Genomic DNA, 71,696 nt, shown 5'->3' on the forward strand with positions numbered 1-71,696 from the left:
TCGCCGGAAATCCTGAAATAAGTGCGAGCACCAGGACTTGAACCCTGATGGGCTGGGGATACCACAGTCCCTCCAACGATCCAACCACAGGTTGGTTCGCTGAGGCTCGTCTACTCGTGGATTTCGATATGATCAGGCATGGAGTGGTTGGTGTCTCTATACTTAGCCAGGCAGCAGTCCGGTGGAGGTATTTGAAGACAATGTCTTCAGTTCTGCCGCTGCTATTATTTGTTATATGTTTGACACATTCTGCATAGTTTTTTGGCGATTTTTCTGTCCACGCTACTACTCGATGCGATGCCACAGGATGGGGTGGCCCGGTTTTCTCACGGACAAAACTTGCCTGCTCCTCGCGCATGCGCTCATCTGTGCTCCCGCATACGTGTCTTGATTTAATAGGAACAAAATAAGACCCGGCCTCATCCCCTTAAAATCAGGGCGGAAGGTGATTAGATTAGAAAGAAAGAAAAAGAAAAAGACAGCCGTAGGATAAAATGGGAGCACGAATGAGAGCATGGGGAGGGAGCCGGATCCTTTTCTCACGCATGAGGTCCCAGAAGGTTACTCCTAATTAGCGCTTTCTATGCGCCAAGTAAGCGCAGCGGCCCTCGCGAGCTGCTAGCCAGCAAGGAACAGACAACAGAGCACTTCTCGCTCGCTTTTCAAGTTTGACGGCTCAACTATTGACCGGTTGACAACTAACTGGTTCACTGGTTGATAGATGACTTTAAGGAAATTGTGAATCTGGAAAAAGAAGTTCATCATATTTGAGAAAAAATTCATGAATATTAAGTCAAAAAAATAATGTTTCCTAATTGCAAAACAGTAGATAATTTTTTAAAAGTTAATGAATATGAAAAACATAAAAATATTGGAAAAGTTCATGAATTTGATAATACTTCAAAACTTTAATAAAAATACTAATATGAAAAAGTTTATAATTTTGGAAAAAATCACTAAAATGAAAAAAGTTTATGAATTTGAGAAAATTTCACAAGATTTTGAGAAAATTTAACAAAGTTAAAAAAATCCAGATGTATGAAAAACTAAAATTAAAATAAGAAAATAAAATGGAAATGAAAAAATGATAAACAGGAAAAACCAGTCCTGACAAAAAAGATAAAAGAGCGAAAGGATACTTTGAAAAGCTTTCCAAAATCGTCTGGGAAATTTTGATAAGCTTCAGAAAAACTGGGACGAGATTGCTCGCTATGTATTTAGATTTCCTTTTCCGGCACATTCGGTTCGAAGGGTGTACGCTAGATGCAAAAAAAAAAGGTGGCCCTAAAGGCGCCGAATAGGATCTGGTCGAGTGTCCGTCCCAGGTCCCAGCTGATCTACGCAGGGGCCTGAGCCATGGCCATCCATGAGATGATTGTCTTTTGCAGACTTATTATGAGATGTATTGTTCTTTATATCCATTTATTTATTTATTATACAAATTTATTCACTTATTTATTTAGGGTGAGATGTTTTTTTGCGGTACACCTGTGCATAACTCTGTTGCTTAATTACAATTGGAATTTTGTTAAACTAAAGTTAGTCCATTGCCCAAAAATTTCTAAATGGTAGTCTATTTGATGGAACTTAAATTTACACGTAAAAACAAGACACTTAAATTTGAATTTTAATGCATCCTGTACTTTAGCATCCAATAACATTCTGAAATTTAACATTAATTCAATTATGTAAAACATAGATTTTTTTATATTTTAGTTTGATTTGATTTCTTTTGGTTACGTATCTATAGTTTTGAAAAAATCAATTTTTTTACTCTATATTTCAAATTGATGTCTTTTAAGTCGCTTCATGTAGACATGTTCTGCATCAATTAATCATCTTACAAGTGAGGGTGTTGGAAGTGGAGAATGTTGAGGTGAGAAAACATTGTTTGGTCAGTATTTTTGTACAGAAATGCCCAACAACCTGCGCAACGAGCAACGTATGTAACTCGTGAAAGCCCTTTCTTCTGAGCTGCCATTGCTTGACTACTTGAATCATGACATAAACCAGTAAGTTGGATCTAAGAAGATGTTACCCCCCAAAAAAAGGAACCTATGAGCTTCAAATATATGAAAGGGCAGTTGTACATGTCGAGTTGCGAAAATTAACGTGGGCAAACAAAATGGTGTCAATAGTGTCGACTCTTTTGTACATCTGTGTATGAATTCTGTTATTTGTATCTCTCTGTGACTATTCTATAATTTTCAGTAAGAAAAAACATCAAAAATATTTACAAATGTACAGGGGAAAAAAATGAAGAGATTAAATATGAAAAAATTGGTGCAAAATTGCACTGCCCTCATCTCTTCTTCAGCAGAACCATTGCCACAAATGCAACAATCCTGAAGAAGAGACCATACATGAACAGAACCACAATACAGAGTTGGTAGTTGTGAATATTGAAACCGCTCCTGAACAGCAAGCCGCAGCGAGTTATTAGCCAAACTCCAGGATACCTGAAAGAAAGGAAACAGAGTAGCAAAAAAGTGAGCATGCATGAATGGAAGTTTACAAACTCCATATATAACGCGACAATCCCCAACGCATTTGGATGCAGTATCTATTGACAGGAGGTGTTGATGAGAAAGAAAGAAATGGAACCTTTTTGCGTTTGCAATTATGAAGCCCTCTAGTGCCCACTTTGGATAGCTCATATTCTTCAGAAATGTAGGGGTGGTCCTTTGAGTGGATAACAAGGTCAGAACAACAGGTATCAGCGCAGAGCACTGCAGTAAGAAAAAAACGAACAGGTGAGTTAGTCTCTGAATATGTGATGACGAATCATCGGGCGAGAAGCTGGACAGTATGATTAATCAGCACGACACGTACCAGCTGCGCCGAGCCGGGATTGAAACAGATGGCGAAAGTGTATCCTATCCCGGTCACACAATACACAAGTGAGAGGAGTATGACGTAATTACTGCCAATTGATGATCTCGGGTTGTTGAAGTAGTAAAACATGGAGAGGTAAATGATTGGCTTTAAAGCCGTGTTGAAATGATCGATGGTATCCCTGGCAAGAAAGTATGCCAGTGTGCTCATCCCAGATTCTCTTTCCCTCAGGTACTGCAACCGCTCAAGTGAAAATGATCTTAATGCCGCAATCTTGCACAGAAGAGCTGCACCATGGATTCATGCATGGTATCTTAAAGTCAGAGAGCTTTCACAAGGTTAGGTATGACAAGGTGGTGTCTGAATAATTGAACTTACACACGGCAATGATAGTGTAAATATAGCCAGGCATCCCAAATGTCGGGTCACTGAGTTTTGCAATTGTCCCCAAGCAGATCCCAGCTAGACCTAGTATCAGGAAATCAACCCCAAGCAGTCTGCCTTCACGCAGCCGCTGTTTCGTAACTCTGCAAGGAAATGCATGAAGTAACAACTGATCAGATAAGCATTTAAATTTTTTCGGAAGAAGCTTGTAACTGTATATACTGAGTGTACCTTCCGAGGAAGAACTTGTATTGCTTTAGGATTCCTGGTGTTCTTCTGCTGGACAGATCACCAGGTTTCGACAGACGGTGCTCAAGACGGTTGCGTTCTTGTGCAAAAGCGTTAGTTACGCCTGCAGGGAGGCAATGAGGGGTTGATCCAGACATTGAACGATTGATATCAACGTCCGGGCTCTGCTCGCCCATTGCCTTGAGATCATCTTTCATGTCACTTGGCACTTCGTAGCCATTGTACAGCATCCAGTGCACCGGCAAATGCTTCGCCTTAATGCCTGACTCGGGCTTCACAATGCCTTCAAGAATGTCAATGTAATGGTCTGGCGGGTTTACACGGTCGGGGACATGAATCCCAAGAGTGGAGAAGTAGTCCTCAATGGTCTTGATGGGACCATTGTAAACGATAAGGCCTCCTTTTGCCAGAAGTATCAGGTCATCAAACATGTTGTACAATGTGTAGCTGAAGAATGTATAGAAAAAGAAGATATAAGAAACCTTTCAGAAAGATCAGAGTCATCTCTAGGAAAATAAATATTGGCTCGAGAACTACCTCGGTTGGTGAACAACGGCGCAAATGTTCACCCCTTCAAGTGCCTCGTGACGAAGAGCTTTGAGGAGCAGTTGCGACGAGGAACTGTCCAGGCCAGAGGTTGGTTCATCCAGGATCAGCAGAGATGGCTCCATCACCATCTCAATCCCCACATTGACACGCTTCCTCTGCCCGCCAGAGATTCCACGCTTCTCCACCGTCCCAACCACCGAATTCCTGACCCCCTGGAGGTCCAGGGACTCTATAACCCTCTCCACAATGAGAACCCTATCACGGTGTGACATTCTCGCAGGGAGCCTGAAGGATTGCACAATAGAAATGCTAAGAAACTGATGAGATAATTATTCCTGAAAGTGTATCTGATGTACAACCATTATTACCTGCAATTTGCGCTGAACCAAAGGTTCTCCTCGACAGTCAAGTTCCCATGAACGACGTCGTCCTGAGGCACAAAGCCAATGATCTTCTTGTAAGAACGTATACTTCCTTGCGCTCCATTAACAAGGACAGAACCGGTCACTTGATAACCGGTCACCTTCCCGGCCACAGCATTAAGGAACGTCGTCTTGCCGGCTCCAGAGGGGCCCATGACGGCGGTGACACGGCCTGGCTGGAGCTCGCCTGTGACAGACCTCAGCAGCTTCCTTTTTCCAAGTGACAGGGTCAGGTTCTTGAACTCAACCTTGAGCAAAGGCCTGGTCATCTCCTTTTGTAGCTCCTTCACCTTGGCAAGCACTCCGGTGAAGGACATGTTCTTGTTCTCTTCCTGCCTCGCCTTCTCCAACTCTATCTCGCCATACGCATACTTGAATATTTGAGTTTGAGTTGATCTGTGCTTGCCTTTGGGTGCCGGCTTGTCATTGGTAGCAACTACTTCTCCATCGTTGCTTATGTCCATGACAACCGAAGGCATGACTTCGGATATCTCGCTTGTGTTCTGAGCTGAAAACACTATGGAGTCTGACCTTTCATTTGGCCCGGTCGAACCCATCAGGCGCGCTTCCTGCACCCTGTGGCTAGAATTCTCGAGATCTGTCTGCTGACGAAAGGATCTCCTGCGTGAAAATGTGCGTGACAGATGGTCCTGCACGCCGGTCACATGTTTCCTCGCGATCTGTTTGGCTGCCTTCCATCCCTGGTGAGCCCTGAGCTGCTGCCGAGCAAGCTGAATCGCGTTCTCCCTCGACCTCGCTTTCCTTCGTTCACGAATAGTGAGGAACTGACCTGAGCAGTTGTACACGACCAAGAGCGACACGCCTATTATACCCTGCATCAAGTAGCAACAAGCATGAGTTTGGTACTCCATGCTGCAAATACAGCACTTGGTAAGCTAGCAAAATATTACAGGATTTACCACTAAACAAGCGCCCAAAATGATGATGTTTTCATTCGTTTCGTTTTCCTTACATGAGCCTTTAATGACGCATTCTGAAAATTTTAAGGTAAAAGTCAGCTTATCCAAGATGAATACAATGGTGGCATCATTAAAGATGATATCGTGGTGAAGGCATGCTGATTGCGCTTACTCTCTTCTCTGGTGGAACCCAATTTGCAATAATGCCTGCAGAGGAAACAACCAAGAAACAACTTAAAACAGATCCATATAGTGTGTAAGGTGAGATGGAGATGCCATAGGATTAGATCATTACCCGCTGGTACAGGACAATTTGGATGTTGTGCTTGGGCAGTGGTAACCAGCAGGACAGAAGATTTCTTCAGTGCTCCCAAAATCAGCCCATTTGTCGGCGCCACCGCAGCCATTGGTCGAGTTTGGAGTTATCTGGTACTTGTACCTGAGAGAGATACATTTAGCAACTCAGCTAACATGGCTTCTGCATTTGTCTATCATGAAACAAAATGCCTAAACAAATATACAAAGAGGACATCTTACGGATCACAAAGACCAGTGGTTGAGTTCCCTCTGGCACGCGGACAGTACGATCCCAATGGACAAGCTACAGTCATAGGAGACACAAAAACCCGAGTCATTTCACAAGCCGATGCCCGATCTTTGCTGCAAATTTCAGTTAATAACAAATAGTACAGTTATGTGGAAGTGTCCGAAGGAAACTTACGGAGCATGCAGGTGAGACCACGGGGACAGAAGAAGCCCTCGCAGCACGCCTGGCAGTTGGTGGCTCTCAGTGGGATGGTCTCGTTGTCGTTGGCGGCAGGGATCGGACCAACAGAGCAAGCCCACCCCGGCTCACAACCCGGCGACCAAGCGGAGATGCCGCAGTTTATGTTGGTCTCCAGGAAGAGGTTTTTCTCGCCTTTCGGGTTGTACAGGCTTGTGAAGTAGAACTTCGCTTCTGCCGGCGTGCATAAGCGCTGCGGCATGTCACCTGAGTGAGTGCATTCATTCACACATCAGACACCTTACTCATATTATCTGAAACTAGTCTCTTTCTGTATGATACAATGTGAAAAGTATGGGACTCTAGACCTAATACAACATTACATGATAATGGTGGTAACAATTGTCCCACAGCAAGGGATTGATTTTTCGGTTGGGAGCCCGGGGTGTTCTTTTCCCCGCAAAAAAAAAATGTGAAAATGTAAAATAAAATAAGGTCGGATTTGTCAGAAAAGATGGCAAGTCAAACTAGTGGCTAACTCGTGACGATCATACGAATGATCAGAGCAGACAACATTATTTAGAGTTGATCCTGTCAAGCCCAATGATGTTGAGGTCACATTCAAGTATTATTAAACAGATAAAATTTGCGTTGGAAGGCCACTTGGCATGGCCACCTAATACCAAGTCCCTATCAGACCCTTCCAACTCAAGAAAATGCGCCGGAGAAGAGTTCAATTCCAAAAGAAACCGTCTCAATCTATACACGTTGCTTGCCGAACACAGCACTAGTTTACAATACCAGGGAGTGGAAGTTTGCAGTTTCGTTAGGGTGGCAATAGAGCGAATTCCATGTTTGTTCATGCTACTAATGAATTCTGATTGCGCCGACAGTATTACCAAGAAGTAGAATTTGAATTGGAATTTGTTAGCAATAGATCAAATTTTATAGTAGGAGAAAAAAAAAGTGTAAACACTATTTAAAAATGAGGCTATAGCAGGGCGCATTGGGCCGGAGCATATGGATGCGATCCAGTCAAAAAGACCAGACACAGGTTAGCCCGTCGCTAGCAAGTATTTAATTCAGCACTGACTGTGTGTAGCCAAAGAGAATCTTCAACGCGGGATTAAAAAATGAAGAAAGCGGAAGCAAATCGGCGCAAGGGAACTGGTAGCAGCGGTCAATGAGCAACAACCGGCAAGGAAGGAGCAATTCAGCAAACACCTGAGCTGCAAGCACGCACGCACGAATGGATGGATCGAGCATGGAGATGGATGGATGGATGGATCACCTCTGGTGTCGGCGAGGCAGCGCTGCACGAAGCCGAGGTCGGAGGAGTAGTTGAAGGCCCCGTTCCAGTCCTCCTGCCTGCGCAAATCAGCGGCAGAACCAGGATGAATCGGTGCCAACAATATGTCTCCTACGTACGAGAGAGGGGGGGAAACAGAGCTAGCTTCCGGCGTACTTTGCTACGCCACCGGCGAGCAGAGGAGGGAGGGGAGCGGTGGGTGAGAGAGGAGAGACTCACGTGTCGGAGACGCAGAAGCTGAAGCGGTCGGAGATGGTGTGGGCGACGTCGTTGGTGAGCCCCGTGAGCTGCGCCTGCACGCCCCTCATCTCCGGCGGCACCGGCGGCTGCCCGCTGGCACCCCCGGCGAACAGCGCGAGCGCGAGCAGAAGGGAGAGCATCGGCAGGCCGGCCCGCCGGCGGTACCGCGAGTGCCCGGCATCGCGCATTCCGGGACAGAGGAGGAGCAGGCAGGCAGCAGGAGAGGGCGTCTGGGACTAGAGCTGGCTGGGGGGAAGAGCCGAAGAGGAGGAGGGAGACGGTGAAAAATGAGTAGACATGATGTGATTTTAAACGCCTGATGAGTGAGGGGTGGGGACGCGTGCGCGCGCAGTGTACTCACCAACGCACGCACACGGCTTTGAATATTCGGCGGAGCACGTTGAGGTTGAGGCAGGCAGCCGCCGGTGTCATCTGCTCGCGCGCGCGGGGTAGTAGAATGGATGGATGGATAAACAAACCAACGGGGTTTTTGACAGAAGCAACGGTTGGTTGATCCGGAGGCCGGGGTTGGTGGAGGGGCGGCCCTGGATCTGTCCGAGGACTGCTTCTTTGCAGGCACTTGCAGGGTAATTTCTTGCCAGGTAAATTATGTGCGTGTACCTGGCTTCACCTTCACGTTTTTGTCGATTCCGCTCGCCCCTGCAGAAACAACATTCAAAACTTCGTCAGCCACTGAATTGGGTCGATTTGCCTTGAAGATGGTTTGCCACAAGATTTGTTTTTGTCAGTCAGGTTATATGTGGTCTCTCGCGTCAACGAAAAACGGTTTTGATGATGACATGGTGACAGCCTCGCACATGTGGCAGTCTAGTCCTGCATGATGTTGAGAGAAAAAAAAAAGAAAGGATAGGGAATGGAAGCAATCATGAACTCAAATGATAACGCCCACACGTGTGGCACCAAGCAAAAAATTTCAATTAAAGTTTTTCTCTCCTTCAATTTTTAACTTCGCTTATTATCTCAATGCCTTTTTCTATAATATTTATAAATTTTCATAATCATTCCAATCTTATTTATGTTTTTTCACATTTCCCTGCAATTCTTCTCAAATAAATCTTTTACCTCCTACAAACAACTCATGATTGCTTTCTAGATTCTATTATCAGCACCCCCCCCCCCCCGCGGGTCCACACACACAATTATTACATGAGTTTTTAAAATGAAATAAAACCTTTTTTATTTCTTTCAGATTTTTGGTTTCCTTCTGGGTTTGTGTTTTTGTTTTGTTCTTGATTGAGCTACTAATTTCAGAGAAATAATCACTAAGTCATTGTTTAAATCGTTTTCTTGTGTCACAAAATCAAATTTATACGGTTTTGATACTTGTGGGACCAGAATGACCCCATATTTGTCCATGGGCCAAACTTTAATAAGCTTGTAGTAAAAGCCTCGTGCTACTAGACAGGGTCATAAATACCACCTTTCCTTCTCTTAACAACAAGTTAACTGATACTAGTCAACATCATCCATAGGGGACTATGTATATGTCTAAATCAATCTTTGTTTTGACATGGAGCTGGTCAAAGAGATCCTCACATATCCCCGCAAAACAAAAGAAAAAAAAATCATTGTATAAATGATTTGCCTAGAAAGTGTTTCGCCTTGACTTGGTTTAGACTACATATAGCACCTGACTGCGCCCTGGATGACCATATTAAGCACCTCCGATAGTGTTCAAACTTTAATAAAACAGGCGGACATTTGACTGGCCCTCGTGTCATCGTCCCCGGCGGCTAGAGAAAAAACCCTAAGTCCTCCCCCTCGTCGAAGCTCAGGGTGACCCCAAGGAAGGAGGCAACATAGCACTTGGTTTTTGTCGATGTGGCTTGTCCCTCCGCCCCCCGAGACTCATTTTCTCTAGATGTTGCATCAACCCTTAGTCTGCGGCTTCCCCTTCCCTCCAAGTGCTTGACCCCCGAAGGCTCGGCCAACCTCTCCTCTTGTTGCATGCGCTGCTACTGGGTAGGGTGCATGAGGCTGCTGGGCATTGGTGTAGGCGCTGGATTCGGCCGGGTCACGACAGTGCTAGCGGGGGCGCCTGGGCATGCCTCTAGGCTGGGGTGCATCCTGCTCTCCACATCTTCGGCGGCGCCTTCCTTCGGGTTGCGGTGATGACTTTGACACGGTGGTTTGGTGGGGTGGTTGTTGATTCCCCAACGATGCCTACCCGTGGTGGCGCAGCGGGCGCGTGAGGCCTCGTGACGGGGCCATAGCTGGTGCATGCTCTAGCCTCGACGACCCTGGACCTACGTCCTCCAGCGTCCATGACTCACTGGCGTCATTCACTCGCGCGACTACGCCCCTAGGGTCCTAGAAGCTATGTCCCTTCCAGCTTCTTCGACTTGTCGACATCCTGGCGGCTTCAGCCCCGGCAGCCAACTTGAATTAAGATATCAACCAAGACTTCCCATTTGCCGAACGAGATGCTTTTCTGAAAAACCACAATACTACAGTACACCAATTAGAAGAAATCCGCAAATGACTCTAATTTGCATTCACTAGCCAGTTCTTCGTTCTCGTCCAGTTCTTTGCTCGCAAGAATACAGCTTTGGGAAACAAGGAAGTTTTCAATTAAAGTTATTTTTCTTCTTCAATTTTTTAACTTCGCTTATTATCTCAATACCCTTTTCTAGAATGTTTATGAATTTACGTAATCATTCCAATCTTATTTATGTTTTTTCACATTTTCCTGCAAATCTTCTCAAATAAATCTTTTATTTCCTATAAATAACTCATGATTGCTTTCTAGATTTTATTATCAGCCCCCCCCCCCCCCCCCTAGGGCTGCAAGAAAAGCTCGAGCCTCGTGAGCCGCTCGAGATCGACTCGAAAAGAAATGAGCTGAGTATGAACACTTTATATAGCTCAATCGAGAAACAAGCTGATCTTGAGCCAACATTGGCTCGCTCGATTTTACTAGCCCGATATCATATTTTGATATATATTAAAAGTAAATGAGATAAATTATTACCATATAGATAGTTGAAACAAAATTTTATCATACATATCGTGTATGATTTTCTCCATTTTACCCACTACCAGACATGGAAGTTTAATTAAGTATGGAGAAAATCTAGCCCCACTATGATATGTGGTCAGCCATGTGTTAAATATCATGTTATTTTGGCCAAAGTTTGAGAGAAGATGCACCTTTGTTTTCTTCTCTTCCTAGTTCATCCATGATCTCTTTCTATCAAGTACTAGTCTTCAGTAGACATGATAAACTGAATTATATAGTGACTCCTTATGTTGTGTTGATTGAGCTGCTAATTTGCAAGAAATAATCACCAAGTCATTGATTAAATCAATTTTGTTGTGTAACAAGATCAAATTTATACGTTTTTTGTACATGTTGGACCAAAATGGCCCGATATTTAAGTTGATGGGTCAAACTTTGAGCTTGTAGTCACAGCTTGATGCTACTCGGGTATGAGCGTCAGCTAGTGAAGCTTCCCGCTACTGGACAGGGTCACAAATATCACTTTTCTTTTCTTAACAACAAGTTAACTCATACTGGTCAACATCATCTATAGGAGACTATGTATATGCCTAAAGCAATCTTCGTTTTGACATGGAGCTGGTCAAAGAGATCCTACATATTCCAGCAAAAGAGAAGAAAAAAAATCATCGTATACATGATTTGCCTAGAAAGTGTTTCACCTTGACTTGGTTCAGACTACCTATCGCACCCCACTACACCCAGGATGATCAATATTAAGCACCCCTGATGGAAACAAGTTTTCAAACTTCAATAAGCGGGTGAACATTTGACCGGCGAAGTCCTGCATAGCGGCCCGAATACCCACACCTTGAGAGGCAGGCCGAACCAACACCGTGTCCAATATCTTCAAATTCAATACCACGGACCCGCCAACGAACAAGACAACCCCTTCACGAAGCCATGGATGCCCATGCCCGTGACGTCGTCGCCATCCGATCCAAAGAACCAGAACTAGGGTATTTCTCGATGGCCGAGGAGTGGCACAAATAAAAACACCCGGGGCGCTATGCACAACTTTGTTGGTGCCTCCCCCATCCCACATGGCTGCCGCCTCCGGCCTGGTCGTGTCTTACGACTCACTTACAAATCTCTAGGCGTTCTTGGCGGGGGTACATTGATTGAGTCGAGTTTGGAGCCATGGCTGCGCGACGAAGGTGCATCGTGATGGTCGTGACGCGGTTTGGTTATCCCAAGTTCTGTCTCCTCGCCTTCTATGGCTGGAGCCTGGTCTAGACGGGTTTAGCTGTGTTATATCCTCTGTTCGAACCGGGCATTCATTGTCTCTCCACTCCAGCACCATATCAACACCTTCTTGCGGTCGTGATGTGTTATGTGCTCCTTGTACTCGTTTTAATTCTTCCTATCAATGAAATGAGATATGCAAGCTTTGTATATTCGGGATTATTAATTTTAATAAGCCTTGCGATGGCTCATGCGTCTCCGGTTAATTTTTTTTTCAGTTGCAGAAATCAAATCAATCGGTGAGCCGGCAGTTGCTTCCGGGAGCTTTCTCTACTCCCTCCGTCCTTTGAAGAGTGTACTTCCAACTTTGTTGGAAAGTCAAACTTTTTTAAGTTTGACCGTATTTATATAATAATACACTAACATTTATGCCATCAAATTAGTTGCATTAGATTCATGATAAAATGTATTTTCATCATATACCTATTTGCTTTCATAAACATTGATATATTTTTACACAAACTCGGTCAAAGTTTAAAATAGTTTGACCCTCCAACAAAGTTGGAAGTAGACTCTTTAAAGGACGGAGGGAGTAGCTAGCTAGGCTCGTGGCGGTTTTGACTTTTCCCGGTGGCGAGTCACGGCTAGCTCACGAGCCCGTCCTCCATGTGCCGCGTCAAGGGCTGTGTTTCTCTCCCTGAAACATTGATTAATCTTGCTTACTGCAAACTCAGATTCTTTCCACTACGATCGATCAGTTTTATAAACCTTCTAATAAAACGCCCGCGTCATGCAATACGCACGCAAGAATGACAGTGACGAGTGCATCAAACGTGTCGTGCGTGTGTGTATATATGTATCTCCCCATTTTGTACACACACATACGCATTGGTTGATTGCAAATTTTTGTTGGTAGCTTACTATACACACACATTCGGAGAAGATCGGATCGTCGAGCGGCATGATCGGTGCCGCGAGAACAAATGGCGGAGGTCCAACACATTTTTTTTACCGGGAGGGAGAGCTACTGGTTGGGACGGCTTGGCGCACTCGCACACCATTAATATCCTCTAGCAAGTAACAACGGCAGATTAACTGCACAGAAATGGTGGCGCTCCGGTTCCATGTCTATCGTGAATGCCAATAGGACGGACCAATGTCGTGTGGCCATAGAGGTTTGACCTATTTACCTAATGGGTTGGTTGACAACGGCCCAATGAACAAGCAAACTCCAATTTTTCTTCCACAGTAGTGTTTCCTTAGAACATTCGGCGGCTGTTTCCCAGACTCCTTTGAGAGGGGGCGTTTTGGAAGCATGGTCCAGTCGAAGAGGGAACTTTCTGTTGGCCGAGGCCTGAGGGGGCGATTTTGAATTCGCCGGCGCTGTACCTCGCGCCTGCGTCCGCCGCCGGCGTGATGGTTGCCGCTGGTGTGGCCGCGCCGTCTGGGCTCGGCTCCGACCTTGCGCATAGGCCGCTCCGCTGTTTCCTGGGCTGACATGGCCGAGGCCGACGGGGAAGATGACCGTGTGGCGCACCCGGGACATGGCCGCGTGGAGCGTCCGGTGTCTTTGGCGCCGCCGGTGCTTGGTGAGTTCCTGGCATTGGCGCGGCCATCCCGGCGTCGGGGTTCGGCACCCGCAGGCGCGGCGGCGCCGGCGGCCCCTTCTGTGCCTCGAGCAACTAGGCTCCAGGCGATGTTGGGTGCGCTCGCCGGTCCATGGGCGGCTCCGGCTGCGCCACGGGCTCCTGGCTCGGGTGCCTTCCGATCTGGGGTCCTCGCTCGTGGGTTTCGACGGAGCCCTCGGGGCCAGCCGCCGCCGGCGGCTGCTAACCCTACGGAGGAGTTCCGCGCCTGGTCGGGTCCTGCGAGGGCGGCTCTACTTCGTGGGCCGACGCTGGCCTGCGAGGTGGGCCGGCCTTCGAGGGCTTGGAGTGGCCTTCGGGCACGGGCTCGTGCACTGTCGGGCCTCGGTGTGGGGCAACGGGCCCAGGGGAATGGGGGGGCGTTCGATCCGGCCCAGGAGGCTGTTGACCCTAGCGGTCCGGTCGTGGCGCCTGGCTCCCGCTGATCCCGGGCGTTGGATGTGGATCCAACGGGGGTCGGCCGATCCGCGGCGGGGCTGGCCCGCTACCAGGGGAGAGGTCGAGCGACTAGGCAGTTGCGCCCGATCCATTCTTTCCCCGCCTACGCCGCTTTCGTGCGCTGCTACCCGTGCCCCTGTTTCGACGCCGCCGGCTGTGCCGTCCGCTCCAGCGCCTCCCTCGATCTGTCCACCCTCCACCCGCGCTTCCCCTTCCAGGTCCTACCTCGAGGTCCTCATGGCCAGAGAGCAGGGCGACGGCCAGTCGCGGCCGAAGCGACCTTTTCCCGCGTCGGGGGGCCGCCCGGAATCGCAGGTTGCTTCTCGCCGGGACCGCGCGCCGGAGACCTACTCCGGCACCTCCCTCCGTCGGCCGCCCCCACCCCGTGACCCGGCTCGTGACCCCCGCCTCCCGCTCGCTGGGTCGCCGGGCGACCTCCGACGCCAAGATGCTGCTCGCCGTCGGGATGAAGATGTGGCCAGGGAGGCGTCCCTCCGGCGTGACCTTGAGGCTCGGCGTGGTGGGAGTTCTCACGCCCGGGAGGACTCGTCTGCGCGTCGCGCTCAGGGGCCGCCCCTGGACTCCCGTGGGGGATCCCGTGACAAGATGCTCTCTCCGCCGCCTCGGGAGGCTCCTCGCGCGCCGCTTGCTGAGGACAGACCGGCTCGTGGTCTGGCCTATTCCCGTCGCCGTGGTGGCTCTGATTCTCAGGATTGGAGGCGTCCGTCGGACGATGTGCCGCGGTATTCTCCGCCTCGGCGCTTCGTGGATGCCCAGGATCAACCCGATCTCCCACCCCGGAAGAAGAAGAACAAGAGCAAAAAGAAGAAGCATGCCCAGACAGGTCCTTCCCATGGCGCGGGGGCGGTCACGGATGTTCGCCCCATCCTTCCCGAACCGGAGCTGGCGGCTCCAGTATTGCCTCTGACTCGGGGCGGACGGTCCAGGTCTCGTGAGGAGACGATGTGTATCAACTGTGGATGCATGGGGCACTTCCGTTCTGAGTGCCCGGCGCCCTCCCGTTGCCCCACGACCCTGGCTTACTTGGGGTATGGATCTGAGGGATGTGGTTTCTACTACGTCGATGCGGAGCTGGACGAGGAGCCCGTCAGGCCGCACTTGGCGACGGTCTCGCTGGTTCCTGGTCAGACCCTGCCGCCATCGGTCATGGTTACCGCTGACCTTATCCGTGACGAGCTGGCGGCCTACATCGGTGACTACCGTGACAGCGACTTCTCTTGGGTAGTCACCGAGACGGCACCATTGGTCTTCTCGGTGTCGTTCCCTTCGGCGGAGCTTCTTCGTGTCTGCACCCACGACAGCATCAAATGCCCAATCAACAAGTTCCTCATCTCCGTCAAGGAGGCCGTCACGGAACCGGACTCAGTTCCTCCGCTCACCCCGGTTTGGGTGTTGGTGTATGGGCTTCCAAAAGGAAGCAGGCTCTCCCCTGGTGGGGGTAAGAGTGAGCATATTCTCAAGGCCATCTCAGAGCCGGTTGGCAAGCTTCTTTCTGTGGATCTCACGTCTCTGGATGGGGACGGCCCGGCCCGGATCGAGGTTCTATGTCCGATGCCGGCCGAGGTGGATGGCCTGTCCTTGATCTTCTACTTCGGCAAGAAGGGCCGACGTCTCACATACGAGGTTGATCTGGAGGAGCTCGAGAGCCGGACGGGCGTGGTCCAACCTACCCCGCCTCCGGCCCCCTCCGGCGATCGATTCGACGGAGGAGGGGAGGGCTCTGAGGAGTCGGAGGAGGAGGAGGATGACACCCCCCCGGAGCAGGTCCCTCCTCGGCTGAGTCCGGCTCGGGTGGGTGGGGCGGGGGCAGGGCCCCCCAGGGCTGTCGCTCTCGCTCTGTCTACGGCCGGGATGGCCTCGCCGCCCCTCTCAAGGGGGAGGCCCTCGGCCCCGGCATCCTCGCCGATCTTGGAGCACGAGGAGGATTCTGGCAGCGTGGGGATGGATGTGTGCCCGTCGTCATCTCCGCGCTCTCCCGGGGTGGTGTGGTACTCTCGCTCGCCTAGGACTCCACCATCCCCAGTTGTGGGGTCCTCGGCCTTGGTTCCAGCTACACCACCGCCACCTGCCCTTGGGGTGGGCCAGGCTACTTCGCCACCTCCATTGGGGGTGGGGTTGGGCACGGTCAACATCATCTCCCCCGTGCACAACCCCGGCGCTTGGGTGATGCACTCCCCGGTTGTGGCGTCTAGGCAGAGCGCCCGCCTCTGCCGGTCCCGGACCCTTCCGGATGGGCGAGTCCCGACGGTCGCTGAGATGGCGGCCATGCGCGCGGCGGCACGCGACCTCTCTCCAGGTACGACTCCTCCTCATCCCTCTGGTACGTCTTATTCCGGTTCTCGTTTTGTCGTGCTTGACTCTGTGCCGATGGCACACCTTGGCGACGTTGCTTCGGATTGTGATATTGTGTTTCGGGGAGAAAAGGGTCCCCAACTCGAGCAGATCTCGGCCATCTGTGCCAAAGAGCGGCTCGATGGGGCCCTTGCTGAGGCCCGGGCCCGTGCTGAACAACGGGTTGCGGATGCCTCGGCCCCGTCTGGCTCTGGGCATAGAGAGCCTGGAGCTGGATCAGGCCCGAGCCGGCCTCCCTCCCGGCCTGACGCTGCGAGGGACCCTCCAGTAGGGAGGGCCTTGCGGGGACGGCCTCCTACGCGACTCCATCCCTCTGAACAGGCGATGGAGGTTCGCGGTGTTTCTGCAGACATGGCTGGTCAGGCCCCCGCTAAGAAGGGGCGTCGTGACCGTCCGTTGAAGCAATTGCCAAACCGCGCCCTAGGCGGGAGGGCTAGTTCGGCCCCACCTGAGGGGCCTAGTGATCCCGGCAAGGTTCCTTTATGAAGCTCCTATGCTGGAATATTAGGGGCTTCGGCAACCTAGGCCGCCGACGCCAGCTGATTGATTATATCCGACAGGAAGACATCGATATTGTTGGCATTCAAGAGACGGTTCGTCAGGACTTCTCCATTCAGGAGCTTCAGGGGCTCTCTCGACACCCTTTTGCCTGGCAATGGCTCCCGGCTTCTGGGCAGTCTGGAGGCATTCTCCTGGGGGTCAGGGAGGATTTCTTCTCGGTGGAGGATATGGAACGCGGGGAGTTCTTCCTGAGTATGGCCATCACCGACCGACGTGTGAACCTCAGCTGGGAGGTGATCATTGTCTATGGCCCGGTTGATCACGGGCGGTCGGTGGGTTTCCTGGCCGAGCTGCAGGATAAGGTTGAACGGTGCACGGCCCCGGTGGTGGTGGCGGGCGACTTCAACCTTATCAGAACGGAGGCGGACAAAAGCTCGCCCAACATTGACCGACGGCGTATGCGCATGTTCAACGATGCCATAGCTGCGATGGCCCTCCGTGAGATAGCCCGCGTAGGGGCTAGGTTCACATGGACCAATAAACAGGTGGACCCTATACGGAGCGTGCTGGATCGGGTCCTTGTGTCCCTGCAGTGGGAAGTTATGTTCCCACTGTGCTCCTTACGGGCGGTCACTAGGAATGGCTCCGACCACGTCCCCCTGCTGTTTGCGTCAGGGGAAGGGTCTCCTCCGAGATCTAGACGCTTCTATTTCGAACCTTCGTGGCTCCTGCAGCCGGGGTTCGTCGAGATGGTTCAGGACCGTTGGATGCAGGCTACTCTAACCCCGCCTCGGTCCTTCTGTGCAACAGACGTTTGGCATCACTGCTCCAAAGTCATCCGCCAGATTATGCGGGGTTTGGGCGCCAACCTGGGTGCTGCCCTGAGATCCCGCAAAGAGGCGCTCCTTGATCAGATTAAGGCCTTGGATGAGACTGCTGATTCAGTCGGTCTGTCGGCAGACGAATGGTTACAGCGATACGCCCTTGAAGCCTCCCTTATGGAGATTTTCAAGGGGGAGGAACTATTCTGGCAGAGACGGGGGGCCCAGAAGTGGCTCCTTCAAGGCGATGCTAACACCGCGTATTTCCAGGCGATCGCGAATGGGCGTCGCAGGAAGTGCTCCATCCCGTGCCTTTGGGAAGGGAACACCCTGCTCGAACGCCCGGATGAGATTAGGACCCACATTTACTCCTTCTATAAGGGGCTCTTCTCGGCAGAACCCCGAGGTGGGATCTCCCTGGCAGATGATTTCTGGACCCTTGCGGACAGGGTATCTGACATAGAGAATGCGGAACTGACTATCCATTTCTCGCCGGAAGAGGTGGGGCGGGCGATCGCCTCGATGAAGGCTGGGTCGGCACCGGGCCCGGACGGCTTGCCGGTTGCCTTCTTCCAGAAGTTCTGGAATGTCCTAAAACCGGTGATCATGCCAATGTTCCATGAATTTTACATCGGCACATTTGTCATGGCGCGCATAAACTTCGGTGTTATCACCCTTATCCCCAAAGTAGTTGGGGCGACGGACATTCGCCAATTCAGGCCTATCACAGTTATCAACGTCCTGGAGCGCATCTTCTCTAAAGTATGCGCGTCTAGACTCGCACCTATTGCTGAGAGGATGAATCACCCACTCCAGACAGCATTCCTAAAAGGGAGAAGAATCCATGACGGGATACTCTCCCTCCATGAGATTGTCCACGAGGTGCGATCACGTGGGCTGAAGGGTGTATTTTTGAAGCTGGACTTCCAGAAAGCATATGATCGGCTTGACTGGGATTTCCTGCGACTTGTCATGCAGCGTAGGGGCTTTGAGGATAGATGGTGCAACTGGATTATGCAATTGGTACGGTCTAGCAAGACTGCGATAAACATTAACGGAGAGGTGGGACCTTTCTTTGCGGCATCAGCGGGGGTGAAGCAAGGGGACCCGATATCCCCCCTGCTCTTCAACCTTGCTGTGGACGCGTTGGCAGGTATCCTGGACAAGGCTAGGCATGCCGGCCACATCTCGGGGGTGGTCGGCCACCTCATTCCAGGAGGGGGGTCTCTCACCTTCAGTACGCCGATGACACCATGATTATGGTGGAAGGCTCTGCCCTTGACATAGTTAACCTTAAGTTCCTACTCCTCTGCTTTGAGGCTATGTCGGGACTCAAGATTAACTTTGACAAGAGCGAGGTCATCGTCTTAGGTTACCCTGCTGAGGACCAACAGAGGATTGCGGATAATCTGAATTGCAGGCTTACATCCTTCCCCATTACATACTTGGGGATGCCGTTGGCAGACTCGAAGATCCTGACAAGTGCATTCGACCCGCTAGTGGGACGAGTGGCCTCTCGGGCTGAGCCCTGGCGAGGACGGTTTACCTCCAAGGGGAGCAAAGCGGTCTTGATTAGCTCGAACCTTGCGAGCCTCCCCATGTTTATGATGGGGCTGTAAATTCTCCCGGAAGGCGTCCATAGTGCCTTCGATAAGGACCTCGCTAGGTTCTTTTGGCAGGCGGCCAATGGCCGCCAAAAATACCACATGGTGAAATGGGCGGATATCTGCATGCCTAAGGACCGTGGTGGTCTGGGCATCATTGCCTCCCGCCGCATGAATGTGGCCCTCATGCTGCGATGGGTCTGGCGGATTCTACGCGGCGAGGGAGGGTTATGGCTGCAGCTCATTCAGGCAAAATACCTTAGGGGAGAACCGCTCTTGGCTTGCTCCCGGACCGATGGCTCACAATTCTGGCGAGCCATCCAAAGGATCAAGGAGGACATCCGCTTAGGGATTTCCTTCTCCTTAGGGAACGGGCACGGGATCCAATTCTGGCTGGACCCCTGGCTGGGCATGGAGCCATTACGCGTCACCTTCCCTGGCCTATTCTCGATTTGTGTAGATCCGTCTGTTCTTGTGGTCACGGCCTTCCAAGATGGACGGTGGAACCTTGAGTTCCGTCGCTCGTTCGGACCGGCCGAGATTAATGACTGGACTACATTGCGGGCCGCCTTGCCACTCGTGCTCCCGGATTATCCGGACACAGTTTCATGGCGGCGCACGCCGACAGCGGAGTTCTCAGTGGGCACGGCTTACCAGGCCCTTTGCCCGCCGACAACCCACCCCTGGCTTGTCCCCCTATGGAAAGCCCCCGTCCCATTAAAGATTAAGATTTTTGTTTGGCAACTTCTACGAGATCGTCTCCCCTCGGGGACAGAGGTACTTAAGCGGCACGGACCTGGGGATGGTATTTGCCCCCTCTGTGCAGTACCGGAGACTGGGACACATATTCTCTTCTCCTGCACGGCAGCGAGGGTATTATGGACTTTCGTACGCGAGGCGTTGGGGCCTGACTGGGAGGCCCTAAATCTCGCGTAGTTCCTGCAGCTTCGTGCTATACAGCCTGCACGACAACGCCGCCTATTTTGGCTTATTTTTGCGGCAATGTCGTGGACTCTTTGGACGACTAGGAATAAGATGGTGATTGAGAAGGTTTTCCCCAAGAAGGCTTCTGACTCCTTCTTCAAATTCCTTGCTTTCTTGCAGCACTGGCATCCGCTCTCGAGGCAGCGTGATCGAGATCGCCTAGGCTTGATGATGGATGCGCTTTTGGCCTCGGCGCGTCGGCTGTCGTCCTCGTAGGGCCGCTCGGCGGTAGCCACTACGTGGCTTTTTCTTTATTTTTCTCTTATGCTTTCTTGGGCTTATTTGTGCTGTGGCCCCAGCCGTTACCTGTTGGATGCTGTTCAAACTTGAATCGTGTGGACCGTTGCTTTATTTATAAAGCGGGGCGAAAGCCTATTTCGAGAACAAATGGCGGAGTGTCGATGTGCGACCTCGGTCGGTTGTTAATTCATTTTTCAGATGAGACGGACACAGTTTCACCCTCGTATCTGTGAGAACGACTTCGGGGGGCACGCACAGCCCACAGCAGCAGCAGAGTGCAGACGAATCAACGCGGCAGGCAGGCATGCATGCAAGGGTCGACCGGCTCGCTCGCTCCGCCGGCGACGCATGGATTCAACACGGGATCGCGTCATTTGGAGCGAATCCGCGCGTCGCGCCGCGTCCAGGAACCACACACATGCATCCACGCATGATGAGGACAGGTAGCCGGATGTGTCTGTCTCTTCTTGCTTTTGTTTATAGAGAATGCGTATGCATATCTGTTGGGGTTTGATGCATGCATCCACGGCGGCTGGTGCAGCTAAGCTTAACCCAGTCGTCCCTGTCAGCGGTCGCGTTCGGATCTCGACATGGAGCTTTCCGAGCAAGGAGTGAGCGCAGGGTGGAGAGGACTCTGTCAAGACAAATCTGTTGCTCCGTGACTCGCAAGACAACCCAGACTTCTCAAGCAATACATGGTGCTGGATCCTGTCATACTCCCTCCTTCGTCCTTCTCAAGATGTAAGCCGCGTTTCATTTGACCATTAATATACACCAAAATACATGGGTGAAACATGTAGAGACGGTCTCCTCGTATTTACCTTGCAAAACAATTATATTCCACGCCGTCATCATACTAATTTTGTGGACATACAATAAGTACAATTTATATTCAAAGTTGTGCGATGAGAATCAGAACAAGTCAAGCCCGCCTTATAGATTTTATAAAGGACGCGAGCCGGGGGACGCACCACCCGCTACGACCGATGACAACTCCCGCCGTCCCTCGCCGCCCACGCGGCCGAGGAGACATAGGGGCAGGCAACAACTGCGACGCCGCTCGCTGTAGAAGACGGCGCCGCCGCCTCGACGCCCGAAGCCCTCCGCGCAGGAGCAGGCAGATCCTCGCCGCCGCCGTCCTTGGTGGCCACGCGGAGTTCGCCCGAGGCCTCCTCAGACGGCGACAAGGGGGGAAGGAGGAGGGGTTGGAGGACTGGCGGCTAGGGTTTCGGCGCCTCCCTAGTCGCCCCAAGCGGAGCGACGCCTGATAGATGTTCCTAGGCTGATGTATGTGATTTGCCATGTCAGTAACCTTGTGATGCTGCCAACTTGAATTAATTAAGCTTAGATGAAATCTGCATAATTCCCTAACAACACATGATTGAATCAGCTCTCGTGCTCGAGGTCTCATGTGTCTCGCCGACCATTTATTTCGGTGTGATGCGTATCCTATTTACAGCAACGCTCCGCGACTCCACTCTTCATATGTGATCATTCGTCCCTAGTGTGAACATGTATGCGCAGTGCTGCATACGAGCTTACTTATGGAACACAGAAACAGATCAGAACACATGATCACCTGTTTATTTAGTACTGTATATCTCCGAGTTGCCACTTGCTGTATCCGAATCCAACACAAGGACCCACCCGTCTACAGACAACAGACTCAATCAATTATCTAAAGCACACTTGCAACCAATGAACTCAATTAAAGGTATCAGTGGCCGGGGCACTATATCTGGATCTATCACGATCATAACAGACGCTACCGATCTACTCCTAGCTAGCACGCGTGCGTGCATGCACCCATGCATGTGAGAAGTTGGACCCAGTTTTCATCGATCGACCACGTTGGCAAAGCTGAACCCGGCCAATATCATATGCCAAGGCAGACTGGACGCAATCTTTGAAGGTTGAACAAGGACCATATGCGTATGGATGCATGACAGAAGAATGATTAACAAACTGGTTTCTGGAGTTGCTTACGCGCAGGGGCACATCACAACTGCGTTTGGACAACATAAAGCTTTTTTTCTTCCAAGGAAAAAAATTATTATGTCTTGTTATGCAAAAGTTATGCATGCACCCATAGACTTTGGCTCTGCCACCACCGTCGAGTTGGTCGTCGCCAGATTCTACCAGCTGTTGACTTTGTAGGCTGAGCCGAATAGCATTGCTGGTTAATTGGATAATTAAGTTAAGGCCAACGTGTGGTATGGTACGTGCATGGACCTTGGCTATGCCGTGGTTTCCTAGGAAAATCCTGTGGCGAAAACAAGACCGGCTTCTCTTGTCCGAGGAGTAGTTACGGACGCACGGAACAAGAATGACAGAGGAGTACGTGCTAGACACCGATGAGTGATGACCGCACTTTCATAAGCCGAACATTTTATGAGATGGGCGAAATGTATGCGCTAAATATATAATCTGCCAAACTTGTACTCCCTCCGTTCACAATTTTGTACTAACTTTATACAAAGTTAAGTCATCTATTTTAAAACGGAGGGAGTATAAGCCAAGTGATTGACTGGTTGGTCGATAGTACCCCGCCAGTTAAAACATACTCTCTCCTTAAAATATAACGCGCCGATTGACTTTTATGGTCTTCCTTGCATAATTTTGACTATGATTTTCTTTCCTTCGCCTTAGTGGTTGGGGCAACTCCCATCCAGGCTTCGCCATTGAGTTCGCGGATTCGCTTTTCCTTTGCCCGCCGCTCCGACGTTTGGTGATCTGAAGGGGAACCCCAGTGACTTCACTTCGGCTAGTAAGTTTAAGTTAGAATTTCTTTAGTTTTCGTAGGTGCGGCGTTCGAACGGATTGCGACGCTTCTTCTTTGAATTTGTCTGTCTTTCGGGCTTTGATCCTCCTCGAGTTAATCCGGCTAGACGTAGTCGATGGAGATTCAGTGTAGATTTCCGCCATATCCTTGAGAGGACGAGGTTAGGGAGGGTATCTCGTCGCGCGAGTGTGATGGCGAGATTTATTGTTATGTTTAACTACGATCGAGATCGAGATCTATTCAAGAGTTTAACGACAACGACGACGACTACGGCTACAAGGATTTGGTCCTTGGGGGCACGTGCATAAAGATTTCCGGGCTGTCATCGACAAGGTCAAGTTGACTCTGATAGGGTATCAAGGACAACAACGCATCGACGACTCGTTCTGGCGGTGCTATTGGTCGTTCAGTGGTCTAGGGACCTTGACATAATTTTTATTATGTTTGAGTTGTTTTACTTTCCCTCTCCGTGCTTGCCACTTTAACTGAACGTTACAACACAGTGATCCTCTAGCTCAAGAAATACTTGTGGCTCTCTCAATTGATCCCAACAACAAACCACCTTTTACACAGCAGGAAGGGGTGCTGAGATACAAAGGCAGGATATATGTGAGAGCTAATACTACTGCTCAGTAACACATTTTACAAGCTGTGCATTCTAGTCGAGTGGGTGGCCAATCTGGCACTACAGCCACTTACCATAGAATCAAAACAATATTTGCCTGGCACATCTTAAAGAATCATTTTGAAGATTACATTATACAATGTACATAATGCCAGCAACCTAAGATGGAACACACTAGGTTACCAGGGCTACTGTAGCCTTTGAAAGTGCCTAAGGAAGCCTGGACTATGATCAATATGGATTTTGAGGAGGGGTTTCCCAAGTGAAACACTTATGACTCTGTAGTTGATTCAGTGTACCTAAAACTGTTCTCTCCCAAGTGAAAACAAGTTCCAGTAAATATGGCCATTTTATCCCCCTTAAACATCCCTTTACTGCTCCTCAGATAGCACAAATTCTTGTTGACAGCATTTACAAACTGCATTGGTTGCCTAAAGAAATCATTTTCGACAGAGATCAGAGATCCACTGATCACTAGTCATTTTTGGCAGCAGCTATTCAAACTGACAGATACTCGACTAAACATGAGCAGCGCAAGGTATCCAGAAACTGATGGCCGGACTAAAAGGCTGAATCAGTGCCTTGAAAATTATCTACAGTGTTTTGTTTATGCTTGACCAAGCTCAAAAGCACATGAAAGCTGAAGCAAATAAAGTGGAACGTCAGTTAGCTGTAGTTGATTCAGTGTACCTAAAACTGCAGTCGTATGTTCAGATGACAATTGCTCGATGCAGCAACCAGAAGTTGCTATTCAAATAATTTAGACCATTCCCAAATCTGCAGAAAGTGGGCTCCGTGGCTTACAAATTTCAGCTTCCTGAAAGTAGGAAGATTCATCCGTCCGTCCATGTCGCATTACTGAAAAAAGCGGTTCCTCCAGCATGAGAGGTATGTTCGGATTTACCTGATGGTTGTGCTAACTCAGCCCAGGTGATGCAACCGGAAGATGTCCTGGACCGCCTTGCGATCAACCATTCCGATGGTACTAGCTAATACTTGAGTACTGGTCAAATGGAAAGGGTTATCTGAAGACCGGGCGACGTGGGAAGATCTCGAAGATATACATGATAGAAAATGTTTGTCTGTCCCCTGTTCATATAAAATGAAAAAACATGCATTACTAAGTTAATAGCAAATGAGGAATAATATGCATACAAGTGAAATGTGAAAACGAAACATAGTATTAGTCCATGCATTACTATTTACGTTGCACACTAGCATTGTCTTAGTTTCTAATCATAATAGATTACAACTCTTTGCACATGGATCATAACATACTAATTATTAAAATACCATAACATACTGCCTATGCTACTCTCATACCATTGAAAGAAGCTCAACACCAATGGCAGAGCTTCAGCCACTTCTCTGGGCGGGCCAAAACATTGGCTTGGTAATTTCGCTTTGAGGGCCCAGATTCAGTACCAGTCTTCACTGAGTTCCTACTGGGGTGGGCGGGCCATGGCCTGGTTTCCCAGGCCCAGCCGTAGCTCCGCCCCTGCTCACCACCGTGGCCACTGCCTCAACCGAAGATGTCGAACTACGATCGCGCAAACTAGCACCGATGACCCAACAATACAAGACCACTGTGCACACTGGCGTGACCTTGCGAGATGGTGAAATTCTCTCGGTGTCGTGTCCGTGCCAAGTCCTCGATAGTTTCATCATATGGCACTTATATGCCAAGTTCGCTGACGATCAGATCGCTATGTTAATAATTGTGGGAGCTAGGTTCGGGCCATCAGATGATAGACAGAGTCAACATGGCCAAACCTGCTACTGAGTACACAAATGTTTTTAGAGAAAACAAATAAATGATTTTTGTGAGAGCAAAATGATTTTTTTAGGGGAAGCAAAATGATTTTTTAGGGGGCTATGCACTGCCATGGCTTCGTGGGCTTCGTGGGCCTGACCCCGTTGACGTCTCCGCTCTCAAAAATGGGGAAAAGCGAGGACAGAAAAGGAAAAAAACCACCTCAACCAGCGATACTGCTCCACCTCACGCCGCTCCACCGTTCCCACTCCGAGCGCCGCCGTCCTGTCGCCACCACCGCCGCTGACGGCGGCGCGAAGTAGAAGCTCACCCCCGCGGCACGAATCGCCGTGTTCCCTCGACCCAGAAGCTATTCCACCTCACACCACTCCACCGCTCCCAATCCCAGCGCTTGCTCATCCCCGCGGTTCGAATCGCCGTCTCTCTGGCCTCAGTTCGGACCGACAAGATCCCCGTTGCCGTCGGCGGCTGGCCACAGTTCGAAGCCAGCTTGCTCCTCCCCCGGACGATTAATCCCCTCTGCTCGCCCGCCGCCGGTTAGTGCTCTTCCTTTCGCCCTTTGCTTGCCGGTGAAGAACATGGAGCGTGACTCGGAATTCCTGCAGGAACAGGCTCGCTCGGAATTCAGCACAAGTCGGAATCCGTGTTGTAGCACTAGAAGCGCCCTGGGAATCGGATTCAGTCCATATCCGTATTGTTCTTGGGCTCGGATTTGCTTCTCCTACTGGAATTTGAATCGGCTGGTGATCTATCTGTATATAAGTATCGCCAGGAGCCAGCCTTTCCTCTGCAGAAATTTGCGTTCAACTTACTGAATTTTTTGTCAGTTTGGCCCAAGCTGAAGATATCTGCAGAGAGATTTGTCAGTTTGGCCGAAGCAGAAGATATCTGCAGAGAGACTCTGCTCCAATGGAGTCATGTAGTGTTGCCAGGATAATGAGCTTAGGGAAGCTTGCTATACACAGGACGTATTTGTGCACCCTAATCTTCAGAAATTTGCCAAAGCTGCTAGGCTTCACTCCCAGTTCACTGAAGAAATTCTGCAAAGCTGAACATGTTGAGCTACAACTGACCAAGAAGACTACACTAGGCACACTGCCGGAGCTGCCTCCGGACATCTTGATGGGTATCTTTGCCACCCTTGAGATCCCTGACCTCGTGCGTGCCGGCTCTGTCTGCTCCTCCTGGCTTTCCGCATACACAAGCCTACGGAGCCTTGGGCAGTACAAACTCCAGCAGACGCCATGCCTCCTCTACACTTCCGAATCCGCTGGTGAGAGTGTTGCATGCCTCTACAGCCTCGCGGAGAAGAGGTCGTACAAGTTAACTCTCCCGGAGCCGCCTATACGCACTAGGTGTTTGATCGGGTCCTCACATGGCTGGCTGGTAACTGTTGACGACAGATCTGAGATGCACCTTGTCAATCCCATCACATGTGAACAGATTGCTCTCCCATCAGTGATCACCATTGAGCAGGTGAACCCCATAGTTGATGAGTATGGTGCTCTCCACAAGTATGAATTCTCATGGCACAGTGGAGCCCGTGGTGTTTATAGCTCGCCATCAATCTTCGCTCTTGACAAGCTGCGGCATGAACTCCACTATAAAGCATTTGTTTTCCCTGATACATCCACTGGAAGCTACATTGTCGTGCTCATCCATGATCCAATGCGTCAGCTCTCTTTTGCAAGGGTTGGGGATGATAAGTGGACCTGGTTGCCACCTTATGATGACTATAGTGACTGCACTTACAAGGATGGCTTGTTGTATGCTGCATGCACTTACAAGGGAGAACTTCACACCTTTGATCTTAGTGGCCCTGTGGTCACAAGGAAGACGATTATAAGCACACCCAGGGAGTACGACTGCGAGTACATGTACGTTGTTCAAGCTCCATGGGGTGGTCTGCTACTTATATGGAGGATCTTTGAGGATCATAATGTAGAACCTGAACCTGGGGCATCTGTGTTTTGGAACACTACGCAATATAGGATATATGAATTTGACGCTGCTGGAAGTAAACTTAAGGAAATCAATTGCTTGCGTGACCATGTGTTGTTTCTTGGGCATAATCAATCACTTTGTCTTGGAGCTGAAGAATATCCGTCTCTCAGGGCAAATCATGCCTACTTCACTGATGATAATTCTTTATGGGCATGTGGATTGAAGAATAATCACCGTGATATGGGAGTTCTCAACTTGGATGATAACAGCAAGGAGGACCTTGTGTCTCCGCAGCTTTGGTCAAACTTTCCGGCCCCAATGTGGATTACACCTGATCTTCGAAAGATGAACTTGGCTTCAGGGGGAGATTGAAGAAAACAGATCGATGGATTCAATGAAGCAACTAAGATATGGCTTGCCTGTACCTAGTTGGCTCTGAATAAATAGTTTTGAGTTTTATCTGCTTGCATATGTTATAATCATGTAATTCTCCAAAGTTTAATTGATTTATGTTCTTGTTCTTATCATTTTTCTGTCGTATATCTTCTCCTATGCTCATGTCGTCCTATTGTGGTGTGTTAATGTCCAGGATACCATGTTTCTCAAGTGTAACACTTCTTGGTTTGGTATAACTGCAGGGAATGGTATTTCTTTACAGTTGTTGTTTATTTCAGAGTGCGCATAATTGCTCTTTCAGTGCACCTGAAGATTTCTGTTGGTAGTTGTCACTTGAAGAAATCACAAATATTTCTGTCGGGTTATGTGATTTACTTTGCTGCATGCCTTCTGGCAAAAAAAAGCAAACAAACCATCTATTGTTTTGAAATTAAGATGTTTTCTTCCGTCCACTATTGAGCAGGGCTTTAGCAAGACTGTCCATTTGGAGCTACTCAGACAAGCGACGATACTTGCATTGAGAATTTGAGATATTGGTTCCAATATTTAGACTTGTTGCCTCTGAATAAATGGTTTTGAGTTTCATCTGTTTACATATGTTATAATCATGTCAACGGAAAATTGAGTGATATGGATACCTGATTGCTTTATTTGAAAAAATCAACTGGCGGTATATATATTGAATCTTCGCTATTTCCAATAAGTAATGTCTGGGCTGTCAATGTTACACTAGCGTAACGCTGCTGGGTTTGGAATAACAGCAGGGAATTGTCAGGTTATGTGATTTGCCTAGCCGCAAAAAATAGCATGTCTTCTGGCAATAAAAAGCTAACAGATCCATCTATTGTTTTGAAATTAAGAAGATGTTTTGCAAGATCCAATCATGATCAAACACTTGATCCCAGTCTGTACACACTAGCTTCAATCTGGTTTACTTTAAGCCTGAATGAGTAGCAGTCTATTTTACAAATCGCAGCATGCCTAAGAGTTTCTTCATTCTCAGCTATGAATGAATCATCTAAAGAACGAAAAAAACAGAGAATTTGCATCGCTCTTCAGGTGGGCTTCCTCGTCTCCATCATCACAGCATCATGACAGCAACTAGATTTGCATCACTTGTTAGCCTGACCTTTCTTGTGTACATCAAAGATCAGATGTACCGACGCCACCAGCCTGGGGGGAAATCGTGCACGAAGCGGCTGTGCAGTGCCAAATCACGTCCTGGACGTACTCGAACATGGCAGCCAGCCACGGGGCAACGGACACTCGCTCCCTCTTCGCTATGGTAACGCTGACAGTGCCCAGGCATCTACAAAGAAACTTAAGACTGTAAACAATGTCGGGAACACAAACAGAACAATTGATGGTGTTTACAGCAAGAGGTGTATGAGTTACTGACCTCCCAAGTGGCAACAGTGAAATTACGAGAGCGCTGAATTTCAAAGACGCAAAAGTGACAAATTGTTGAATTAGCCGGACAGCTTCTCCTGCAATAGTCGACAAAAAGATCGACTATGTGCCTGGGCACATCCACCCCATCAACAACCTGAAGAGAGGAGGAAATGAAAGATGGTGATCATCTACAGAAGTTTAAACCTTTCTGAACCTTGACACAAGAATATTTCTGCTACAAAGTTTTCTCTGAACCTGACACAAGAACCCTTCCTACGATGTACAATATTCAGGATCTACAAAGTTTTCTCTGAACCTGACACAAGTTTTCTCTGCTACAATATTCAGGATCTACAAAGTTTTCTCTGAATCAAGTTTTAACTCTGTTTTGTAGATTACCACCGGAGGAGGAGGAGAAGCTGGGGCGACGGACTTACCACCGGAGGAGGAGGAGAGGGCTGGGGCGGCGGAGGTAGCGGCGGCGGAGGCAGCGGCAGCGAGGGAGGACGAGGTCGACGCCCACGGGGATCGTAGAAGATAGCCGTGCCACGCGCTGTCGGCCTCGGCGGCGTCCTGGGCTCGCTATCGCCGTCTCCGTACACAGCCTCCTGCTGTCGGACGCGGGAGACGAGGAGTCGGCGGCCGTGGGCGAGCGCGCGGCGCTGCAGGGCGTGGCCGCCGAGCTCCAGGGCGCGCCACAGAAGACGAAGAGGGCGGCCGAGGGCGAGCGCGGCGCGCTGCAGGGCGCGGCCGCCGAGCTCCAGGCCGCGCCTCAGGAGACGAAAAGGCCGCAGAAGATGGCGGCCTCCGCGCGCCATCCCGCGCCGAACGACGCGGAGGAGATGCCGGCCGCCGAGCGCCACCGCGCGACAGAGCGGCCAAAGCAGAGCGCGGACGGCGGGGCCTCCGCGCGCCGTCCCGCGTCGAACGGCGAACCGGAGGCGCTCGCGCAGGGGGCGCCCCTCCTCTCCGAGCTGCGCCGCCACGGGGTGCGCCTGGACCCGGCGGGGCCTTCTGGGCATCTCGCCGGCGCCGGGTTTCTTGGCCTGTGCCAAGAAACGCTGTCTCGGGCCAAGAAACGGCTTCTTGTGCCAAGAAAGCTCGAGTTCTTGGCGGCGGGGCCGGCGGGCGGGGGTACGGGGCGAAGAGGGCCGGTGCGCCGCCGACGGTCAGCCGGGTGGGGGTGGACGCGGCGGAGGTGAGCCGGTCAGGCGGGGTATTTTTTCAGAGAGTTTTTCAGAGGGAAGAAGGGACGGCCATGTATATATATATGAAGCGCTGGTGTTCTCTGTTCGGTTGCGTTCCGGCCCACGAGGGAGGGATTTGGCCCATGCTCTGCTTTCTCTCTAGAAAAAACACATAATTCTTCCTTTTGCTAATTTCAGTTACTAGAAAATGGCAATGAAAATTTTACAGAGAAACAAAGAGTGACCCTAGTTAACCCGGAATTTTGGTTAAAATCGAACCTGTAAATATGCAGCCAGCCGTGGTGGAGAACTATATTGCCGACGGTCAGAAGAAGGGGACAACCACTATGGGCCGCGCTATTCCATAGAGCCGGGAAGCACACACACAACGGTGAGTGAAGCCTTGCCCGAAGATTGTTGATGTCGTCCAGGATACGCAAGATGCCCATGAGGTTGTGGCCGCCATCACCATGGCCTTGCCGGCACCTCGATAGCAGACTCTAGGCGGTGAGCCAATGGCCGACCGCCCCAGAGCCATGCCATGTCACTTATGACATGCTGACAACGGCCCCTGGTGTTGAAGCCAGAGAAATCGACGTTCTTAGACGTGATGACAACGACCCGAGTGTTGATGATGAATGCACTTGCATTCTTAAGGTCTAATAGGAGCCGCAAAAAATAGTAACATAATTTGATGTCGTCGTGAAAGGTATTTATGATGCTCATGAGGTTGCGGCCACCGTCATCGAGGCAACAAAGGTGAAGGATTAGAGATTTCAACGAGGGGAGGGGGTCAAGGTTGAATAGACACTAGTAACTTTTCTTTTCTTGGTTGATTTTTGGGATTACAGAATATTGAGTCCTCTGGCTATTAGAAATTGCTCCAAAACTAACACTCAACATTGACCGGCCTCTAGCCGCTCGTTCGGTGGTGAATCTGATTATTGACAGGCCAACCTTGACCAGTCAGTGAAGTTGAAGTTGTCAGGGCCTAATGGCGCTATCACAATGGGACTTTCCCAAGACATTTTTTGTTGAATGCATGGTTTAAAACTTCGACGATTGTTTTTCAGAATTCCGTGAAACCTCCTTTTTTAGGGTGACCGGATTTTTTGCATTTCGTTCCATGTTTTTTGGTAGGCTTAAATAGACATGATAAAATGGTCCTCACATGTCGCCCAGAAACACTGTAGTAGATCACTATCAACCTACTCTATAGGTCTTGAGGACAAACTCCCCGGTTGCGACAAGTGTCGCACATGCAATGCTCCACTTGTCACCACAAGGTGAAGTCAAAGTGACCTTTGTAAAGGGTACCCTTATGTAGTGATTTCGGCGAAAAACGACACGTCACTCGCGTGGCTCAGGCCGACAACTGCTACATGGGTCAGTGCCGCGCACGCGAGTCTCCTTCAGCAAATGAGAGCGAGAATGAGCACCTCCCAGCGAGCGAGCGAAGGTGAGTTTTTTTTACTTCTTTTTACTTTCAACTAATAAAAATTTTGACTTTCGAAAAAAATTCAAATTCTAAAAAACAATTCGCGAAGTTTTTGCAATAAAAAGTTAATCAATACGTAAAATTTCATGATTTTGAAAAAATGATCACAAATTCAAAAAATGATCGCAAATTTTAAAATGATCAATTAAAACCATTTGAGAATTCAAAAAAATTCATCAGTCCAAATATGTTTCTTTATTTTTGTGTGAATTCCTAATATGTTTTTCCTTGGTTTTTTCGTTTCTTTCTTTAGTTTTCTTCTGGTTTTTGAGTTCTATATTTTTCTTTTTCTTTTTATCCGAACATTTCTACATTTTATTACACATTTTACATTTTTATATACATATTAAAAATTTACAAATGTTAGATTTTCCAAATACATGATTAGCCCTTTTTCATACTCATGTTTCTTTTCAAATATTTGTAAACAAAAGTTCAAGTACACAATGAAACATTTTTTGGGATGGTATAATTTTCTAAAACTATGCATTTTTACACTGTATAATTTTTGTTTTGTTAATATCACGAACATATTCTTGAAAACCATGAATATTTTTGAAACGTAACATACTTTTTTTAATAGTAATCCCTAGTGATCTAAATGCTCTTATATTTCTTTACAAAGGGAGTACAGATTGTTTTTTATTAATTACAGGAATATTGTTTTACATAGTAGAAAGAATTTTGAAACAAGTGTACATTTTTTAAATGTCACAGAAATTTTTTATTGTGCTAACTAGTTTTTAAACTATGTTAATATTTTTCATATTCGAAGTAACTTCTTTAAATAAATATAGCAAATTTCAAAAATATTTTTTAAAATATATGTACTTAGAATGTCTCAAAATATAAACAAATAATTATAAAAAGAAAAGAACGAAGCTGGTGAAATAAGGTCACTGGGCCGGCCACTTAGCGCTCGTAAGGCTAGGCGTACCACTGTCGAGACAAACACGCATCCAGCATTCTCTGTTGTTTTTTTCGGGTTTCTCTGTTTCCGTCTGTCGTTAGCGAGGTGTTGAAATCATTAACTGAGGAGTACTCTTTCTAAAGATAATTATCATCTCCTTAGGTTGCAACTAGGAATATTCCTTTTTCGTAGATTTGTTAATTCAAAATGTTTTATCTCTTAAATTATGCGTCCAAATCGTGAACCGTTCCTACCGTTGAATTGAGATCTTCCAAAATAGATCTCATGTTAATAGGTTTCAACGAACGTTTTTCCATGAAAAAAATGGAAGGAAAAAACCGAGCCGGAAGCCTGATTTTTTGCCTCAATTTTTTCCTTTCCGAGTGCGCCTCTCATGGAAGCAAATTTGTGCCTCTCGCGGAAGTGGAAAAAAATATATGTTTTTCCCTCTTGGTGAGGCACAACTATGACTCTGTAGGATCGTAAGTAGGTCTAGGGGTGATTAGACTAATTAACCAAATAAAATCGAGCCGTTTCCCAATTTTAGTTCTTGGCAAAATTTAGCAATTCACACAAATCAAGCAACACCCTACAGATGCAAGTCTAGATAGTAGCCAGCGCAAACTAACAACTTTGCATATGAAACGTAAAGGAGGGATCAGAGAAATCAAACACAGTGATGAGACGATGATTTTCGGCGTGGTTCTGATAGGTGTTGCTATCGTATATCTACATTGATGTAGACTTCAACCAATGGAGGATAATAGTTGCACGAGTCCAGAGAGGGCTTCATGCACAAAGGATCCACGAAGAAGTAATCTTATCTATGCCATCATGGCTTCCGTCCATAAAGGACTAGCCTCACTCGGGGTAGATCTTCATAGAAGCACTGTAGTAGATCGCGATCAACCTACTCTACATGGATCAAAGATTTCAGTAAAGATGAAAGTTGTATACACCCAACTTTTCTTTTCTTAGTTGATTTTTGGGATTACGCAATATTGAGTTCTCTCGCTATTAGAATTTGATCCAAAACTAAACCCTCAACATTTACCGGCCTCTAGCCACCCGTTCGGTGGTGAATTTGATTATTGACGGACCAAACTTGACCAGTCAGTGATGATGAAGTTGTCAGGGCCTAATGGCACTATCACAATGGGACTTTTCCCGGGACAATTTTGTTGAATAGATGGTTTAAAACTTCGACGAATGTTTTTCAGAATTTCATGAAACCTCGTTTTTTAGGGTGAGCGAATTTTTTGCATTTCATTCAATGTTATTGGTTAGGCTTAAATATTCATGAAAAAATGGTCCTCAGATTATCAGATCATAGTAATCAGCATGTCGCTCAGATACACTGTAGTAGATCATTGTCAACCTACTCTACAGGTCTTGAGGACAAACTCCTCGGTTGCTACAAGTGTCGCACATGCAATGCACCACAAGATGAAGTCAGAGTGACCTTTGTAAGGGGTACCCTTATGTAGTGATTTCGGCGAGAAGCGACACGTCACTCGTGTGGCTCAAGTCGACAACTGCTACATGTGCTCGGGTCACGCACGCAAGTCTCCTCCAACGTACGAGAGCAAGAGCGAGCATCTCCCAGCGAGCGAGCGTAGCTGAGTTTTTTTACTTCTTTTCATTTTCAACTAATAAAAATTATGACTTTTAAAAAATCAAACTCAAAAAAATAATTCATGAAGTTTTTGCAATAAAAAATTAATCAATACGTAAAATTTCATGATTTTGAAAAAATGATCACAAATTCAAAAAAAATATCAATTAAAACCATTTGAGAATTCAAAAAACTTCATCAGCCCAAATATGTTTCATAATTAATTCTTTTTGTGAATTCCTAATATATATTTTCAGCACATGTCTACATTTTATTACACACTGTACATTTTTTGTATACATCAAGAACATTTCTTTATACATATTGAACATGTTTTAAAATATATGTTCTGATATCTATTTCTTCATACACATTTTACATTTTTATATACATATTTAAAAATTACACATGTTATAATACAAATACATGATTAGTCCTTTTTCATACACATGTGGCTTTTCAAATATTTTTTAAAAATTTCAAGTACACAATGAAACATTTTTTGGAATGGTGCAATTTTTAAAACTATGCATTTTTTACAATGTATATATTTTTTGTTAATATCACCAACATATTCTTGAAAATCCTGAATACTTTTGGGAATGTAACATACTTTTTTAATAGTTATCCCTCCGTAAGAAAAAATGTAAGAGCATTTAGATCACTACTTTAGTTACCTAAACGCTCTTATATTTGTTTACAGAGGGAATACAAATTATTTTTTATGAATTACATGAATATTGTTTTACATACTAAAGTTTTTTTTTGAAACAAGTGTACATTTTTCAAATGTCACAAACATTTTTATTGAATGATTTCACATTTTTTAAATTGTGTGAACTAGTTTTTAAACTACGTTAATATTTTGCATATTCGAAGTAACTTCTTTAAATAAATTTAGCAAATTTAATAAATTATTTTTTAAAATGTATGTACATCGAATATCTCAAAATATGAACAAAGATTTATAAAGAAAAAAGAACGAAGCTGGTGAAATAAGGTCACCGGACCGGCCACTTAGCGTGCTCGTAAGGCGAGGCATACCACTGTCGAGACAAACGCACATCCGGCATTCTCTGCTTTTTTTCAGTGTTCTCCATTTACGTCTATCGTCAGCGAGGTCCTGAAATCATTAATTAAGGAGTACCCTTTCTAAAGATTACTATCATTGCATCAGGTTGCAACTAGGAATATTTCCTTTTTTCGTAAATTTGTTGATTGAAAATGATTTTGTCTTAAACCGTGCGTCCAAATCGTGAACCGTATCTACTGTTGAATTGAGATATTTGAAAATGAACCCCATGTTAATAGGATTCGACGAATTTTTTTCCACAAAAAAACAGAAGGAAAATACCGAGCTGGAAGATTGTTTCCCCAACTTTTTTCCTTTCCGAGTGTGCTTCTCGTGGAAGTATAAAAAAGAAATATGTTTTTCCCTTTCGGTGAGGCACAACTATGCCTCTGTGGGATCGTAAGTAGGTCTAGGGGTGATTATACTAATTAACCAAATAAAACCTAGCCTTTTCCCATTTTAGTTCTTGGCAAATTTTAGCAATTCACACACATCAAGCAACACCCTACACATGCAAGTCTAGATAATAGGTAGCGGAAACTAACAATTTTGCATTTGAACGTAAAGGAGGGATCGGAGAAATCAAATACAATGACGAGACGATGATTTTTGGCGTGGTTCTATTAGGTGGTGCTATCGTACATCTACGTTGAAAGAGACTTCAACCCACGGAGAGTAACGACTACACGAGTCCAGGGAGGACTCCATCCACAAAGGAGGGTACCAACTTTTCTTTTCTTAGTTGATTTTTGGCATTACGGAATATTAAGTTCTCTCACTATTAGAATTTGATCCAAAACTAACCCCTCAACATTGAACGACCTCTAGCAACCCTAGCCAGCCCGTCAGAGCTGAATCTGATTATTGATGGGTCAACTTTGACCGGTTAGTGATGGTGAAGCTATCACAATGGGACTTTCCCAGGACCATTTTGTTGAATTCATGGTTCAAAACTTTGATGAAATTTTCAGAAGTTCATGAAATCTCGTTTGTTTCAAGGGTGAGCTAAATTTTTGCATATTGTTCAACTTTTGTGGTAGGCTTGAGTATTCATGATAAAATGGTCCTCAGATCATAGTAATCAACATACTCTGCATGTCTAGAGTTTGAGTACCAGAAGACTCATATTTCTATTTAAATTTGTGTCAAACAAAATTCTACCAAAAATAGTAAGCTTGCCAAGCTTCGAAACTGGCACAACGGATATTTGCATACCAAACTCACTGGTAGACCAGAACAAGTCTTACATACTAAAGGCGCTAAGGATTCCCTTTATGAATGTGTTCTCAAAATTGTCCAAACTTAGACAAAAAATTATGAATTTGTTTGAAATTATTTTTGAATTTACCAAATATTCTGCAATTTAAGGGTCACCGAAATTTCAGAAAATTTCAACAATTTTTAGGGTCAATGAAATTTTTACCCAATCAAAATATTTTTCCTTGCTTGAATGGGATTGCCAAATCTACGAGATGACAATAGTAAGCCAGTCGTGGGCACGCCCAGCTTGACATGCCACAACATACATATCACACCCTTATGTAAGGAGGTCAACAGCCTCAATCATCAGAGAAGAGGAAACCGCAAGTTACCACGTTACTACCCCGGCCTCCACCAGCCCCGAATCCTATTTGGCACCTTCAATGTTAAATAGTGTGTAATTGGCACGGGGCGCACACCCACCTGCTTGCTAGACGCTGCCAGCCCATTTCATCCTTGCATTGGTTTTGGTAACCTTCTACAAGGTTCCCACTAGTTTTACTAGGCTAGGATTTGATCGATTTTTCAGACATTTGTCTTGGTTGGTTTTCTTGTTTTATTTTTAATTTTTCTTTCTATTTTTTTTCAATTGTGTGAACTTTACCAAACTTCTGTTTCAACTTTTTCCAAATTTGATTTTTTTTAAAAATTGTGAATTATTTCCAAAATTCAAGAAGTTTTCAATTCTTTGAAAAAAATCAAGTTTTTGTGAACTTTGTTTTTATTTTTGTGAAACTTTTTAAATTATGAAGTTTCCCGTGCCTTGAATTTTTCTCAAATTCACGAAAGTTTTCCAAATTACATGACCATTTTTTGAATTTATGAACTACTTTCAAGCTCATGAGCTCTTCTCAAATTCATGAGCATTTGAAGCCCATGATTTGTTTTCAAAGTTGTGTACTTTTGTCAAACTCTTGATTTTTGAATACTTGAACTTTTAAAATTCATGAATTTTCTGCAAATTCATGATTATTTTTCGAGATTCAATTATTTTCAAAATAAATTCAACTATATATGTGAGTCATGTTGGTGAGTAATTATGCTCTAGTAAGAATATTGGTGTTAAGATTTGTGATTCCCTGTGCAATCACGAAAGTCAATAGTTATGCAACGAAATTACATCCTATTTGTGGCGCATTATTCAGTGTTAGTTATGTTCAATGCATGTTAATGATCGTTTTCATTTTTTGGTTGGTCGCTTCTCAATCTATTTGCTATCATTCATTTGTACTAAGTGGGAATGCTGCTTGTGCATCCAACTCCTTAAACCAAAGTTGTGCAAAATGAGTCCACTATACCTACTTATATGCGTCATTTCCATGCCGTTCCAAGTAAACTTGTCTGTGCCAACTCTAATATTCAAAATGAATTTCCATTTTGTGTGCCCATACCGCTCATGAAGCGGCAGGGGGTGGCCAATATTTTCCATGCTAGGTATGTTATTCTTAAGATGAGTGTTTATTCACTTGTCATTGCACGAGAGTGTGGCAGGTAATAGGAATGCACAGTCCTGAAATGATTTTTTTAATATGTTGTTAATAATAAATTCCTTGGAAAGTGTTGGTATGGAAGGCACCCGTCGATATGGCTAGCCATGGATTGTGTAAGAATGGTGGAAAGGAAATAAACTTTCTTTTCTGTTTAGGAACCGCCTATGATTTATCTAGCATGGAAGATACTGGGAATTCTCGGTCGTTTTCGTTGTTAGGAAAAGCATGCCTCTCAACATAATTTTACTCTCAATTTAAGCTATGAGCTCTAGCACCTCTACAAATCTCTGATTTCCTCTGCGAAGGGCCTATCTATTTACTTTTATGCAATTTTAATTTTAGTTTTGATTCTCTATCTTCTCTTATAAAGCACCAACTAGGGAACACTATTATCATACTTGTGCATTGTATGTAGCTAATATTTGAGTGTGTTTCATGAAAGGATCAATGATTGAGCATAATGGGCTAGGGATAGCTTTCTTTAGCGTTGATATTTTGAAAGAAATGGTTGCTTGTTGATATGCTTGAGTATTAATGTCTTCATGTCAAATTATAGACTCTTACTTTCATTCATTTGAAGTCCAAATATCCATGCTACAAAAGAAAAGAATATATGATGAACATGTTAGGTAGCATTGCACATAAAAAATTTTGTTTTTATCATTTACCTACTCAAGGATGATCATGACTTAAGTTTGGGGGTGCTTGATACGTCTCCAACATATCTATAAATTTTTTATTGTTTCATGCTATTATATTATCAATCTGGGATGTTTTATATACATTTACAAGCAACTTTATATCATTTTTGGGGACTAACCTATTAGCTTAGTGCCCAATGATAGTTGTTGTTTTTTGCTTGTTTTTGGTTTCGTAGAATATTAGTACCAAACGAAGTCCAAATGCCATGAAACTTTTTGTAGATTTTTTCCGGACATAAGAGACACTAGAATATTTGAGAGAATACCAGGCGTGGGAGCATGGGCCCACCACCCACCAGGGCGCCACCCACCAGGGCGCGCCCTGATGGGTGGTGGGGCCCATGTGGCTCCGTTTGACCTAACTCGCCTTTGTAAATTCCTAAAAATGACTCAAACAGAACTATGGTTTCTAGGTTAAACTTCAGTCCTTCAAAATGAACTTATTATTATCCAGTATCTAAGACTGAACAATCGCATTGTTGATATAATTCAGATCACCCTTGCAAATAAAGCTGAATGGGCTGGAGACATAGTTCTAACATTTCATTAACTCGAAGTAGGCAGTGTCCTTTTTGAGTGGTCTTCTTTCTTTCTCATATGTAAAAGGCAAGCAAACATGCCTCTGCTGAGGCTTAGAAGAATCCAAGGCATATGTGTCCAGGTCACTTTTATATACTAAGCAGTACTTTTTCCTTTGTTCCTAAATGCACATGATAGACCTGAAAGAGTTCTGTTATTTTACTTTTTTTTGTTTGTGTAGGTTTCTTCTCACCCAGCAGCTTCTAAAAAGTAGAGTTTATCGCAACTTCGGAAACTTATAGAAGATGATGGTTCTGATGTTAATGTCCAGGATGATGCGATAAGCTCATTTGATAATTTATCAGAAGAAATAGCAGAAGAAAATGGATATACTAAAATGACTCAAACAGAACTATGAAATATCTATTCCACCAAGCTAGGTATGTCCAAGGAAATAATATGATGCATTGTATTTTGTTTATATGCCTAAGTATACTGACACGACGGTAAGCGATATGATATTGTTGAACAGTGAACGCCAATCCAAAAAAAACTAAGAACAATCGGTATGCATGAGTTGAGCTGGTATCTAGCGATGCTATTTTTATGCAAGGTGCTGAAATTCAATAGCGCATTCATGATAATCCCCAACTTAGTATCCAACAAAAGAGAAGTTATGTTACAAATTCACAACTCAACTGCGTAGACACAAGTCGATATATTGACAACTGAATTTTCAGGCATCCTTACTAATGTTGAGCTAGTGAGCTCTTATCATCAGACATGACTTTTTTTTATCATGTCGAGTTGGTGATCTCTTATCATGTTGAGCGTTGATTTTTGTGAATTAATTCAAGTTGCACCTCCAAAGATTTTGGCATGTTTTGAATGCTTCCTGAGCATTGATTTTTGTGGATATAGTATCACAAGTAGAAAATAGTTTATGACTGAGTAACTATCTCCGAAAAAACAATTGCAATGAAATCCTTAGAACATCTTGTTGGGGAACGTAGCAATTTCAAAAAAATTCCTACGCACACGCAAGATCATGGTGATGCATAGCAACGAGAGGGGAGAGTGTTGTCCATGTACCCTCGTAGACCGAAAGCGGAAGTGTTATGACAACGCGGTTGATATAGTCGTACGTCTTCATGGCCCGACCGATCAAGCACCGAAACTACGGCACCTCTGAGTTCTAGCACTCGTTCAGCTCGATGACGATCCCCGGACTCCGATCCAGCAAAGTGTCGGGGAAGAGTTTCGTCAGCACGACGGAGTGGTGACGATCTTGATGTTCTACCGTCACAGGGCTTTGCCTAAGCACCGCTACGATATGACCGATGTGGAATATGGTGGAAGGGGGCACCGCACACGGCCAAGGAACGATCACGAAGAACAACTTGTGTGTCATGGGGTGCCCCCTTGCCCCCGTATATAAAGGAGGGAGGGGGGAGGTGCGGCCGACCCCTAGGGGTGCGCCTGGAGGAGTCCTACTCCCACCGGGAGTAGGACTCCCCCCTCTTGCCTTGTTGGAGAAGGAAAGGGGAAGGGGGAAAGAGGAAAGGGGGGCGCCGCCCCCCTTCCTTGTCCTATTCGGACTAGGGGGGAGGGGGCGCGCGGCCTGCCCTGGCCGGCCCTCCTCTTCTCCCTTAGGGCCCATGTAGGCCCATTAACCCCCGGGGGGGTTCCGGTAACCCCCCGGTACTCCGGTAAAATCCCGATTTCACCCGGAACGATTCTGATATCCAAATATAGGCTTCCAATATATCAATCTTTATGTCTCGACAATTTCGAGACTCCTCGTCATGTCCATGATCACATCCGGGACTCCGAACAACCTTCAGTACATCAAAACATATAAACTCATAATGAAACTGTCATCGTAACGTTAAGCGTGCGGACCCTATGGGTTCGAGAACAATGTAGACATGACCGAGACACATCTCCGGTCAATAACCAATAGCAGAACCTGGATGCTCATATTGGCTCCCACATATTCTACGAAGATCTTTATCGGTCAGACCGCATAACAACATACGTTGTTCCCTTTATCATAGGTATATTACTTGCCCGAGATTCGATCGTCGGTATCTCAATACCTAGTTCAATCTCGTTACCGGAAAGTGTCTTTACTCGTTCCGTAATACATCATCTCGCAACTAACTCATTAATTGCATTGCTTGCAAGGCTTAAGTGATGTGCATTACCGAGAGGGCCCAGAGATACCTCTCCGACAATCGGAGTGACAAATCCTAATCTCGAAATACGCCAACCCAACATGTACCTTCGGAGACACCTGTAGAGCTCCTTTATAATCACCCAGTTACATTGTGACGTTTGGTAGCACACAAAGTGTTCCTCCGGTAAACGGGAGTTGCATAATCTCATAGTCATAGGAACATGTATAAGTCATGAAGAAAGCAATAGCAATATACTAAACGATCAAGTGCTAAGCTAACGGAATGGGTCAAGTCAATCACATCATTCTCCTAATGATGTGATCCCGTTAATCAAATGACAACTCATGTCTATGGTTAGGAAACATAACCATCTTTGATCAACGAGCTAGTCAAGTAGAGGCATACTAGTGACACTCTGTTTGTCCATGTATTCACACAAGTATTATGTTTCCGGTTAATACAATTCTAGCATGAATAATAAAAATTTATCATGATATAAGGAAATAAATAATAACTTTATTATTGCCTCTAGGGCATATTTCCTTCAGTCTCCCACTTGCACTAGAGTCAAGTAATCTAGATTACACAGTAATGATTCTAACACCCATGGAGCCTTGGTGCTGATCATGTTTTGCTCGTGGAAGAGGCTTAGTCAACGGGTCTGCAACATTCAAATCCATATGTATCTTGCAAATCTCTATGTCTCCCACCTTGACTAGATCCCGGATGGAATTGAAACGTCTCTTGATGTGCTTGGTTCTCTTGTGAAATGTGGATTCCTTTGCCAAGGAAATTGCACCAGTATTGTCACAAAAGATTTTCATTGGACCCGATGCACTAGGTATGACACCTAGATCTGATATGAACTCCTTCATCCAGACTCCTTCGTTTGCTGCTTCCGAAGCAGCTATGTACTCCGCTTCACATGTAGATCCCGCCACGATGCTTTGTTTAGAACTGCACCAATTGACAGCTCCACCGTTTAATGTAAACACGTATCTGGTTTGCGATTTAGAATCGTCCGGATCAGTGTCAAAGCTTGCATCAACGTAACCATTTACGATGAGCTCTTTGTCACCTCCATATACGAGAAACATATCCTTAGTCCTTTTCAAGTCCTTCAGGATGTTCTTGACCGCTGTCCAGTGATCCACTCCTGGATTACTTTGATACCTCCCTGCTAGACTTATAGCAAGGCACACATCAGGTCTAGTACACAGCATTGCATACATGATAGAGCCTATGGCTGAAGCATAGGGAACATCTTTCATTTTCTCTCTATCTTCTGGAGTGTCGGGCATTGAGTCTTACTCAACTTCACACCTTGTAACACAGACAAGAACCCTTTCTTTGCCTGATCCATTTTGAACTTCTTCAAAACTTTGTCAAGGTATGTGCTTTGTGAAAGTCCAATTAAGCGTCTTGATCTATCTCTATAGATCTTAATGCCCAATATGTAAGCAGCTTCACCGAGGTCTTTCATTGAAAAACTCTTATTCAAGTATCCCTTTATGCTATCCAGAAATTCTATATCATTTCCGATCAGCAATATGTCATCCACATATAATATCAGAAATGCTACAGAGCTCCCACTCACTTTCTTGTAAATACATGCTTCTCCAAAAGTCTGTATAAAACCAAATGCTTTGATCACACTATCAAAGCGTTTATTCCAACTCCGAGAGGCTTGCACCAGTCCATAAATGGATCGCTGGAGCTTGCACACTTTGTTAGCTCGCTTTGGATCGACAAAACCTTCCGGTTGCATCATATACAACTCTTCTTCCAGAAATCCATTCAGGAATGCAGTTTTGACATCCATCTGCCAAATTTCATAATCATAAAATGCGGCAATTGCTAACATGATTCGGACAGACTTAAGCATCGCTACGGATGAGAAGGTCTCATCGTAGTCAATCCCTTGAACTTGTCGAAAACCTTTTGCGACAAGTCGAGCTTTGTAGACAGTAACATTACCGTCAGCGTCAGTCTTCTTCTTGAAGATCCATTTATTCTCAATTGCTTGCCGATCATCGGGAAAGTCAACCAAAGTCCACACTTTGTTCTCATACATGGATCTTATCTCAGATTTCATGGCTTCAAGCCATTTTGCGGAATCTGGGCTCACCATCGCTTCTTCATAGTTTGTAGGTTCATCATGATCTAGTAGCATGACTTCTAGAACAGGATTATCGTACCACTCTGGTGTGGATCTTACTCTGGTTGATCTACGAGGTTCAGTAACAACTTGATCTGAAGTTTCATGATCATCATCATTAACTTCCTCACTAATTGGTGTAGGTGTTACAGAAACCGGTTTCTGTGATGTACTACTTTCCAATAAGGGAGCAGGTACAGTTACCTCATCAAGTTCTACTTTCCTCCCACTCACTTCTTTCGAGAGAAACTCCTCTAGAAAGTTTCTGAATTTAGCAACAAAAGTTTTGCCTTCGGATCTGTGATAGAAGGTGTATCCAATAGTCTCCTTTGGATATCCTATGAACACACATTTCTCCGATTTGGGTTCGAGCTTATCAGGTTGAAGCTTTTTCACATAAGCATCGCAGCCCCAAACTTTAAGAAACGACAACTTTGGTTTCTTGCCAAACCATAGTTCATAAGGCGTCGTCTCAATGGATTTTGATGGTGCCCTATTTAAGGTGAATGCAGCCGTCTCTAAAGCATAACCCCAAAATGATAGCGGTAAATCAGTAAGAGACATCATAGATCGCACCATATCTAGTAAAGTATGATTACGACGTTCGGACACACCATTACGTTGTGGTGTTCCGGGTGGTGTGAGTTGCGAAACTATTCCGCATTGTTTCAAATGTACACCAAACTCGTAACTCAAATATTCTCCTCCACAATCAGATCGTAGAAACTTTATTTTCTTGTTACGATGATTTTCAACTTCAGTCTGAAATTCTTTGAACTTTTCAAATGTTTCAGACTTATGTTTCATTAAGTAGATATACCCATATTTGCTTAAGTCATCTGTGAAGGTGAGAAAATAACGATATCTGCCACGAGCCTCAACATTCATCGGACCACATACATCTGCATGTATGATTTCCAACAAACCTGTTGCTCTCTCCATAGTTCCGGAGAACGGTGTTTTGGTCATCTTGCCCATAAGGCACGATTCGCAAGTACCAAGTGATTCATAATCAAGTGGTTCCAAAAGTCCATCGGTATGGAGTTTCTTCATGCATTTTACACCGATATGACCTAAATGGCAGTGCCACAAATAAGTTGCACTATCATTATCAACTCTGCATCTTTTGGCTTCAACATTATGAATATGTGTGTCACTACTATCGAGATTCAATAAGAATAGACCACTCTTCGAGGGTGCATGACCATAAAAGATATTACTCATATAAAAAGAACAACCATTATTCTCTGATTTAAATGAATAACCGTCCCGCATCAAACAAGATCCAGATATAATGTTCATGCTTAATGCTGGCACCAAATAACAATTATTTAGGTCTAAAACTAATCCCGAAGGTAGATTTAGAGGTAGCGTGCCGACCACGATCACATCGACTTTGGAACCATTTCCCACGCGCATCGTCACCTCGTCCTTAGCCAATCTTCGCTTAATCCGTAGTCCCTGTTTCGAGTTGCAAATATTAGCAACAGAACCAGTATCAAATACCCAGGTGCTACTGCGAGCATTAGTAAGGTACACATCAATAACATGTATATCACATATACCTTTGTTCACCTTGCCATCCTTCTTATCCGCCAAATACTTGGGGCAGTTCCGCTTCCAGTGACCAGTCTGCTTGTAGTAGAAGCACTCAGTTTCAGGCTTAGGTCCAGACTTGGGTTTCTTCTCCTGAGCAGCAACTTGCTTGCTGTTCTTCTTGAAGTTCCCCTTCTTCTTCCCTTTGCCCTTTTTCTTGAAACTAGTGGTCTTGTTAACCATCAACACTTGATGCTCCTTCTTGATTTCTACCTCCGCAGCTTTTAGCATCGCGAAGAGCTCGGGAATTGTCTTTTCCATCCCTTGCATATTATAGTTCATCACGAAGCTCTTGTAGCTTGGTGGCAGTGATTGGAGAATTCTGTCAATGACGCTATCATCCGGAAGATTAACTCCCAGTTGAATCAAGTGATTATTATACCCAGACATTTTGAGTATATGTTGACTGACAGAACTATTCTTCTCCATCTTGCAGCTATAGAACTTATTGGAGACTTCATATCTCTCAATCTGGGCATTTTCTTGAAATATTAACTTCAACTCCTGGAACATCTCATATGCCCCATGACGTTCAAAACGGTGTTGAAGACCGAGTTCTAAACCGTAAAGCATGGCACACTGAACTATCGAGTAGTCATTAGCTTTGCTCTGCCAGACACTCATAACATCTGGTGTTGCTCCAGCAGCAGGCCTGGCACCCAGCGGTGCTTCCAGGACGTAATTCTTCTGTGCAGCAATGAGGATAATCCTCAAGTTACGGACCCAGTCCGTGTAATTGCTACCATCATCTTTCAATTTTGCTTTCTCAAGGAACGCATTAAAATTCAACGGAACAACAACACGGGCCATCTATCTACAATCAAACATAAACAAGCAAGATACTATCAGGTACTAAGTTCATGATAAATTTAACTTCAATTAATCATATTACTAAAGAACTCCCACTTAGATAGACATCCCTCTAATCCTCTAAGTGATTACGTGATACATATCAACTACACCATGTCCGATCATAACGTGAGATGGAGTAGTTTCAACGGTGAACATCAATATGTTGATCATATCTACTATATGATTCACGCTCGACCTTTCGGTCTCCGTGTTCCGAGGCCATATCTGTTATATGCTAGGCTCGTCAAGTTTAACCTGAGTATTCCGCATGTGCAACTGTTTTGCACCCGTTGTATTTGAACGTAGAGCCTATCACACCCGATCATCACATGGTGTCTCAACACGAATAACTTTCGCAACGGTGCATACTCAGGGAGAACACTTTTACTATGATAATTTAGTGAGGATTCATCTTATAATGCTACCGCAAAGCAAGATAAGATGCATAAAAGATAAAACATCACATGCAATCAATATAAGTGATATGATATGGCCATCATCATCTTGTGCTTGTGATCTCCATCTCCGAAGCACCGTCATGATCACCATTGTCACCGGCGCGACACCTTGATCTCCATCGTAGCATCGTTGTCGTCTCGCCAATCTTATGCTTCTATGACTATCGCTACCGCTTAGTGATAAAGTAAAGCATTACAGGGCGATTGCATTGCATACAATAAAGCGACAACCATATGGCTCCTGCCAGTTGCTGATAACTCGGTTACAAAACATGATCATCTCATACAATAAAATATAGCATCACGTCTTGACCATATCACATCACAACATGCCCTGCAAAAACAAGTTAGACGTTCTCTACTTTGTTGTTGCAAGTTTTACGTGGCTGCTACGGGCTTAGCAAGAACCGTTCTTACCTACGCATCAAAACCACAACGATAGTTTGTCAAGTTGGTGCTGTTTTAACCTTCGCAAGGACCGAGCGTAGCCACACTCGGTTCAACTAAAGTTGGAGAAACTGACACCCGCCAGCGACCTGTGTGCAAAGCACGTCGGTAGAACCAGACTCGCGTAAGCGTACGCGTAATGTCGGTCCGGGCCGCTTCATCCAACAATACCGCCGAACCAAAGTATGATATGCTGGTAAGCAGTATGACTTATATCGCCCACAACTCACTTGTGTTCTACTCGTGCATATGACATCTATGCATAAAACCTGGCTCGGATGCCACTGTTTGGGGAACGTAGTAATTTCAAAAAAAATCCTACGCACACGCAAGATCATGGTGATGCATAGCAACGAGAGGGGAGAGTGTTGTCCACGTACCTTCGTAGACCGAAAGCGGAAGCGTTATGACGACGCGGTTGATGTAGTCGTACATCTTCACGGCCCGACCGATCAAGCACCGAAACTACGACACCTCCGAGTTCTAGCACACGTTCAGCTCGATGACGATCCCCGGACTCCGATCCAAAGTGTCGGGTGATACGTCCAAAACGTATCCATAATTTCTGCTTGCTCCATGCCCCTTTTGGGTGATATTGCTAAGATATTTATACACTTTCATACAATTTTGATCATATTTGGACTAACCTATTAACTCAGTGCACCCCAGTGCCAGTTTCTGTTTTCTGCTGTTTTTGTATTTCAGGTTTTTCCATTACGAAAACTGTCAGAAAAATTCCGGAAAAAATATATAAAAAATCAGCGTTCCGGAACCTTCCGGAACCCCGAAGCTCAGCCGGAGGGGGGCCACCAGGGGCCGAGGCGCCCTGGTGGCGCGGCCCCCCCTAGGCCGCGCCGGGGGGGGCGCCTGGGCCCCCCTGAGGTCTTCCGACGCCACCCTTTGGCGTATATTTAAAGCACGTCTCGAAACCCTTGGGACGAGAGCCCTTTTCCACGATCGCATCTCTGTTTCGCCGCCGCCGCGCTTCCAAGATCGGGAGCGCCAGGAGAACTCTTCCCGACACCCTGCCGGAGGGGAGGATCACCACCGAGACCTTCTCCACCACCATGGACGCCTCCCGGATGATGCGTGAGTAGTCTCCCTTGGACCATGGGTCCATGACCAGTAGCTATGTGATGTTCTCCTCCCGTTCTTGTGCTTCACTAATTAGTCCTCGTGAGCTGCCCTACATGATCGAGGCACATATGTAATTCTTATGCTGTTGCTATGATGAGTTTGCTGGGATCCGATGGATTGTGAGATTATGTTCAGATTGTGTTTGAGTAATATATTTGATTAATCCCTTTTATATTTTAGTTCATGAGTAATTCTTGCATGTTCTCCGTTACCGTTTATTGCTTTGGCCGAGTAGTAGATTGTAACTCCAAGAGGGAACGCCATGCTCGATTGTGGGTTCATGCCCCTCGATGACTAGCTTGAGTGACAGAAACATGAGTCTAGGGGATGTGTTGTTGCCACAAGGGGGAAAACAACGGTGCTTGTGCCCGCGGGCGCAAGGATTGTTTACTTTACGCAAAGTTATTTTAATGCAGTTGTCTGTTGCTTTGAGTTTACACTTTGGGTGGGGCTCGCAACTTAATACCAGCGAGATGTTCTGAATAGATATCTCAAGGTGGATGATTAGTAGTAGATGCAGATGGATTTCGGTCTACTTACCTTGGCGTATTGCCCATGCTCTGAACCTCAACCAATCTTGCGATATAGTTAGCAGTGGTTTGCGCACATAATCCTGTCAATTGCCCAGCTGTAATTTGTTTACCTCGCATAGTTGTTTTATCGTCTTTTGGGAGAGACATCACTAGTGAACGCCATGGCGCCCCGGTCCATGTTCACAGCATTGGTCACTTTGCTATTTACTTTCCGTTGCTTTTACTTTCCGCTTTTACTTTCCGCAGCACTATCCATCACCATTACCACTTGCGTTTTAACCCTTTGTAAACTACAAGGCCGGAGGGATTGACAACCTCTCTGTACTCGTTGGGGACGAAGGTATTTGTTTTGTGTGAAGGTCCACGTCGATTGCTAATCCACGGTGCCGTTAGCGATTGACACCTTCTCGTTGAAACTTGGAGTCTCTGGGGATTCGATCCTTGGTATCTTTGCCAAGGGAAAACTTCCGCTACGCTGCATCTCAAACCTTACACTTGGGGTAACCAACGAGGGGCGAGAAGCCATCAAGGGTGTTTTCTGGCGCCGTTGCCGGGGACTCCGCTCTTCGAGATAGGGGAGTTGCACGCTTTCCTTTACTTCTGTTTTTTAGTCTTGTTAGTTTACTTTTCAGTTTTTTGCCTTAGTATCTTGTTTGCTTGCTGCTATGGGTTCCACCGAGAACACCAAGTTGTGTGACTTCACTAGTTAAGCTTATAGAGAACCCTGTTATTGGATCGTTGCTTGCGGGAAGACGCCCCACAACTGTGGTGGTTGCTCCTCCCCCTACTGAAATTGTGCCCTATAAAATACCAGCTGGTATGATCAATTATGTTTTGGCTAATCGTTATGCAGGAGACAGAGATCCCGGTGAACACTTGCTATATTTGTCACAACTATTATTTAAGCTTGCAGGTGTATCGAGGGAATTTGTCATGAGGAAATTGTTCGCCATATCACTTATAGATAAAGCTTCAGATTGGTATAATCTTCTCGATAACTCGCACTTGCTTGATTGGCAAGAGCTTATCTCTCTCTTTTATAGTAAGTTTCATCCTCTTCATGTGGAGAGTAAGAGTACCTTTTTGCATGTGGATCATGGTATCAATGCTTGTGATGCTTATATTGTTGAGTTTATTCGTGATCCCACTGAAAATTATTATGAGAAGGGAACATATGCTTATAGATATTTTAATAATACCAAGTTCCCTCTCTTTATGGTGAATATTTTGAAGTTATGCTTGTTCTGCCTTCCTATGCTAGTTGCTTTATGCTTCAATAATTCATTTTCCTACAAGACTCCCATGCATAGGAAGTATGTTAGACTTAAATATGTTTTATATATGCTTCTTGATGCTCCTTTTGTTCTTCAACTCTTATTCCTACGAGAGCATCATTAAAGTCTTAAGCCTATCTTTATGGCTATAAAGAAAGAGCTCTAGGGAGACAACCCTTGTTATCTTTGCTTTCAGTTTGTTGTTTCAGTTCTTAGTGGTCTTGATGTTTGTTACTACAGTAGCATCATCATTGTATCTTTACTTTTCAGTTTTGTGCCAAGTATAGCCTCTGATTGCAGGAAAGATCAAGAGTTGTGACGTGCTGTCCAGGAAACAGATTCTGTCCTCGTACAGAAAAATTCGCATAAAATCACCAGATCATCTTTTTGGTCTGAATTTTTTCCACAGCGTGCTCTATATAATTGTCTTTCAGGCGTCTGTTCTGAGTTTTTTTATTGGAGTTGCAGAAGTGCCCCGAAAAAATCATTTACTGCCTGCTGGTCTGTTTTTCACAGATTCTTTACTGTTTTGCCTTTTCTTCGTTGTGCGAGCCTTTAGCTTGCTGTTTTCTTGCAAAAACTTTATGGGAGTCCAGAGAAACAGTATGCTTGCAAGAATATCTTTATTTCCAGCAAGGAACAATTATAATATTGTGGGTACTAACCTCGCTAATCAGATTATGTTGAGTTTTGTATGAAGGGAGTTTTCAAGTGTGCGAGGGAAGATGATAAAAAGATTCAGGAGTGTCAAGCGCTCAAGCTTGGGGATGCCCCCGTGCACCCCCAAGAAATATTCAAGAAGACTCAAGCGTCTAAGCTTGGGGATGCCCCCCGTGCATCCCCTTCTCCATCGACATTATCAGTTCGTCTCCCGTTCCACTATATTTTTATCACTTCATGTGCTATGTGCTATGCTTGGAGCGTCTTGCTTTTAGTTTTCCTTTTTTTGTTTTCTTTAGCTTTTAGTAACGAGTCGGAACTCAGCTAGCTTTATGTGGGAGAGAAACACGCTCCACTTCTACCTAGAACATAACATGGAGTTTTCATGTCTATCTTTGACGTGTGTGTTCTTTGTCTTTCAATAGCTACTACCTTGCTCAGCTCTTAGTTGCCATGCTTATATTTTTAAAGAGCTTTTGCTTAGTTGGTTGCTTGAACTCTCTATATTGTCGTGATTATTCTTAGGAGAGTTTGCTTCTGTTGGATTGATTGATATGTCTATGATGAAGATGCTACATGCATGATGTTGCTTGGTAATTCTGGTTGCTTATGGTTAGTTGCAAATAGCTGGAAGGTTTCCAATGTGATATTGGAGTACCAACGTGATTTGTTTTGAGTATGATGTGGTATGGTTAGTGATATCTTCCTCTGAGAATTTATTTTGATTGACTTGGCGTATGCTCACGCATATTCAAGACTGTAAAGAAAGTCTGTCAAGCCTTGATGATCTTCTATTTCTGAGTAGAGATAGAACTACCATGCCTGATTCAATGTTGCTTTGTCGCTCTACATGATTATGGCCGTCATTGCTCTCTAAGTTGGTCGCTCCCAGTCTTTTGCTAGCCTTCGCCTGTACTAAGCGGACTGACTGCTTGTGCATCCAAATCCTTTAAACCAGTTTTGCCATATGAGTCCACCATACCTTCCTATACATGGTATTTACCCGCCATTCCTAACGAAGACTTTCGTGTACCATCTCGAAATATTCAAATAAAGTTCCTATTTTGTGCCTCTGTTGTAAAGTTCATGAGGAAGTAGTGGTTGATTCATGATCTTTTTGAGTTGGACAAGCTTCACCCCTAGGATTGCATGTATAATGTGCAACCTATAATATGAGAAGGAATTGGCATTGAGTGCGCCCGGCTCACTAAAAATTAATATAACCAACGAATCTTCCTTCACGCTTTGTTCATGAGAAATCAGAAAACTTTGGCAGTGATAAACCAAGGAGATTAAGAGGGTGTTATGATCCTCACTCGGGAGCCATTCCTCGAACTTGTCCAGTTCAAGAAGTAATTGGGTTAGCTGCTAGCATTCATTGACGAAACATGCACACCAAAAAAATTATTATCCCTGTTTTTAAAACCAAGAGCTCTGGTACATGCTTTGTCTTTGTTTCTGACTACGGATTTTCAACTTGCCAACAAAAGCCACGGTTCGAGAGTCTCCACCTTCTTCTAAAAGCACTAACTACTGAGAGCATGGTTGTCATTCTGAGTGTAATGTGCATTGTCCCAAAGTAGCATTGTCTTTTGCATGGTTGTGATATCGTTTATTCTGAAGTGATTGTATCTAGTCGTCACTTAAACCTTGGAGGTGCCCCTGCATTTATGTTTTGCTTCACTAAAGGGGGCAAGCGAGATATCACTTGTCATATTTACTTACCATGTTCATTGCAAATCTGTTTGATGCTTCAGTTTCATGTTGAAAAACTTTTAGTTCTTTGAGATTTTCTTGAGGCAACTAAGTTACTATAGAAGCATTGTCTGTGAAAGCTTTTATCATGTGACTATGAAAAGTCCTATATGGTTGATAGCATGTCACCACAGAAATTATTCTTGTTGTCACTTACCTACTCGAGGGCGAGCAGGCGTTAAGCTTGGGGATGTTGATACGTCCAAAACGTATCCATAATTTCTGCTTGCTCCATGCCCCTTTTGGGTGATATTGCTATGATATTTATACACTTCCATACAATTTTGATCATATTTGGACTAACCTATTAACTCAGTGCACCCCAGTGCCAGTTTCTGTTTTCTGCTGTTTTTGTATTTCAGGTTTTTCCATTACGAAAACTGTCAGAAAAATTCCGGAAAAAATATATAAAAAATCAGCGTTCCGGAACCTTCCGGAACCCCGAAGCTCAGCCGGAGGGGGGCCACCAGGGGCCGAGGCGCCCTGGTGGCGCGGCCCCCCCCTAGGCCGCGCCGGGGGGGCGCCTGGGCCCCCCTGAGGTCTTCCGACGCCACCCTTTGGCGTATATTTAAAGCACGTCTCGTAACCCTCGGGACGAGAGCCCTTTTCCACGATCGCATCTCTGTTTCGCCGCCGCCGCGCTTCCAAGATCGGGAGCGCCAGGAGAACTCTTCCCGGCACCCTGCCGGAGGGGAGGATCACCACCGGGACCTTCTCCACCACCATGGACGCCTCCGGGATGATGCGTGAGTAGTCTCCCTTGGACCATGGGTCCATGACCAGTAGCTATGTGATGTTCTCCTCCCGTTCTTGTGCTTCACTAATTAGTCCTCGTGAGCTGCCCTACATGATCGAGGCACATATGTAATTCTTATGCTGTTGCTATGATGAGTTTGCTGGGATCCGATGGATTGTGAGATTATGTTCAGATTGTGTTTGAGTAATATAATTGATTAATCCCTTTTATATTTTAGTTCGTGAGTAATTCTTGCATGTTCTCCGTTACCGTTTATTGCTTTGGCCGAGTAGTAGATTGTAACTCCAAGAGGGAACGTCATGCTCGATTGTGGGTTCATGCCCCTCGATGACTAGCTTGAGTGACAGAAACATGAGTCTAGGGGATGTGTTGTTGCCACAAGGGGGAAAACAACGGTGCTTGTGCCCGTGGGCGCAAGGATTGTTTACTTTACGCAAAGTTATTTTAATGCAGTTGTCTGTTGCTTTGAGTTTACACTTTGGGTGGGGCTCGCAACTTAATACCAGCGAGATGTTCTGAATAGATATCTCAAGGTGGATGATTAGTAGTAGATGCAGATGGATTTCGGTCTACTTACCTTGGCGTACTGCCCATGCTCTGAACCTCAACCAATCTTGCGATATAGTTAGCAGTGGTTTGCGCACATAATCCTGTCAATTGCCCAGCTGTAATTTGTTTACCTCGCATAGCTGTTTTATCATCTTTTGGGAGAGACATCACTAGTGAACGTCATGGCTACCCGGTCCATGTTCACATCATTGGTCACTTTGCTATTTACTTTCCGTTGCTTTTACTTTCCGCTTTTACTTTCCGCAGCACTATCCATCACCATTACCACTTGCGTTTTAACCCTTTGTAAACTACAAGGCCGGAGGGATTGACAACCTCTCTGTACTCGTTGGGGACAAAGGTATTTGTTTTGTGTGCAGGTCCACGTCGATTGCTAATCCACGGTGCCGTTAGCGATTGACACCTTCTCGTTGAAACTTGGAGTCTCTGGGGATTCGATCCTTGGTATCTTTGCCAAGGGAAAACTTCCGCTACGCTGCATCTCAAACCTTACACTTGGGGTAACCAACGAGGGGCGAGAAGCCATCATCGGGGAAGAGTTCCGTCAGCACGACGACGTGGTGACGATCTTGATGCTCTACCGTCGCAGGGCTTCACCTAAGCACCGCAGCGATATGACCGAGGTGGAATATGGTGGAAGGGGGCACCGCACACGACTAAGGAACGATCACGAAGATCAACTTGTGTGTCATTGGGTGCCCCCTTGCCCCCGTATATAAAGGAGGGATGGGGAGGTGCGGCCGGCCCCTAGGGGTGCGCCTGGAGGAGTCCTACTCCCCCCGGGAGTAGGACTCCCCCCTCTTGCCTTGTTGGAGAAGGAAAGGGAAAGGGCGAAAGAGGAAAGGGGGGTGCCGCCCCCCTTCCTTGTCCTATTCGGACTAGGGGGGAGTGGGCGCGCGGCCTGCCCTGGCCGGCCCTCCTCTTCTCCCTTAGGGCCCATGTAGGCCCATTAACCCCCGGGGGGGGTTCCGGTAACCCCTCGGTACTCCGGTAAAATCCCGATTTCACCCGGAACGATTCCGATATCCAAATATAGGCTTCCAATATATAAATCTTTATGTCTCGACCATTTCGAGACTCCTCTTCATGTCCGTGATCACATCCGGGCCTCCGAACAACGTTTGGTACATCAAAACATATAAACTCATAATGAAACTGTCATCGTAACGTTAAGCGTACGGACCCTACGGGTTCGAGAACAATGTAGACATGACCGAGACACGTCTCCGGTCAATAACCAATAGCGGGACCTGGATGCCCATATTGGTTCCTACATATTCTACGAAGATCTTTATCGGTCAGACCGCATAACAACATACGTTTGTTCCCTTTGTCATCGGTATGTTACTTACCCGAGATTCGATCGTCGGTATCCAATACCTAGTTCAATCTCGTTACCGGTAAGTCTCTTTACTCGTTACGTAATACATCATCTCGCAACTAACTCATTAGTTGCATTGCTTGCAAGGCTTAAGTGATGTGCATTACCGATAGGGCCCAGAGATACCTCTCCAACAATCGGAGTGACAAATCCTAATCTCGAAATACGCCAACTCAACATGTACCTTCGAAGACACCTGTAGAGCTCCTTTGTAATCACCCAGTTACGTTGTGAGGTTTGGTAGCACACAAAGTGTTCCTCCGGTAAACGGGAGTTGCATAATCTCATAGTCATAGGAACATGTATAAGTCATGAAGAAAGCAATATTAATATACTAAACGATCAAGTGCTAAACTAACGGAATGGGTCAAGTCAATCACATCATTATCCTAATGATGTGATCCCGTTAATCAGATGACAACTCATGCCTATGGTTAGGAAACATAACCATATTTGATCAACGAGCTAGTCAAGTAGAGGCATACTAGTGACACTCTGTTTGTCCATGTATTCACACAAGTATTATGTTTCAGGTTAATACAATTCTAGCATGAATAATAAACATTTATCATGATATAAGGAAATAAATAATAACTTTATTATTGCCTCTAGGGCATATTTCCTTCACATCTGCCTTGCATTGTCCAAAAAAACTATCTCCCAAAACAGTTGTAGCAATCTATGTGGAATTTAAACTTTTGACTGTAAAGCGTATAAAACAATTTATTATTTATCAACCGGGCCAAAGTACAATGGCTACAATGGCTAATGCTATCTTATTAATTATCAATGTGATTAGTTTATGTACCAAAATTTAGAAAACAGAGAGCATATCTGCATATGTATGGTATTGTTAGCAGGACTGAAGGAGGTGCACCTTTATTTTCAGGATCCATAGAAGCAGATACGTTTCTGTTTTCTATACCAAAATTCAAAATTCAAAAGTCTATTATCTGAAGCAAATCGAATCCAACCTGCAGCAAATAGGCCTCGAGCACTCACGTGGGGATAGTTTAGGTTGGGGAACCAGCCAACTACCATGCACAATCCATCTATAGATCGCGGGAGAACTGGACGAGGGCGAGCGGTCAGATCGACAGACGGAATCAGGTTCTGGGCGAAACGGGTGATGGGGAGAGGCGACTACGAGTGTGATACTGGGAGACGATGATTCAGGCGACAGGTGATCGGGCAACCTGCTTGTTTCGATGGGCTCCTGGTTTGGCTACCGTGCATTTTTTTTGGAGAAAGGCTACTGTGCATTTTCTTTTTCAGATTATAATGCAGTCTACCCAACACCTACTGATTTGGGGGCCCCAAAATTTTTGAGGCCCTGCGCGGTCGGCCAATTTGGCCTGCCCCATCGACGGGCCTGTAGGATACAAACTCATTGGCCAAACACTAAGTCATTTTTCCTAATGTCAAATGTATATTTTTGAAAAAGGTTAACATTTTTATATGTGACCATATTTTTTTAATATGCTATAAACACTTTTCATATACATCTGAAACTTTTGTTTTGTATATGTTTCACCTTTTTCTAAATATATTATTAACTTTTTCTATGTCACATACATTTTTAAAACATGTGAACATTTTAAAAATTACCCAGTACTTCTTTACTATGTTATCGACATTTTCTGAATTAAGCTAACAATTGTTTTACACTATGTTAACATATATATATATATATATATATATATATATATATATATATATATATATATATATATATATATATATATATATAGGGTCGCGCTATTCGTCACCCTGTGTGAGGAATAGTTATTCTTCACCCCCTCTCTATTTTGACATTAATGCACCGTATTTTTACGTTTCGTAAATTTTGTCTTATTTCATACATAAAAAGAGAACGTAAGAAAGTATGTACTCGCCGTAAAAAATATTTTATGTTACGTAAAATTACGAATGTAAAAAACATAGCATAAAACGTACATAGAATGTGATTTTTCTGGTCTTATAACCTATATTTTTGTTTTTTTATACCAAATTTTACATATTGAATCAATACGCATGTAACTATTTATATTTTAAACGTAATTTATTTAGAAAGCAATCGTAAGGTTACCTCGGGTGAAGAATAACTTATTCTGCACCCTGGGTGATGAATAGTAACACTATATACACACACACACACACACACACACACACACACACACACACACACACACACACACACACACACACACACACACACACACACACACACACACACACATATATATATATATATATATATATATATATATAGCATTTTAGTAAATAAGAATAAAATTAAAAAAAGAACAAAGGAAGAACAGGAGGAAAAACGAACTTGCCTCACACCCACATGGGCCGGCTCATCCTCGACGGCCTGAGACAGATTTATCTCTCGCTTATACTGCGACTAACATACGTCGTATTGAAAGTTACCTATAGTTACTAGACTGGCATATCTTCATTTTTTTTCTCTCTCTAGTTTCCTTCGCTAGTTTTTTTTCTTCTGTTTCTTCCCTTATTTTCCTTGTTTTTCTTTTTTCTTTGTTTTTCACCGTTTTTATTCATTTCTTCCTTGGTTTTCATTGGTTTCCGTTGGTTTTGACCTTATGTTTTCCGTTGTTTTTTCACCGCTTTTCTTTGTTTGTTTCTCAGTTTTGACTGTTTTCTGCTTTTCTTTTTCTGTATGTTTTCCTCGGGTTTTATTCATTTTTTCCTCGTTTTCACCGTTTTTATGGGTTTTTCTCCATTTTATTTTGTTTCCTTCTCGGTTTTCATTGTTTTTTCTTTTTGTTCTTTCTTAGTTTACTTTGTTTCTTTCTTGGTTTTCATCATTTTTTTTGTTTTTGTTTGTTTCTTTTGGTTATCATTCTACGTGTTTTATATATGTCATGAACATTTTTCTAATACACGATTAACATTCCTAACATACAAGTTTAACATTATTTTAATATATGGTCAACACATTTTCCATACATTATTTTAATATTTTAAAATGCTTGATGAACATATTTGAAATAGAAGATTAACACTTATTTCATACATGGCCAACAATTTTTCTATACACATGAAACATTTTTCAAATACTCGATTAACATTTTCGCAAATGCAGTACCAATATTTTTTTAATACATGTTCAACCTTTTTTTATGTACATTTAACAATTTTGAAATTCTTGATTATCATTTTCATATAAAATTTTAATATTTTCTGAATAAATACAAGATTAACCTTTCCTAATACATGGTAAGCTTTTTCCTGTACACATTTTAAAATTTTCAAATGCTTGAATAATATTTTTAATTAATTATTTAACATCTTTTCAAATGATTAACTAACATTTTTGACATACATGATAAGAAAATTTCACACAGATTGTACATTTTTGTATACATTTTTTGTATCCATGAGAAAAAAATTCTCAATATACATTTAATATTTTTCAAGTGTTTGGTTAACATATTTTTAAGTGTTTATGTAAATTGTTTTTGTAATATATTTATTTACAATATTGGAAAGTATAACGATATAAATCAATCAAAAACATGAATAGAAAGAAACGAGGTCGTGGCTTCCCGCGTGCCTGGGCCGGTCTATCGGTCTCTCCTCTGACGTGAGGCTTTCATACATCTCGTTATAAGTGAGACATATGGGCCCCCGTTGCATCAAACGATGTATAGACGCACCTGAGGACTGCCTTGGCTTCACGGGCTCATGGCCGCTCTAGAAAAACTTGAAAATAGGAGGGAAGTAAAAAAGACTACTTTGTCTAAAAAATGTAAAAAAAAGTGCCTAGAACTCATCTAGATTTTTTTACTCTATAAACACATCTAGATGAGATATACTTTGGTCTTATTCAGCTGAAATCACCTCATTTTCTTTCCCAACCCGTTATTGTGTGGACAATCACCATGCCGATTCCCCATGGTTGACTGGGTTATTGTCTGTTGTGGTTGCCGATTTTGGGCTTTTTATTTGTTGGCTCGTAGTTTGTAATCTGGGCATAGTTCCCTTTCCCCCTCTTTACATCGTGCGCATGAATCATGTCTTTGATGTTGTACAAGAACACTAGCCAATACTTAGCGATTAATCAGACGAGTCGCTGGATGGAAGGTGCAGATTACTAGTTACAATGCTTACACTGGCTTGTTCCCCGGATCCGCCATTTTGATGTTGTAGAAGAATAGTGCAAAAAAGAGGAGTCCAACAAAAGCAGCTACTAAAGGCGCCCTAGATGACAAAAAAAATCATTTCCTTCACTGCATTGTTCTTCTACCTCATATGCGAGACAAAAGAAAGCTTTTGTTTTGGGCTGTTGTCTGCTGGGTTGGTAGTACTGCATGTGCAAAAAATGTTCATGAATCTGAAAAAAGTATGCTCGGACTAAAGAATGTTTGCACATCTGGAAAGAATCACCAAATTTAAATGACCATGATTTTTAAAAATATCAAATTTTGAAACAATTAGGTTTTTAAAAAACTTGATTTTTTAAAGAAGAAGAAGAAGATTAGCCGCTAGTTGCAATCGATTGGGGGTCATTAAAGTTGTAGTTAGGGTGGCAATACTTGCAGTCGCATTGTTGACCCATGCAGTTGCAATTGTATATAACGCTTGTGGTTACAACTTCTAGTGGTGGACATGCAATTAGCCAGGGAAAAACACTACCAGGCCCGATTGTAGTCCCGTTGGGGGCATGCAGTTGCACTTAGGTTGCAACACTTGCGGTTACAACTCTATTGGTGGACATGCAACTGACTAAAAAGAATAAATTTTTAAATAATATTTTTTTTATAGAATTTGAAAAGTAATACACGGTTTTGATATATTACACAAATAATACGGCGTCGGCTTGGGGTAAGCCGACTGAAACTAATCGTCTTACACGTAGCCGATTAGGGTCCAGTCGGCTTACACCAGGCCGACTGACCAGTCGACTTAACCACTGCCTCTAGTCGGCCTCGGGTAAGCTGATTACCCTCTAGTCGGCCTCCTGTAAGACGATTGGAACTAATCGTCTTACCCGTGACCAATTATTTCCAATCAGCTTAGGCTAAGAAGACAGCTACATGGTACCAAATTTATGAGCTAATGGAACTATATTTTGGACCATAATTTTATCCCACCACCCTCGCTCGAGCCTGGCCTAATTTTCCGCAACACTTTTTCATAATATGTTCCAGGCAACCCTTTCCCGCCAACTTCTTTCCTGCCAACCCTTTCCCTCCAACCCTTCTGTTCCCGCCATCTTTCTCTTCTCAACCTATAACCCCTCCCCCATTTGTCAAGATGTCTGATTACCCTTTCGGTCGTAGTTTCCACTTGAGTATGTAGAAATGTCTTCTGAGGTTAGCCAAAAATTTCAAGATAGACAATAGGATAGTTTAATGGGACAAACTCATCAGTAGTGACACCGTACTGAATGAGTTGGGTCACGCATTGAGTAGGTGCGGGTGGCCTGCAAGGACATTTGAGGAGATAAGGTAAGAACTTCTCAGGTTGCATCGAAGGTGGAAGAAGCAACAACATAAGAGTGCAACTTTCCTAAGGATTGCAGCAGAACATACTTATGCATGGACTACCGACACTGAAGACGAAGACAATATCTTCATGCCAAGCACCAAGGCCAAGACACCCGCATCGTCGAAGGGCAAGAGTGCCTCATCGTTGAAGGGCAAGAGTGTTGCATCGATGGAGGATGATAATGATGTCTTCATGTAGTATGTATGATGTATTATTTAAGCTCAGTCGTACCGTTTAATTCTCATGTACTTGTATCTTAATTATCTGTAGCAGTCTCTCTAGAAATGTAACTCATTAACAATGCGAATGAATAGAAATATGTGTCTCACATACATAGGTAGAAATATGTCTGCCGCATACATAGCTAGATATAAGTCACACACATACATAGGTAGAATATGTCTCTCGCATACATACATAGGTACCACTCAACCCATCCCTCGTGTATCTTCCAGTCTTCCTTTTGAGTGCGAGTGACCAGCGCCTCCAGCTTGTGCTCAGAACCTATCGCAACACGATGCTTTCTTGAAATGCCAGGACTAAGCAACCACATTCCCGCCATTCCTGCACATACAAATTTCAAACATAGTGTCATACTTAATATAAATTTCAAACATAGTGCCCGGGGCGGTCGCCCCTCCAGCCCCCCCCCCCCCCCCCCCGTCAGAGGGCCGGACCTTATTGGAAGGAGTCCTCATCTCATGTTCTCCCTTATATTGTGGGACCTGGAATACCCTATTTGCCGCTCTTTGCGACAAGTTGTCGCTGTTTCGCACAAGGGATCGAGCGACCGTTCTGGGGTGGGTCGACCCATTTAGCGCTTCAGGGATAGCGGTTTTGGGAACCTTCTATGATGTTTCCAAGCGGTTTTTTTTTCTTCTGATTTTGGAACCTTCTAGTAGATTCCTGAAACTGGTTTTTTCTTTTGCAATCCTTGTTTCTTTTTATTTTTTCTATTTCTCTTCTTTTTCATTTTTCATTTTATTTTCTTGCACTTTTTCTTTTTTTATTTCAAATTTCCAAAAAACAAATCTTCAGAAATTCCAAAAAACTAGAATTTCAAATTTTGTTCGCTTCAATATAAAAAATGTTCGGAATTCTAAAAAGTTTAAAATTTCAAATTTTGTTTGGTTGTTGAATTGTTTCCTAAAATTCATAAAAATAGATTTTGAAAAAAGGTCCGCATTTTAAATTTTATTCACAAAATAAAAAGTATTCAAGAACTTCAATATAAATTCAAAATTTTATTCACAAAAAGGTCCTGTTTTTAAAATTCTATTTGCATAGTAAAAAGAATGTCCATGATACAAAATTTGTTCACAAATTAAAAATGCTTGACAACTTTAAAAATGTTCCAGTTATCCATATTTGTTCACAACTTCAGCAAATGCTGTTTTGGAATTTTTTTCTCAACTGTTAAAACATGTCACATTGAAAAATTCGCAAATTCAAAAATTGTGCGTGAGAATTTAAAAAAAGTTTCGTGTTTTTCTAAAAGTTGTTCGTAATTTTTAAAATATTTTTTTTAAAAATAAAGTTTTTAAAAACAATTCTTGTTTACCAAAAACGTTTGCATTTTCAAAAAAATGTTCGGAATTTGGAAAAATGTTCTCCTATTCAATTTTCTTCCGTTTTTCATAAAAATAATGAGTTTTCCCAAATAATGTTCGTGTTTCAAAAAAGTCAGTTTCAAAATTTTAGAAAAAAGATCAACTCTTCAGCGGCTTATGGTATCTTTTCAGACCTTTTCATAACATTTCAGCAAATGTTCAGAATTTAAAATTTTGTTTGCATTTTATCTCTTTATCCAGAAAATGATCAGGAATTCCAAAAAAGTTCCGACTTTTATTTGTTTTAAAAAAAATCATGTTTACGTAAATTAGTTGGCAAAGTCAAAATATGTTCGAGGAATTTGAATAAATGTTCTCATTTCGAAAATTTGTCATAAATATGGAAAATTTTCTCTAATTTTATAAAAACTATTGCAGCTTGTCCAATTTTGTTCACATATTCCAAAAATGTTAATGTTTTTGGAACTTTTGAGAAAATTGCGTTTTGAAAAAATTAATAATTCCAAAAAATGTTCGTGTTTTGAAAAAATTGTTCGTAATTTTTAAAATATTTTGCATTTTCAAATTTTGTTCACAACTTCAGAAAATTTTCAGGTATTTCAAATCTCGAAAAATAATCACATATTCCAATCTATATGCTGTAGTACATGTACAGAAAATAACATGTAAGAGAAATATCCCACAATACAAAGTTCTTAAATACAATCGCGATGCGGTATAGTTCATATGCGGCCATTTAGTCCTGTGGTTAGCAGCGCTTGTTGAGGATAGGGACGTTGTAGGTTTGATTCCTCATGGCGTCATTTGCTGTTTTGCAATTCTTTACCGCTGTAGACACACCTCGGGGTCCTCATACTGGGCCGGCCCAGTCGGACGCCTCCTGTGTGCGTCACGCTGGCTATTCGCTGCAAAATGCGGCACATAGGACCTCCTATACCATGCATTATGCCTTTTTTTGAGAAATATACCATGCATTATGCCTCAAACAGAAGCTCGACACACATGCGCGATGCACGACTGGGCCGGCCCATCGACGCGAAAGCCACCTGTGCTTTGTGTACAGTGGGCGACCTGAAAAAACGCCAACAAACAGGTTGGCTACGCTAGGATTCGATCCCACCATCTCGCGCACACGAGATAGCAGAGACCGCGACCAGCTAGCCACTAGACCACAAAGGTGCTATTGAATATTTAAGCGCGGAAGACTAAAACAACATCCAAAAGGGTTGAGAATTTAGAAAAAATATTTTAGAAACATTTCTTGAAATTTTCAAACAATTCGAAAAGCCACACATATTTTCTGATATTCTAATCTTATTATCTAAAAAAACGTGATCAATTTTTCTAATCCGAATTTTGAAAAAACACGGACATTTGGTACAAAACCTAAGAGTTTTCTAAAACATGAACAATTTTTGAAAAATTGAAACTTTTCTGACATTGTGAATATTTTTGAAAACAAGAAACATTTTCTGAAATTCTTGAAGTTTTTTTGAAGTGCGAACATTTTTCTGAAATTGGGAGCCAATTTTGGAAATGAGAACATATTTTTAAAATCCTGTACATTTTCTGAAACATGAATATTTTAGGAATGACATCCTGAACATATTTTGAAAAAGAGAACAACTTTTTCAAACATGAACATAACAAAGATTTGAAAACGAGAACATCTTTTTGAAATTAATGAACATTTTTTAAAATGAACGTTTTTTGAAACTTTGCACAAAATTTATAACAAGAACATTTTTTGAAATTGCTGAAAGACATTTTGAACCATGAATATTTTTTGAAATTGTGAACAAAATTTGAAAACCGGGACATTTTATCAAATTCCTGAATTTTTTTTTCAAAACATGAACGTAACAAATTATTTGAAAATGAGAACATTATTTTGAATTTACTGAACATTATTTTAAATTGTGATAAAAACTTAGAACAAGAACATTTTTTGAAATTCCACAAATACTTTTTGAAACACATACAAGAAATTCGCGTGTAAACACCACACTTACATTATTGAGTACAAACAACACATGACTTGAAATGCAGTAGTAGTAGGAAAAATAACACGTACAGTTGCAAGCGATCAATCAGCGAGGCATGGATGATGATCGCACATGCACAACCACTACCCCCTCTGGACGATCGATCAAAAGACCACTTCGGCGTTGGCAAACTCCTCTCTCTTCTGGGCCATGTCTGTCACCATCTCACCAAACCTGCACGGTGGGTTGACCACCGGCACCGTGCCATGCGCGCACTGTCCACCATGCCCACGGTGATGTCCATTGGCATGCAAGTCCTTGGACTTCTGTGCGATGATAACGGAGTTCACCACGTCGTCGTCGGGGTGGCACACGGCGAGCACCTTGAACCCGCCTCCGGCGATGTCCTGGGGGTCTACGATCGGGTACAGGAACCCGCGTGCCCCGTGCGCACTGCGTACAACGAGGGCCGCCCCGTCTGCCATGTGTGCGCCGAGGTGCGCGATCACCTTGGCCTTGTCCTCTGCGGCCATGCCCACGAGCGCGGCCAGGAAGACGACGTCGTACTTAGCGAGCTCGCCGGCAAGGTCCGCGACGTCGGCCGTGTGGAACGACATGCGGGCGCCCACGTCCTTGTCCGCGCGGAACAGCTTGCTGGCGCGGTCATTGGCCGCGCCACATAGGTCGTAGTTGTCGAACATGGTGTCGGGCAAGTGGCGTGCGGCGAGGACGAAAGAGCTGAACGGCAGTGGGCCGGAGCCGATGAAGGCGACGCGGGCCGGGGCGATGCCGCCGGGCACGTAGCGCGCCAGGAGCTCGTATTCAAGCTTGCTGAGGTTGATGTAGTTGTTGTAGTAGGGGAACATACCGAGGTGGTCGAGCGGGTTGTCGAAGGCCGCGAGCATGTCGGAGTAGTGCGCCTCCAGCTTCCCCTCGGCCTCAGAGCAGAGGCGGATGAGGCCCTCCCGCATCTCCTGCGCCTCCGGGCCGAGCTTGGTCACGTCCACGGGGCTCGGGGGAACGCACGCGGTGACCAGCTCGGTGAAGAGCGCGTCTACGTCCGGGGACGGGCTGAGCGACGGCAGCTTGGCGATGGCGGCGTGGAGTCCGGTGATCTTCTGGACCAGGGCATCCACCTCCTTGTTCTGGAGAGCCATTTTACTGGTGCTCTTGGTACCTCAGGCAGAGGAGTGGAGTGGAGAGTGGTTGATCGAGCTGCTTGCTTGATGAGCTATGGAGCGGGCAATACAGGGTATAAATATGTAGCTGCCGTCCAAAGAGGACTGGTGGAGCTGCAAAAAGGGCGCATGCATGCACGCTTCACGCGTCCCTGCCCAATGAGGCTGGTTTCATGCCTCCTCTGTTGAGACTTGTGACCTGTTCAGAGTTCACGTTATGTTGTTCAAGTGGACAGCGTTTTCTATGTCTATTTGTAGATAGCTTTGAATAGGGAGCTTAGGGCAAACACAAGGAAACAATGATCATCGTCTATACCAAATGAAATTAAAATTTAATTAATTAATTAATCAATTACGAGACATGTATACCATAATTAAGAGTGGATGTAAAAAACTCACATACAAGAATCAAACACATTAAGCTACCCGAGAATGGTGGCCAACCAGCATGGCCACATGGCGCATGCTGGTTGGCCGTGCCAAAAAACTTTTTGAGTTTTTTTAAGATGAAATTGAGAAACTTTTTAGTTTTTTCTGAAAGATGAAATTGAGACCCTTTTTCTTTTGAGAAAAGTTATTTTTGAGATTACTTTTTAAAGATTGAAGTGAGACTTTTGTTTCTTTTTCATTTTGACAATGTTTTTAGGGTTTTTCTTTTCCTTTTTGAGATGAATGTGATGTTCACGTGTTGTGAGAAAATTTTCTTTTTAATTTTGAGATGAAGTTGAGGTGTTTTCTTTGAGAGGGAGAAATACACGCACATCTTCTTTTCAAGAGGCCCACAATGGCGGACCCCAACCACTAGTATGTAAGTATACACTCTGAACGGTAGGACAGATGACGTCAATCATTGCATGGTTAATCATGAAATTGTGTAAAATTATCGGCTGAACATCAAACACATTAAGCTACGCGAGAATGGTGGCCAACCAGCATGGCCACATGGCGCATGCTGGTTGGCCGTGACAATTTTTTTTTTGAGTTTTTTAAAGATGAAATTGAGAAACTTTTTAGTTTTTTTTTGAAAGATGAAATTGAGACCTTTTTTTTTCTTTTGAGAAAAGTTATTTTTGAGATTATTTTTGAAAGATGGAATTGAGACTTTTGTTTATTTTTCATTTTGAGAATGCTTTTTAGGTTTTTTCTGTTCTTTTTGAGATGAATGTGATGTTCACGTGTTGTGAGAAAATTTTATTTTTAATTTTGAGATGAAGTTGAGGTTTTTTCTTTGTGAGGAAGAAATACACGCACGTCTTCTTTCCAAGAGGCCCGCAATGACGGGCCCCAACCACTAGTATGTAAGTATACGCTGTGAACGGTAGGACAGATGACGTCAATCATTGCACGGTTAATCATGCAGTTGTGTAAAATTATCGGCTGAACATTTAATTTGTATTCCACGAACACTTAATTTATGCTCCAATTATTACAATCTTTTATTAGACCAACACTTAACTTGTGCTCCACTTATTTTGATATTTATTTGATGAACAGCTAATTGGTGTTCCACTTATTACCATGAACACTTTGTTTATTGCTTAAGGAGAAATTTGCTCCTTTATATGAGGCCTATGTCAGTTGAACGAACTCATTTTAAACCCGGTGGATCTCACAGGATTCGGCCGGCTATAGTCTTTGATGGATCCACGTGGATTCGATCTTCGTTCGTCTGTGTTCATGTGTCTATTGATTGGATTCTTCTAATCTACGCATCTCTTCATCAATAGCGTTTGTTGTCCTGGTGCGCTGGTCCATGGGGCCTAACACAACAACTGTTGGACTTTCTGTTACAACAAGATTTGCCTGGCTCCGATGAGGGAGGAGCATTGACGGCGGCGCGCCTTCGGCTAGCTCCAGTGCTTGTAGTCGTCGCTGGGTGGTCTATAGACCTACATGTATTTTTTACTTCTGGTATTCTTTGTACTACCTTGACAGTTGATGAATAGATTGGAAGTTTTCCTCACAAAAAAAGGTATAGATAACTCCCAAATGGTCCCTGTTTGGGCTCCTTGTCCCGAACGTGTTTTCTACCATCAGATTAGATGCACCAATCTCAAAGCAGTGGAAAGGGACACGTCGGACTCAAAGAATCGTCTGTTGTTTGGTCTAGTCTCCGCAAACGACTCCCTCCCCGTTCCCTATTATGTGCAAAAGATGTCACAAAATATACGAGGACGAGCGGGAAGTTGTCAGATGAAAAGAAAGCTCATGCAATTCATCAACAACTATTTCATACAATGATGTTTTCAGTTCAGGGCATTCCATAATGGTCTCTTTTCTTTACGGTCATATTGGTCTCTTATTTTGATATTTATTTGCTTGGATATTGTGATCTTCCATCACATGGACTATTCTCTCTTCATTCACCATGCTCTCATAAAATAGACGAAAGGACTCTATGGTTTATTACCTTTCCACTTCATGTAAATGCAAGTTCAGGGTCAAGGACAAACCTTTCTTTTCATTAGTTGTGCATGAGAAAAAGATCCCCAGTAACCTCCCTCCATGTGCCCATACTAGCAATAGAAGTTCCATGGCCCACTATCATTCACTGATACACTATGATGCACCATCCATGATTCCGGCATTCCGCTCAAAAGATTCAACACAGTTTACACCCTAGAGCACTTCCTAAGATGCCCATATATATCTCACAAGTTCAAGCTTTTTTCTCTATATTTTTTTAGAATCATACTATCTTCAACGTGATCTAGGAAGAGGAAGAAATAGTCTAAGAGCGGTGAGAATGGGAACACGGAGGAAACCCCGAGCTATCTGTCTGTACCTCTGTTACTAGAGGTGGATATTTGTCTTAGTGTTTCCCCATGCCTCCCATTCCTATTGTTCTTAGGTTCTCCTTCCCCTACCTTTTACCTCACGGAAGTGAGGTCATGCTTTCGTATCTGAAGTTGAGATCATGCGGCCTTGAGAGCGATTAGGCAAAAGGAAGCCAAGAGTATCTTAGAGCGATGGGCGTGGGAACATGGAGGAAAGCCTATACTTGTTGGCCTCTAAATTTAGGGGCCAAAATTATTTTGTGTTTTCCGGATGCCTCCCATGCCTATTGTTCTTCCTTCCTTTTCCTATTTTCTTGCGCAATTATCAAAACAAATGTGCGCATTTAGGTTTAGATGATGGGGTTGTGAAGGCAAGTCAGGAAGAGGAAGAAAACGAGCATCTAGGAGTATTGGGCATGGGAACATGGAGGAAGACCGACACTAGTGTGTCCCACTACAACTAGGGTCCAACATTTGTTTCGAAATTTTCCCAATGCCTCCCATGCCTGTTGTTCTTAGGTTCTCCTCCCTCTCCCTCATGGTCTGCAAAACTATTGCGAAAGGAGTGACAATAGACATCTTCATGACTTCAATTTCATTTTTCTGGTTTTGCTTGTGTTTTAGTTCTATTGATTTGTTCCTTTCACTGTTCTCTAGTTTTGAGAAAAATGTTACTCCCTATATTTTTCTAAAATTACTTTATACCTCAACATGTTCGTTGCTTTGACACATTCCTTAATGCATGAAAATTTTCAGTTTTCTTTTGTAAATCCGGACGCACTTTCTGATAGGCCAGTCAAAATATGAGAAAATAACATATCAAAAAATTACTTCCACTATTCCATATTTCTTTAGTTCAAATTTGAACTAAGACAACGATAAGTTTTTTGGAATGGGCAGAGTAGCTAATAACTCAATTTATTGATCTAGGAATAACATATGCAAGATTTCGTACATGTCAATGAATAAAAAAACATCTAGTACTTAGTTTTCATATTGTAAAAAGCGGAAGACCAACTGAACATCGAAATTTGAAACTGCCTTTTATTTAATGGAGCAAGAAGTCATCGAAGCCAAAAAGATCAATTAAACCATGAAGTTATATTTTTTCTTCTGCCAAGGAAACTATGCAAGAAAAAAAGAGGATAGAATAAAACCTCAGCTAATAACTCAATTTATTGATCTAGGAAGAGCATACGCAAGATTCCATATATGTCAATGAATAAAAACATCTAGTACTTACTTTTCATATTGTAAAAAGCGGAAGACCGAGTGAACCTTGAAAGTTGAAATTTCCTTTTATTCAATGGACCAGGAAATCGTGGAAGCCAAAAATATCAATTAAACCATGAAGTTATCTATTTTTCTTCTGCCAAGGAAACTGTGCAAGTAAAAAAGAGGATAGAATAAAACCCCAGCCTCTAATTTTAGAAGTAAATTTTTATGTTTTCCTCTCCTCTCGTCGTTGCTCTTCTCTACTTGTAGACCCTCTATTTGTATCTTCCCGACTCACCAAAATCAATGTTGCGCAAGTCAAAAGGAAGAGGAAGGAGCACCAGAGAACAATAGGCACGGGAGGCATCGGGAAAAAGGGAAACAAATCTCAGCCCCTATTTCTATACGTGAACAATGTTTTACTGATACACATTTAAAAAATTTGCAATACAAATTTAACTTTTTTAATATATGGTCAACATTTTTATACACATTTTTAACATTTTTCAAATACAAGCTTAATATTTTTTTAATACATGATCAATATTTTTCCTATACAATTTTAACATTATTAAGGGGTGTGCTAATGCTTCCGCCGCCTAAATAATTTCTATACATTTCTAACATTTGCTTCTTTTTGAAAGATCAGCCGGGTTGCAAGCCGTTCGATCTGCCACATCGAGTGGTAGAGCGAGCCACCACCATTGCAACACAGGTCTTATTGTGCAATTATTTCTGCAACACAGGTCATATTGCACTTTTTTTGCGACAGTTGTTTTGGTGCAAAATGTTTTTTACAACAGAGCTTTTGTTTCCCTTTTTAAATGATTGATTAACAGTTTTCAAATAAAAATATTAATATTTTCAATACATGGCCAACATTTTTCTATACGCATTTAATATTTTTTAAATGCTTGATTAATATTTTTCAAATACTTGTTCAACATTTTTTTCAAATGCTTTATTAACATTTTTATATACATGATCATTTTATTTTTATCATTTTTCAAATACTTGTTGAACATTTTTTCTATACACATTTTACACTCCCAAATGCTTGATTATCATTTTTCAAATACTTGTTCAATATTTTTTCAAATGCTTGGTTAACATTTTTATATACATGATCTAAAAATTTCACCAGTTAAAAAAAAATACATGATCAACAATATTTCTATACACGTTCAACATTTTTCAAATATACTTGTTCAACAATTTTCAAATATTTTTTTAGAGTGTTTTTTGTAATTTTTTTAATATGTTAAAGTATAAATAAAACTAAAAAAATAAAACAAAGAATAAAAACAGAAAACGTAATTTTTTTAGGGGTAACAGAAAACGTAAATAAATACAGAAAAATTGGCTGTGGCCTCCCGCGCGCGTAGCCGGCCCATCTTACTCGCCCCTTCAGCGAGTCAGAAGAGCCGTATGCTATCTCTGACCATGGTGGGCTGAGCCCATTGACGCCACGAAGGAGCGGCAGACTCCTCCGAGCGCAGCCTTCGTCGCCACCGCCGCCGCGGCCGGCGGCGCGAAGCTAGCTTACTCCTCTACACGGTGCGAATCCCCGTCTTCGCTGTCCCAGCAACTCGCCGTTGCCATCGCCTGGTCCTCTCCCGGCCGATTAACCCCCTCGTGTGGCTTGCCGCCGGTTAGTGTTCTTCCTTTGACCTTGCTTTGCAACCAAAACTCCGAATCTTTGTCGAGTTTCAGTCCATTAATTCTGCGTGTGTGCCGTTCGTTGACTCGGATCTAATTAACCTACTGGAATTAGGAGCGGCGTGGCGGTGATCCAACTTTCACTGGAGAAATTCGTCACTTTGGCCGAAGCTCCTGATCTTTGGAGACAGACTCTGCTCCCATCGAATCCTGTATCGTCGCCAGGATAATACACTTAGGTTGCCAAAGCTGGACACTGGACATATTTGTTCTCTCTAATCTTGAGAGTTTTGCACAGGCTGAGTACTGACAATGACGACAGTGGGCAACATGCCGGAGCTGCCTCAGGACGTCTTGATGGGCATCTTTGCCACCCTTGAGATCCCCGACCTTGTGCGTGCCGGCTCAGTCTGCCCCTGGTGGCACTC

The 71,696-nt window shown here is 44.3% G+C and overlaps 4 protein-coding genes and 1 pseudogene across 5 annotated transcripts; 2 read left to right on the forward strand and 3 right to left on the reverse strand.

The window, feature by feature from the left end:
* Window positions 1-2,098: 2,098 nt before the first annotated feature.
* LOC123187139 (ABC transporter G family member 25) lies at window positions 2,099-7,921 on the reverse strand. The gene is made up of 14 exons (XM_044598913.1): window positions 7,612-7,921; window positions 7,375-7,451; window positions 6,081-6,350; window positions 5,897-5,960; window positions 5,655-5,798; window positions 5,532-5,566; window positions 5,360-5,433; window positions 4,386-5,272; window positions 4,006-4,302; window positions 3,451-3,915; window positions 3,214-3,362; window positions 2,833-3,122; window positions 2,605-2,729; window positions 2,099-2,459 (listed from the first exon to the last, which is right to left on the reverse strand). Exons 1-14 carry the CDS (start codon window positions 7,818-7,820, stop codon window positions 2,303-2,305), a joined length of 3,243 nt encoding a protein of 1,080 aa, XP_044454848.1. The 5' UTR covers window positions 7,821-7,921; the 3' UTR covers window positions 2,099-2,302.
* A 17,900-nt stretch (window positions 7,922-25,821) lies between these two features.
* Window positions 25,822-28,223, forward strand: LOC123187140 (F-box only protein 7). Of its 2 annotated transcripts, none has more exons than XM_044598914.1 (2): window positions 25,822-26,160; window positions 26,230-28,223. In XM_044598914.1, the coding sequence occupies exon 2, from the start codon at window positions 26,534-26,536 to the stop codon at window positions 27,938-27,940; it is 1,407 nt and encodes a 468-aa protein (XP_044454849.1). In that variant the 5' UTR covers window positions 25,822-26,160; window positions 26,230-26,533; the 3' UTR covers window positions 27,941-28,223. The 2 variants fall into 2 exon arrangements, with proteins under 2 accessions (XP_044454849.1, XP_044454850.1); XM_044598915.1 differs by having other exon boundaries at window positions 26,236-28,223.
* Window positions 28,224-28,343: 120 nt separating this feature from the next.
* LOC123187141 (uncharacterized) lies at window positions 28,344-30,764 on the reverse strand. The gene is made up of 3 exons (XM_044598917.1): window positions 29,794-30,764; window positions 29,364-29,510; window positions 28,344-29,273 (listed from the first exon to the last, which is right to left on the reverse strand). Exons 1-3 carry the CDS (start codon window positions 30,376-30,378, stop codon window positions 29,115-29,117), a joined length of 891 nt encoding a protein of 296 aa, XP_044454852.1. The 5' UTR covers window positions 30,379-30,764; the 3' UTR covers window positions 28,344-29,114.
* A 33,600-nt stretch (window positions 30,765-64,364) lies between these two features.
* On the reverse strand, window positions 64,365-65,655 carry LOC123184397 (probable nicotianamine synthase 2). Its single transcript, XM_044596532.1, has one exon. The coding sequence runs from the start codon at window positions 65,594-65,596 to the stop codon at window positions 64,604-64,606; it is 993 nt and encodes a 330-aa protein (XP_044452467.1). The 5' UTR covers window positions 65,597-65,655; the 3' UTR covers window positions 64,365-64,603.
* A 5,737-nt stretch (window positions 65,656-71,392) lies between these two features.
* LOC123184398 (F-box protein At5g25290-like) overlaps window positions 71,393-71,696 on the forward strand; it is a 1,495-nt pseudogene continuing 1,191 nt past the window's right edge.

This window comes from Triticum aestivum, chromosome 2A (genome assembly GCF_018294505.1).
Source record: "Triticum aestivum cultivar Chinese Spring chromosome 2A, IWGSC CS RefSeq v2.1, whole genome shotgun sequence".
Classification (NCBI taxonomy): Eukaryota; Viridiplantae; Streptophyta; class Magnoliopsida; order Poales; family Poaceae; genus Triticum; species Triticum aestivum.

Bases quoted from the DNA above. Each gene is read 5' to 3' on its own strand.
- LOC123187139 (XM_044598913.1), bottom strand. From the start codon at position 7,820: ATGCGCGATGCCGGGCACTCGCGGTACCGCCGGCGGGCCGGCCTGCCG. The intron at 6,351-7,374 runs GTGATCCATCCA...GCACTCACTCAG, and splicing joins CTGCCTCGCCGACACCAGAG to GTGACATGCCGCAGCGCTTA. The intron at 5,961-6,080 runs GTAAGTTTCCTT...CTATGACTGTAG, and splicing joins TGGTCTCACCTGCATGCTCC to CTTGTCCATTGGGATCGTAC.
- LOC123187140 (XM_044598914.1), top strand. From the start codon at position 26,534: ATGGAGTCATGTAGTGTTGCCAGGATAATGAGCTTAGGGAAGCTTGCT.
- LOC123187141 (XM_044598917.1), bottom strand. From the start codon at position 30,378: ATGCCCAGAAGGCCCCGCCGGGTCCAGGCGCACCCCGTGGCGGCGCAG. The intron at 29,511-29,793 runs GTAAGTCCGTCG...TCCTCTCTTCAG, and splicing joins CCTCTCCTCCTCCTCCGGTG to GTTGTTGATGGGGTGGATGT. The intron at 29,274-29,363 runs GTCAGTAACTCA...GTTTCTTTGTAG, and splicing joins TCACTGTTGCCACTTGGGAG to ATGCCTGGGCACTGTCAGCG.
- LOC123184397 (XM_044596532.1), bottom strand. From the start codon at position 65,596: ATGGCTCTCCAGAACAAGGAGGTGGATGCCCTGGTCCAGAAGATCACC.